We start from the raw sequence: 72,089 nt of genomic DNA, 5'->3' as shown, positions 1-72,089 counted from the left end.
CTAGAGTCCAATATTATCCTGATCAGTCAGGATAGTGATTTCAAGCAATCATATGGCAGGGGAACATAACACCTCTCCTGGTCTAAAACTGAAGGGTAGGACCTATGTAAGGGTAAGTGACATGCTTTGAAATGCATTCTTCATCTCAAAGAGTGCAGCTGGTAGTTTTCATGTCATTGGGCACACTCTAAGATATAGTCTGTACTTTCTAGGAGCTATATAAAGTGTTGAATCCTGTATCCAGAATAGTCTTAGCACTTTGAATAGCTCCTTGAAGGTTCAGACAAAAAAAGGGAGCATTTTCACTTTCCCCAGTAGCATGGGAGCCATCAACCATCACTGAGGTCAAAGCTGGAAGTTGGACAGGCTGCTCCTTAAAGTGATGGAGGCAACTTACAACCCTCCAGATTTTGTTGTAGGACAGGTTATCTGTTGTTGTTATTTGCTGATATAGGATGGGCAACACTTGGCTGGACAGCACTGCATGAGACAGAGATCTAGGTGTCTTAGTAGACCACAAGCTCACAAGTAATGTGATGTGGCAGCTAAGAAAGCTAATGCAATTCTAGACTGCATCAATAGGAGTATAATGTCTAGACTAAGGGAAGTAATAGTACCACTGTATCCTGCTTTGTGTGGATGTCACCTGGAAAATTGTTTCCAGTGCTTGACACCACAGTTCTAGAAGGATGGGGACAAGCTGGAGAGTGTAAGGTCTGGAAGCCACAATAGGGAGCAATGTTTAACCTGGAGAAGAGAAGGTTAAGAAATGACATAACAGTATTGTTTAAATATTTGAAAAGAGGCCATATGGAAGAAGAAGCAAGCTTGTTTTATGTTTCTCCAGAAACTAGGCCATGGAGTAATGGACTCAAGCTACACAAAAAGAAATGCCACCTCAATGTTAGGAGGAACATTCTGACAGTATGAGCTGTTTGGAATACACTGCCACAGAACATGGTAGAGTCTCTTTCTTTGGAGGTTTTTAAACAGAGGCTGGATGGCCATCTGTTGGGGGTGCTATGATTGTGTATTCCTGCATGGCCCTTTGAGGCTCTTCCAATTCTATGATTCCATGACTTTGAACTATGGTAATCTTATGAATGAGAAAGCTCCAAGAACCCCAGTCATCAACTGCAACTCCTGTTAGCCCCAGTCAGCAAAGCCAATGGTGAAAGCAGGGAGCAATCCAGCAGTTGGAAACAAGTAGCAGCTTGTGGGGTCATGAATTTCGACAAAAGGGTAAGACTCTCCAGGACCTTGGATAGCTCTTGCAAAAGTCTCCACTGAAACTCTCATGAGGATGAGACCCCTATCCTCGATGAGGTTTCAGGGAACTGGAATGTGGTGCTCTTTGTATCATTGCATGAATGCTTTTAAATTGTGTTTTCTGCTCTCTTCCAGGTTGAGAGGTGTGTGTGTGATGACGACGGGAAGTTCTGGGAATGTTTCTGAAATTCTCTCCAACTCATTTTCAACTTGCATTTGGATTTCTGAATTATTTTGCATTTATTTATTTATTTATTTATTTATTTATTTATTTATTTATTTAACTATCTATCTGGTGTGGAAGAGATGTGAAGGAGTGCACAGGCTAGTGCCAGTAAAACACTGTACCTGATGCAATCAGACGATCTACTCAAAATCAATGTCTGTTTGCTTTTTGGTTTCCTCTCCAACTCTTCCTCCTCTTTCTTCTCCTCTTCTTAAGTGAGAATGTTTGATCAATATGTATGTCTGCATCTGTAACACAGGGCAGAATGGGGGAGATGCAAAAGAATGGAGGAAAAGGAGAGCTGGAGCAAACAATTCCAGCTGCAATTCTGGGATTCATGCAATAAATTTTCTTAAAGCTATCAGAGAAGGGTTGGGTCAGGTCACATTTACAAAAAAAGTGAATGTCTGTCCCTGTGGAGCATGATTTAAACCATACCTCTGATTAAACAGCAGGCATGTGGATACCTGCCATAACTTTCTGAGTGTGCTTGTGAATGTTTAGATCCTGATGCAAACCAGAGATGCAGCCCATGTGCCCCATGCAGTTTCCAGGGCCTCTCCCAGTTCCCCCAGTGCCCTCCCACTGAAAAAAGAAATCAGCAACCAGGGTCAAGGTCCATCCTTGGAAGTTGCTGGGAGAGACAGTTTTCCTTTAAAATAATGCAAGGTGTATCTTGTTCAGGGAGGGGCATAAATAACCTTCAGGCACCAGATCCTATCTGATCTTGGAAGCTAAGCAGGGTTACGCTTTGTTAGTGGTGCGGGGCCTCTAGGGATGGGAGACAATAACAAATACTAGGTGCTGTGGGCTATCTTTCAGAGGGAGGAACAGGTAAAGCCACCTCTGCATCACCCTGACCTATGGAATTAATCAGGTCAGCACCATAAGTCGACAAGCAACTTGAAGGCACCTGCATGCACACGCACACATGCACACACACAAACACATCTTGCTTTGACTCTACCTCCCACCAAAAAGGTATTTACAGAACCAGAAGTGGATATCCAAACATCTGTTCTTAGTTTTTCCTCCCCTCCATCTTTGGGACTGGCAGAACCTTTGATGAGTCCCAAAGGCATAAAGTTAGCCCCTGGAGCTTGCCAACTCCTGATGTAAACAGTTAGCTCTATAAGATCATCTAAATGATGTGGGCCTTCTTTGGCAGAGTGTATGGATGGACAGATTTGGAGTGGGCTGTTCAAATTGCTGGACAAGTTACAAGAAGATTTCTGTTTTATGAGTACTAATATATTTCACTTTAAAACTGCATCACTGATTAGTGTAGTTCTAGACATCCTAGATGCAAATTAAATTTATTTCTTTTCTCTCTCTTTTCACAATCTTCCTCAGCCTCTGGGAGCATTTCACTCTGCTGCAAAACGTTTCTCTAGCCTGATGACTATAGCCATCATCTGGAGGACAGCTGACTTTCTTCTGTATAGTTATGCAATTCTGTCTTTCCCCATTGTCCAAAATCTATTTCTTTCACTGATGGTGTAGAAACTGACACATTCGGGAATAAATAGAGCTGGGAGCAACTGCTGACACAGTGGTTCTCAATCTTAGGTCACTAGATGTTGTCTACAACTCCCAGAATCCCTGACCATTACCAATGTTGGCTGGGACATCTGAGAAGTGATGTTCAAGAATAACAGGGGACTCAAGTTTGGGAACCACTGTTCTGTTAAGACGCTACAAATGTGCCTACTTTACACAGGATCTCTGAGGTCAACCACTCAGATCACAGGGGCTTGGGTTATGGGGACAGGGACCATGAGTGGTCTGTTGACCAGATCTGGCTGTTAGAAGGGCAGAAGGGCAGCTCCCCATGATTTATCCTTAGAAAGAGATTATCTGTTCCCTTTTGCACCAGGTCTTAGGCTCAGACCGTAGTTGTTGTCATAATTTTGCCTCCATTGCATCTTCCAACCCCTCTTTGTTCCTCTTAATGCAACATCCATTGACATTGGAGCAGGGAAGTATATTGCCTTAAGTGCTTTAAAGGGTATTGGCGTTGCTTTTTCTCATCTTGGCATCGATTGAGACCAATGACACAGGAATTACTCAAACAGCACTATTGTAAAGTAAAGGGAAAACTGGATCAGATTGATAGGGATTTGTCTGAGCTCAAATCATGCAAGAATAATGAGAGAGTCAATCCTAGTCAAGTGAATACCACTACTGGAATCAAAGCAATGCGAGAATGTTTATTAGCAGCCATAAACTTAATCAAGTAACACTCAAAGAAATCTAAAGAAACTCTTTCTCCTCCTGCCCTTCCCAGCACTGCCTCCAAAGCCAAATAAAGGAGGAAATGGGCCTTCTCTCAAGACTCTTCAAGTCAAGTGTATTGGGTTCTAAAAATATGCTTAGTTCTTGGGAATCTGCCAGAGCTTTAGAGGATGAAGCCAGAAGATCCATCTCAGGCAATCCTTCCTGCCACAACAGAGAACACCTGATGTTTTAAGAGAAAGGAAATTCCCATAATGCACTTGGCTAACTGCCCAGGCAGGATGTTTAGGAGGTTTTCGGAGATTGCTTTTTACCACCCATAGTGGTAGTGAAGGAAAAACAAAAAACAAATCTCTAGTGGAGGAGAAAATCTCTAATTGTGAAATGATGGTGGTTATGGGGAGATAGAGATGAGTGTGGGTTGGTTTCAGAGCAGAACAAATCAAGAGCATGTTCAGTTGCCCTCTTTTGTCCAGCTGCGGGCATCTCTGGTTGGGTGTTACATGAATATAGGACATCATGCTTTAAGCAGAAGTATTTCTGATTAAGAGAAAGACAGTATGATGTAATGGTTTGAGCATCTGACTATGTGAGAGCCTTATGGGAAGAACAAGATTTCATCTCTTCTCTTCTCTCCAACTTCTGCACTTTGAACTCAGTGTGCAACAGCTGAAGCAAGCTGAGAGCAAAGGAGAGGAAGGAGGAGAGAGGAATTGGGATTTTAAAAGCAGTGCAAAAAGTAGGGTGACAGAGGGTTACTCCGGACTGTGCCTGTGAAATCAGACCATTTGGAGGCAGATGTGTCACTAGGGTTGGTGTCACCTAGTGTGATAACTCATGGTGTCACCCCTCCACCCATTGACCTCAACCCATATCACACCATACAAATCCTTAGGAATGTTTTTTGTACTAATGCTACTCATAAATTATGATTGTCAAATATCCCTGAATGGAATTGCAGTAGTTGTGACATTAACATCTAGCGAAATGAAAATTATAAGACTAAATTTATTTGCATGTTCATAGTTTCATATTGTTAAAGAGTGAAAATTTGGTAAAATATAATCTTAATTTCTATTTTAAATTTTTCCCAAAAAATAAAATTTAAAATTCATTAAAAAACCTGACAGCTCGCCTTTCTTTCCCACTGAGCCACTCACACCATCTCTTCTTTGTTTTGAAGGGATGCAGGTGAATATCACAATCCGCTTCTGCCAAAAGGCAGATTTTGGGGAGCAGTGGTGTCCCCTGGTATGGCCTGCACCCCCCCAGACCCCCTAATGATGCTCCTGGTTGGAGGGTAGGACAGAAATGTTACCCAGGAACATATATAGCATATATACATCAGCTTGCTTCACTGCACAGCCTTCTTCCACAGGCTCAGCTTTCTGGATAGATTCCCATCTGTGTCCAGTAGGTGGGCCAGCTTCAGTAAAGTGACACCTGAAATGTCTTTTTTGGAAGGATTAGGATCCATTCCTAACCTCTGTGGAGATTAGCTTGTGCCCTGCAGCTTGAAAATTAATAATATGACTGTTCTTGTTTCATCTCATGTAAGAGAATCCAAAGCAAAACAAGCCCTATCAGGATGTTCTTTCCTCTCTCTCCTTCCCACCATCAGCCTGCATATATTGCAAAGCTTTGTACATACGCTGTGGAAAAACTCCATTTGAAAGCAGAGAAAAGAAGCAGAGCCGAGTCTGCGAGGTGTGTGCAACTAATCACTAGGCTAATCTTTGCTGGCACTGAAAGATGTGTGGTCAAAGAATTTTTCAGGCCCACAACTCAAGGGGTAATTGAAGCTTCGAGGAAACAGAGTCAAAAGGGGACTCAGATTCCCATGCAAACTTCTTCATTTCCAAAGCCTGGGATCCCCAAGCCAAAATCCAGAGCAGCCATCCAGACATAACAGCGGAGACTACAGGGTCCGCAGAGGGACTGGCTAACCTCAGTCAGCAAGTCAACCAAGCAGATTTCCAGGGAGAAGGCAAGGCAAGGCAAGGCAAGCCATTAGAAAACAATGAGAAACACTTTAAGGGCTGATTAAGTTTTGTGCTATTGCTCTTAAGGGAATGTATTAATGACTAGAAAAATGGCAGCTATTCGTGGGTGGTAAACCATGCAGAAGATCCCAGGTTCAGTCCTAGGTATCTTGCATTAAATATTCAGGTAGCAGGTAGCAAAGACCTCTGCTGGAGATCCCAGGTAGGTGCTACCAATCCGAATACAAATCACCAGGCCAGATGGAAGAGTTTCATTTCTTCCTTTTTTCCTGAGAGTACTTTTTTTCCATCAGGGGTATCATTGTTAGAACTGTATAATGCTATGAATTGGTGCCTGAGTTTTCTCGCTTTCCTTTTTTCATCCCCATCTCTGTTTCCTTTTTTTGCAGTGTCTTTTAAGACCATAAGGCTGGTAGCAAGGACAGTCTAGTTTCTATAATTTGGAAACCACTTTGGAAATCTTCCTACATCAACTGAGAGGTGGGAATCATGTGGTCTGTAGACCATATATGACTGTTGTGTGGGTCCCATGAAGCTTTTTATGCCCCAAGGGATCCCCTAGAACCTAAGGACTTTTTGAAGAAAAATTACCCAAAATGTGGCCTCACACAACCCCTGCCCCAATCTTTGGGGCACACGAGTTGGTCCTTAACATTTCTTTGAGTATTAAACCCTCAAACAACCCAAAACAGTGGAAACAAATGATCTAAAGTGACCAGAAGTGACTTCTTATTTTCCAGAACATAATTCCTGATCGCCATCAGCATGATTCTATGACCTGCTGTACGGTTGTACCAAAATTGTCCTGCCATCCGACAGGCCATGGCTATCTCTATTTAACTAACTAAGGCACATTACAGACCGCCCAAAACGGGTGGTCTCGCGCCGCTACCGGTTGCTGTGTCCGGGAACCGCAGCAGCCAAACCGCGCGGTTCCCGGGCACAGCAACAAAGAAGCGCCAAAATGGCGCTTCTTCCTGGGTCCCTGAAGAGGCGCCACAAGGCGCGAGGCGTGCACTCACGGCGCCACTTCCGGTGCACGATGTCCGGACGCTATGCATCCGATACGTCAACATGGCGGCCCCCGTCTATATAGGGTGCTGCCATTTTGTATGCACGGAGCGCGTACCATATGCCCATTTGTAATGGGCCTTACTAAGGGCCAGTACAGACAGGCCAAAATAAAGCTGCTTCGGGTCACTTTGGAGGTATGCTGCTTAAATGATACATGCGTCCCAAGAGGCCAGAAGCCATGCCAAAGCCACGTGCCAGTCCTAAGGACTGGAGCGTAGCTTTGCCACAGCTTCTAGCCTCTTAAGATGCATGTGTCATTTAAACAGCATACCTCCAAAGTGACCCAAAGCAGCTTTATTTTGGCCTGTCTGTATGGGCCCTAATTAACTAAGCAAGCAAGCATTATGTTACTTCATCCCTTGGCTACACTATAAGTAAGTGCCAGTCTAATCAAAAGTAGAGGCATCATTAGGGGATAGAGGGGGCACGGAGCACACTGGATGAGTGCCCAGGTGTGTACACTTGGTGGGGCGGTACACCTGGTGAGACTGGCACAGCTACTGGGTAAGCAAGAAAAGGCATTGCCTCCCTTTCTCTCTTGGCCAGCAGCCATGCCAGACTCTGAATGGGCCCTCTGGGATCCACAGCACTGCTCCTCTCAGCAGTGGCTATTGCTGGGCAATGGTGCCTTCCTTCAGAGGATCTTATCGCACAGGAGCTCCATGGAAAGGCCTGAGAATGGAACGGAAGGGGCCTGGAACGAGTGGAGAATGCATTTTACTGCACACAGAAGTCCTTCACTCATTCCGTTCCAGAGGGGATGATTTTTTGAGAACTGCTCAGAACAGTTCTCAGAAATCGCCTCCTCTGGAATGGAATGGGAATGGAACGAGTGAGGGACTTCCTTGTGTGCAGTAAAATGCATCCCCCACTCATTTCGTTCCCTTTTGGACCATTCTCAGCCTGTCCCAGGAGCCCTGTGTGGTGAGGTCCAGAGTCTGCTGGGTGAGCTGGGAGAACAGCCATGCCAGACCCTGAACGGGTCACCAGGAAGCCATAGTGGTCAGGTGAGGGAGACAATGGGAGGACAGTCTGCTACCTTCCCCCTGTAACCCTTTCCAAGAACAGAAAACACACCAGGTGCTACCAACCTCAGTGATGCCACTGATCATAAGAGTAGCTTTCACAGACCAAAACATTCCACCAGAGAATGGCAACAAAATAAGACTTAACATGACTGTTCTGTCAAGGTGTGTTCCCCATTTCTAATCAGATTAATGGTGATGATTCATAGACAATGCAAAAGAGGCAATGTGTGAGATCTACCGCTGACATCAGTGCTATACATCTGATCCCCGGAGGCTGGATTAGACAAAAAAGAGAAAAACAAGCATAGATCAGCAAGAACTGTCAACAGCTGGTGGCAAGTGCAGCTTCCATACTTGCATGGCTGAGCTGGATATGAATTATTGCTGCTAAAAGAGTTGTAGGGAATAAGAGGCACGAAATGATGGATTTGGGTTTGTGGGTGTGGAAGAGTTATAATTCAAAACATCTAAATGTTTTAAGGGAACCTTAAATACTTCAAAGATCTGCAGTTTCATCAGTGCAGATAGTCCCTTCACCAATGCAGATCATAATTTTTCTATGCATATTTAGTATGGCTAATTCATCCTTTGGTGGGCAGCTTCCTGGTGTCATGCCTCTCTATTCTTATCTAGGATGGTGGGGATATAAATCTTCTCTCATTCTTGTATGCAAAAATTGTTTTGAATAAAATTTTGGGTTTTTTACAACAATTTATGTACAAAAGACTATCATTCCACTTTAACCACTAGTTTGATGACGCACTAAGAGCTGTCTAGGAGAAACACCCCTTCCTAAATTGCAAATCCCATGCTTCCACAGAATGGAATCATGACAGTTAAAAGTGGGATCATCAAGCTATAAATGTTTAGTGTGAAAGGACCTCTGGAAACCCCCAGTTTATGTAAGTTGCATTGTTCAATGCGTTTAGTTTAACTGAGGCTAATAACTGGATTAAGGTTTAGAAATGTACAGACTATTCCAATGGGTTATTACCGGACTACAGAGGAGGCTGCTCTGAGAGCTTTTTCTATTAAAATGAATACCGTGTATTTTCTGCGGAGCCTTCCTTACAGGATGAAACCACATCTATATGTTCTGTCTGTACTATCTATATGTTGGCATCTTGCGCCCTCTGCCAGTGTACATTGCAATGACTATTTTAGATGTGAGAATAGACTACAGTGAATTTATCATTTGACTAAAGATAATGCCTTTGACTGCCTTCGTGGATTGGTTTTATGAGCCTTTTTTATTTTCATTGATTGCTTGATAAGTCATAAATATTGTTGTATCGTCAAGTTCTTAGTATGGGTTCCTTCTGAAATATAAAAAAGAATATGAGACTTTGTGCTTTATTAAGTAAAGGAACAACTCTTCGATAGTTGGAACTACCCATTGGCAGGATGGCTTTTTCATTCATCATCATTGCAACGTTTCAGAACCTCCCATTAATCAGTATGTTGTTTTCTTAATTTTCAGCTTCACCAATTAAATTTAGTAGTTTGACCTGCCCTACCAGCTGAATCCCATGTACGCTGCAACCTCCTAACTGAGAATGTATGGCGTATTAGGAGAATCATAGGCACAGTACAAACCGCCCAAAAATGGTGGTCTGCAGGCGTCCGTTTTAACTCTGGAGGGATGCTGCAGCCACCAGACTGCGCAACTACACAACATCCCTCCGGAGTTAAAGAAACCGTTTTACCAGGTTCTTTTAGTGGTGCCCGGGTTATGTCGCGAGTACGCCATTGGCACACTCGTGTCGTAGCAGACACACATCGCTATGTGGATGCTGCACATCCGTTACACCAAGATGGCGTAAATATTTCCCGCTGATCTTGAGAAAATGTTCTCAAGTTTTTTAGGCAAATCAAGCAACTGTATGTAAACTTAGCATGGCTAAGTGAGGCTAACTGCTACTTTTATTGCATGGTCTTTTAAAAATCAGAATCGTTGACTGGGTCACTGGAATCTTCTTCAGCAAGGCCACTAGTCAGTTCTACTGTGGTTGTTGTTGTGTGCCTTCAAGTAGATCCCATCGTATGGTGACCCTAAGGCAAACCTATCATAGGGTTTACTCTTTTTGCATTTTCATTCAAAAAGAGAAAATGTGCATTTTGCAGGGAGGCAATTTTGTTCAAATTATGGGAGCCTCGATGAAAAGCAAAGTGTTTCTTGTCTTGTTTTGTGAACCCTCATGATGGCTTGTGATTTCTTAGCAGGCTGTTATGTCAGGCAGGGAATGCCTCCCACTTACAAACATTGGCAGCTGCCTTATACTGAGTTAGGCCAATGGTCCCAGTATTTTCAACTGTGGCTGGCAGGGACTATGCCATGCTGAATGGGTAACCACAAGGAAATGTCAGGGTTTTCCAGGGATGGCATGGAAAGAATGGTGTTAAGCATCATCATCATCATCATCATCATCATCACCACCACCACCATCATCATTTCCTTTTATATCCCCACCTTTCTCCCAAAACAATTTAGCCTTAATCTCTTCTGGAGATGGTGAATTTGTGGGGCTGCTACAATGGCCGAGGCAACATTGCCACCCAGCGTCTATCATAGTCAGCCTTGAATTTTTGCATGAGGAAGCAGACAGTACCATCTAGTGGTTTACACTGAGAACAGCTGATAATAGAAAAGCTATGCAACTACAATGACCATTTTCCTAATTCTAGTTAATTTTACTTTATGATCATGCATATATATATATATACACACACACACACACACACACACACACACACACACACACACACACACAGAGACAGAGAGACACACACAGAGAGAGACAGAGAGCCTATGAGGCATCTCTGTGCCTGCCTTTTATTTTATTTGAAAATGTATATACAGTCTTTGTTCTGCTATCAGAACTGAGAGAGGTTAACAAAATTATTGTTGTGTACTGATGGTGGTGGTTTTATTTTATTTTATTCTATTTTTGTTTCCATACATTGACATATCTGACAAAGATATGCCATGCAATCATTGTTTCTCTTGGAAAATTATGGCTCTTTAAGGGCAGCACTCTTCTCCCTTGGAATTAATGAAAAGTACGTTCCTTCTGAGTACTTTGTCTTGAAAATATTATTTTTTAATTTTACCATTTTCTGAAAAAAAATGCAGAATTTCATTACTAATTTAAGATGTGAGGGGAAACAACCACTTTTCTTTCAAATTAAAATGATCCACAAGTGCTGGTGTTAAATATTATCTAGATATTAAAACGTTTTATTATTCAGTAAGTATAGTTGTTGTTTTATCTTCAAGTCATTTCCAACTTGTGGCAACCCTAAGGTGAATCCCCCATAGGTTTTTTTTTTTTTTGGGGGGGGGGGGTTGCAAGCTTTGTTCAGGAAGGAGTTGGCATTGCCTTCCTCTGAGGCTGAGAGAGTGTGACTTCCCCAAGGTTTCCATGGCTGAGGTTTCCATGGCTGAGCATAGATCCAGAGTCATTTTCCAGTGCTTATACCATTATACCATGCTGTCTCTCCTCAATAAATATACACTGAATATTTGTAATCCATAATAGACACTCAATTTTAATCATACTACTGTTTGATACGTGGCACCTCTCAATATGTAATGTAATGCTTGCATAAATGTACTGACAAGTTTTTTGGTTTGTTTTTGTATTTGTCTATATTCAGGGTTGGACAGGTACAATTGCTGCCCTAAGATTTCCTTTTCTTCTCCAGTCTCCTCCTGAATCTCCCAATGTTTCTGTTTTATTTGAGGAAGTGATTAAAAATGCAAGAGTTCAGACAGTAAGATTTAAGATTTTCGTGCTTATTCATTTATTTGTTCAGTTTCTATGTTACCTCTTTTCTAGAACAGGCCATCAAAGTTCAGAAAAGAGGCTCCAGGCTGCAACCATTATGATGGCCGTGACTATATCTGATAGCAGCATATAGTTTGCTGTGGCGTCACCTCGAAATCAAACCTATAATAGGGTTTTCTTGGCATGATTTGTTCCAAGAAGGGTGGGTTCCCATTGCCTTCCTCTGAAACCAAGAGAATGTGACTTGCCCTTGGCTGCATGGGCATTCAGACTTTGGTCCCAATCCAACATGTAAAGCAGTACAGCATACTTGTTCTCAGTATGTTGTGTACAATGGATGTTTGGTATCCACTGGGTTTTGGTTCCAGGACTCTCATGGAAACCAAAATCAATAGATACTTAAGCCCCATTAAATACAATGGCATAGCGAAATAGAGCCCCTTATATAGAATGGCAAGAAGAAGGTTTGCTTTTGGATATTTTCTAGCTGTGGATAAAAAAAATATGTGGATCAAGAGGGTCAGCTCCGCTCTATATAGTATCGAAAAACATATAATTTTCAGACATTCAGTTTACACCTCCTGAGAGTTCATATTTATGAACTAAAAGAAGGAGTAATGGGAAACAGACCAGATCCATGGGCTCCCTCTTCTCACTACCAGTGGCACCTGCTGATCCCAGTATCAGTAGAGTAGTCAATCTGCTCCCCACTGTAGTCTAGGGTTGCCAGATCTTGAGGTTTGGCCTTAGGTTAGCAGTCATGTATCCTCTTCTCCAGTCCCCATGGCAGGGAGGAGGGAATATAAAGTACTACCTTGAAAGGTGTGAAGATGTGAGTATATATATTTTGCTCATTATTTAAAAAGCATACTCTGTGCAAGTGGGTTTGATCCTTCTCCCTATATTGGGAGAAAGGTGGGATATAAGAAAACAACAACAACAACAACAACAAAAACAACAACTTTCCTCTGCCTTTCCTAGCATTATTGTCTTTTCCAATGAATTGTGCTTTCTCATGATGTGGACAAATATGACAAGCTCAATTTGATCATCTTGGCTTCCAGGGAGATTTCAGCCTTGATCGGTTCAAGGGCCCATTTGTTTGTCCTTTGGACTGCCCACAGTATCATCCGCATTCTTCTCCAGCATCACATCTCAAATGAATTGATGCTCCTCTTATCTTCTTTATTCTCTCTCCAACTTTCACATCTATACATAGTGATGGGGAATAGGATGGCTTGGATGATTCTAACATTAATGCTCATGTGTGTATCTTTACTTTTTAGGATCCTGTCTAGATCTTTCATAGCTGCACTTTCTATTCCTAGTCTTCTGATTTCTTGACTGTAGTCTCCATTCTGATCCATGTTTGATCCTAGGTGTTGTGTGGTGGGTCTCTGTGCTTTCAAGTTGTTTCTGTTTTATAGAGACACTAAGGCAAGCCTATCATGGGTTTTTGTTTGGCAAGTTTCTTAAGAGGAGGTTTGCCATTGCCATTTTCTTAGGATGAGAGCATATGACTTGCCCAAGGTCACCTAGTGAGTTTTATGGTCAAGTGGGACTCAAACCCTTGTCTCCAGAACTGTAGTCCAGTGTTCAAACCATTATACCATGCTGGATCTCTTGATGGGAATTCTTTTACTATTTCAATTTCCTCATTGTCTAGGTAAAATGTATGTATTTTTTCCATGGCCATTTGGAGGACAAAGAGGGAAGTAGGAGGAGGAGAAAGAAACTGGAACATTTTTGGAAACATCTGAAATAGTCGCATGATAGCATTAATTGGGACTGTCTCTAACATATTGGAGAAACTGGAGATTATCTCATGAACTAACCTGAGAGATTCACTCCATACTGATATTCCCTAAATTGTTTCAAACAATTCAAACAATTATTAGAAAGCAGAACTTTGCTTCTCATAGTAACTTTGAAATTTTAAAACTAGTACCTGACTTTGCTTGCTTTCCTCTCCCTTCCACATCCTGCCTTTTGTATCATGTTTGTTAGCTTGTAAACCCAAATGTCCATCTTGTTTTTGAACATCTTATCAAAATCTGTGAGCCTTTTTGGCTCAGGAGTAGAGTCAAAAATGCTTTAAACAAACAAATATCTGATGCCTGTCAAACTCAAAACCATTTAAAAAAATCTTAGTCCAAATTCTCCTGTCCTCTTCTGTGCCCATCTTGTTCCAGTGAAATTGCTAAAATGTTCACAGCTGATTGCAAAACAGTCTCATAAAATTGTTCCCAGAATAAAAATTGCTCAAAGTTGTGAGCTAGTTTAGAAATAGTTTTACAACCTGTTCGCATCTACTGTTGCTGTCTCTCAGGTTTCATTTCCATTGGCCTCACACTTTACAATTATTATTTTTCTTTTTAATATGTACCTGCCAACTGCGAATAACACTCAAAGCATCCAATGACGTGGGCTCTTGTCCATGAAAGCATATGCCACAATAAATCTGTTAGTCTTAAAGATGCTACAGGATGCTTTATTGCAATAGGCTAACACAACTGCCGCTGGAATCTGATGAAGGTGAGCCAAGCCATTTCAGCACAAATTGGCCAGTCAGGATTTTCAATCAAACAGAAGCCAAATGTTGTCTTTAGACCAGAGGTAAGAACTGTATGGCCCACAGACAGCACATCTCTATGGGGTTGGTTCACTATTACCCTCAGGCCTTGTGGACTCCCCCTCCACCAAAACCCCATACTTTTTGATAAATTACTGTAGTGGGCATGCTTTAAATGGCTTATGTTCTTCTATTCCCACACATGTATCATGTGCACACACACATACCCTGAAACAACCAAAATTGATTCCCCAAACTAAGCAGAAAGTGGCATCTGGCTCCAGAAAATGGCACTGGCACTGCTCACATGTGACTAATGAGAGGTGAAATGACTGGTCAACTAAGATTCACAGATGTCATGGCCTGGCCCTGAATCTCAAGGGTTAGATCCTTTTGTATGGATCCCAGAGGAAGGGGAAGGATCTTAGAGTTAGTATGTTGCGTTGCAAAACATTGGTGTGTATTCGTGTGTCTGTGTCTGTGTGAATGTTCTTCTGGATCCTGCTACTGCAGATGGCATGAAAGTGGATGATATAGACTTTCCACAGTTCCTCCCTATTCAGTACAGGACCTGGAAACTTAATGCCCAACAAGAGAAGTATTTTCCCATCTGTTAGACTGACTAGCTAGCTGGTTAGCTATTAAATAATCATAACTGAGCAAGTGTAGCTGATGCTTAATGGATCATGGTTGGTGACATTCGTAGGGCCACCCCTGTGACCTGATATAGGGCCTTTTCTAGGTCTCAAGTTTTAGCCCTAAGACCTCAGGGCCTGGGATGTTCCTACCATCAACCCTCTATGCATGACAACACCCATTTTCCTCCTTCGTTTGTCTATCTTTTTGATTAGGTAAAGGTTTCACAAGGTTGTCAGGTCGTGTCCAGGTGTAGGGAATGGTGCTCATCTCCGGTACTAAGCTGAAGAACCAGCATTGTCAAAGACTATTCTGTGAATTCTGTGGCCAGCTTGACAGCACAGAATGCTATTTACCTTCTGACCAAAGTGGCACCTATTTATCTGTTTTCATTTGCATGCTTTCAAACTGCTATGTTAGCAGAAGCTGGAACTAGTGATAGGACCTCACCCAATCATACAGTGCTTCAGTCTCGATCCACCAACCTGCCAATCTTGCAATCAATCAAGTCAGCATCTTAATCATTGAACTGCTGCTGAAATAACTTTCAGAGAGCAGACTAAACTAGCCTCAGCTTCTTCTTCTAGTTATACATGACCTTTCTTACAAGAGAAGCTTATAAGAAGTGGGGTGATCAATCAGTTATGTGCTATGGCATTCTATAGACCAGTAGTTCACAACCTTCCTAATGACGCGACCCTTTAATACAGTTCCTCATGTTGTGGTGACCCCCCCCCCCCCATGCATAAAGAGGAGCGGTGTCTCGGATCCTAAGACCATCAGAAATATGTGTTTTATAATGGTCTTACCCCCAAAGGGGTCGCGACCCACTGTTGAGAACTGCTGCTATAGACTATGAGCCCTTTCATTCTACATGGTTAGAATGTTATAATTCCACTAAAGGCTTTGGTTCCTTCTATGGAATATTGGGATTTGCAATTTAGAGAGGTGTATGTAGAATTTTGTACAGGAGTACTCAATGAAGAAAGCAACAACCCTGAGTCTGCAGGATTTGAGCACGGCCGTTGTTGACAAAGTGTCTTGGAAGTCTCTCATTCATAGGGTTCAATGGCAATAAACAACATGTAGAATTCTCAACCAGAGACTTCTAGTACGTTGTTGTTGTTGTTGTTGTTGTTGTTGTTGTATGCCTTCAAGTAGTTTTTCTGACTTATGGAGACCTTCGTGTTCCCAATCACCATGTATGGATGTGTAAGCTGGGTAGTGAAGAAAGCAGATAAAAAAAAAAAATCAATTCATTTGAGATGTGGTGCTGAAGAACAGTGTTGAGGATACTGTGGACAGCAAAAAAGACAAACAAATGTGCCCTTGAACAGATCAAGCCTGAAATCTCTGTGGAAGTTGAGAAGACAAAACTGAGGCTGTCATACTTTGGCCACATCATGAGAAGGATTCATTAGAAAAGACAAAAATGCTAGGAAAGGTAGATGGAAGTAGAAAAAGAGGAAGACTGCACACTAAACTGAATGAGGGATGTCACAGGTCTGAATTTTACAGGGTCTAAACAGAATAGTGGAGGACAGAGGGGCTTGGAAGTGTCTCATTCAATTGGGGTTGACTCAAGCAACAAACAACAAGGTGACCACATCTGAAGTTGGGAATATGTGACTCAACAAGGACACCAGGTGGGTTTCCTTGGCTGAGCAGGGAACCGAACCCTGATCTCCAGCGTCATAGTATCTCTCTGAGTTACAAATCCCAGGATACCATGGGATTAATTCATGGCAATTAAAGTGGAATCGTGCTATATACATGTAGTGTACAAAGTGCCCAGGAACAATTTCACTACCACCTCATCCTGCTGCTTTGGTACATTAGGATTCACTGTGAATATAATACACTATGAGCATATTTTTAGAGTTTGCATATACTTAATGAATCCGTACATGCAGGCAGCTCCTCTTGCCAGCCACCTGTTTTCCTTCCCCTCTCCCAGGGGAGAAGCCACCTCAGTTATCTAGGGATACAAATGCTTGCTAATTTGCATTATTTGGGAAATCTCCAACCATGATCATGTGCAGGACTTTTCCATGCAACGCTAAGCCGGCTCCTACTCCTGGCCTGTGCTCTAATAAGGCCTAATAAGGTTGTGCAGCTCAAAGCCTTGCGGAGGATGTGGATGTCAGTGACTTGCTCTAATCAATTAACACTATTAAATATCAAGTATTTCCCATGAAGCTGACATTTCTAATCCCCTTTACTGCCTTCTCTTTTCACACACCATTGACTGAGGACTTCCCCCACGGAGAGGGACCATTTTTCCTAGTTCCTCCAGGCTTATTGCTCCCTCCTGTTTCAAGATTAGAGTTAAAGACATAATAAAGGACCCTTTAACTACAAGGGGAACCTAGGGCAAAGAAGGGGGGTAGACAACAATTTTATATTTTAAAAAAAGAAGCAGGCCCCCTTGTTTGAGCTCAAACTTCATGGACGTCTTCCTGCGGAGAATAAAGAGGCCCTTTCACCCCAGCAACCAGAAGGTGTGAGCTGGATATGTGCTTTCGAGATGGGCCATAGCTGGAAGCTGCCAACCCAGGGTCTACTTGCAGTGACATTTTTACCCCAGATTAGACTGTGAGCCTCAAAACACATTAGAGACCTGACCTAGATGGTTGCTGGGGAGACAGGCCCTTCATACAGTCACAAGTTTGAAAGAGCCCTGTTGTAGCTATGAAAACAGCCCTTGGTGTGGCTTCAATAGGTGCTTTTCTTCAGATTAAGGTTAATAAGAGAGCCTCCCCCTACGATCTCTATATCTACACTTTTCTCACAGTGGACACCAGACCTAACAGAGATGGGAGCCTCATGCGTCTAATATCCCTACTGGAGAGTTTGCCCCTAGCCCGCGTTTGTTCTCGACTTATTTTTTCATTATAAATATTGCTCCTCATAATGTGAACATGGGGAGAAGAGTAGAGAGCAAGAGGCTGGGGCTGGGGTGTGACCGAAGCCCACACAATGAGAAAGAAAAGCCACACTGTATGTAGAGTCAATAATCTCAGGAGCCCGGTTTCCTTCGCCAATGAACTGAAAACATTCATATGAATGGGGCACAGCAGTGTGGCTTCACAGTCAACCCGGATAATCTGAAAAACAACTAAAAGAGTGCTACGTTCAATTAAACTCAAGCTCCGTGGCAGGATGCAGTCAATCACACATATAATAAGGGAAAGGGACTGCGAATTCAGAGATAAGTATAACATTATGTAGTGAAAAGGTTTGCTCTTCGTCGTTCTAACTAGAGATGACAAGGGCTGACCGTGGTACCTTTTACAGACAGAAAATGTGCTTTGCTACTCAGATTTTCTTTCCCGATAAGATTGCCGCCTCATCATCATCATCATCATCATCATCATCATCATCATCATCATCACCACCATCATCACCACTGCCACCACCATCAATTTATTTATTTTAAAATACTAAGGAAATATACTGGCAAACTCATTCTGTTGTAGTTGTGTGCCCCCAAGTCATTTTTGACTTATGGCAACCCAAGGGTAAACCTATAATAGAGTTTTCTTGGCAAGTTTCCTTAAAGGTGGTTTGCCATTGCCAGTGTGATTTGTCCAAGGTGAACCAGTGAGTTTTCATGCTCACGTAGATTCATTGAATCAATAGGGTTTACATAAATGTTGACTTACTATTCAACAGTTGATTTAATATGTCTATGAGGAAATAGAAAGAGTTGTCAAACCTAGGATCAAACATTGATTGAAGCAGGGATTGCAGTCAAGAAATCATAAGAAGACTAAGAATGGGACGGGGAGCTTTGAAACAACTAGTAAAGATTCTAAACTGTAAAGATATACAACTGAGCATGAAAGTTTGAATTATACAAGCCATTGTATTCCCTGTTACCATGTATGGATGCGAGAACTGGACAGTTAAGAAAGTGGATAGGAAGAAATCAATGTGGAGCTGGAGAAGATTGCTGAGGATAACATGGGCAGGACAGCCAAGAAGTCAAACAAATGGGTGCTGGAACAGATCAAACCAGAAATCTCTCTGGAAGCCTAGATGACTAGACTTAGGCTGTTGTACTTTGGCCACATCACGAGAAGACACATCTCATTGGAGAAAACAATGGTGCTAGGAAAGGTGGAGGGAAGCAGAAAAAGAGGATGCCTGCATGCTAGATGGATGGACTCTATAAAAGAGGTCATGGTTATAAACTTGCAGAAACTGAGCAAAGCAGTGGAGGAAAGGGAGTCTTGGAGATGTCTTATCTACAGAGTCACCATGGGTTGAGGTTGACTTGAGAAAAACAAACAACAACAAAGCTGTGATTTGCAATTGGATGCAAGTCAATGTTCCTTACCTTGCAGAAGGCAGGCATCTCATCGAAAGGTTGTCCAGTTCTAGTTTCTAAGGAGTGAGGAGAAAACTCAAAGGCAAAGAGGAGAGCACAAGCTATTTTTGCTGCCAGGTCACCAAGGAGGCTTGTAAATACTGGACCAATTGGAACTGGAAAGTACTTTGCTCATAGCTATTCTTGTAATGGGGAAAAATATTTGGGAAGTAGTGGGGCAGAAACCAACCAACCAATCAAACCCCAGTCCCCAAAAAGACTTGTATTCATGTTTGTTGCTCTCCAAAGGCTAGGAATTCATTAGACATTGAAAATCTAGAGATAAAGAAGCTTTATGCAGTGGCATCACTAGAGGATGTGGGGAGTGTGACTCACACTGGATGACACCCCAGAAGAGGGGTGACAGACAGCTGGTCAGGGCCTTCTCCCACGGGAGGAGTGAGAAGGGATGAGGGTGCCTCACCAGGTTTCACCACAGTGGTGGCTTCCTCCTGAGGAGGCTGCCGCCACAGCGATGAAGAAGGGTGAGCATGCCCTTTTGGCTGTTGCCACCCCCATTTACCCTCTGGCACTCCCCATATACCTGGTGACATCTGGTTTGGGGACACCACTGGCCTTATGTGCAAAACCAAATACCTCTCTAGGATACTTGTAAAGATGGAGATTGGCTTTCTCTAAAGACAAAGCCTGCAACAATATTTCTAATATCAGCAGTTGTTAAAGAAACTTTTGCATCGACACATTGGAAGTGATCCCTAGAAATGATCACTATCAAGCTTCCCAGATCTTTGGGTCTGGGCCTGACTTTCAGGACTTGGTCCTCTTTTCCAAGCCACAGAATGGGGGAAAGAATCTCAGGTTGAGAGACTGCCTTGGAAAAGAAGTGGCCACTCCAGATGTGCTGTTGTCTTCCACTGCTGCAGTTGGCCTTGACGTTGCGATTGACCCTCCAGCAGTCTCTTCCCTTCTCCCATTTATTAGATCTTTTGGTTTGCTTCCTTTTATTTGAATAGCATGCTCCCAGAAAGTGTGGTTGGTTCTTAATGAAAAAGCTTCATGACATCTCAGGCTTCACCCCCTTACAATATCACCAAGGTCTCAAATTTGGGCTATGATATATAAGGGGCTGGGATAATCCAGACCTTGTATGTTTCATGTGCTTTTGCTTCTGACTTATGGCAACCCTGAGGTGAACCTATCACAGGGTTTTCTTGGAAGATTTGTTCAGAGATGGTTTGCCATTGCCTTCCCCTGAGGCTGAGAGAATGTGACTTCCCCAAGGTCACCCAGTGGGTTTGATGGACAAGCTGGGAATCAAATCCTGGTGTCTAGAGTCATAGTCCAACACGCAAGATCTAGCAAGCCTAATCATATCATTAAATTCAGGCCATAGATTTTGGAAGTTTCCATGTAGGGCCTATGTGCGTACATTGGTCCCTATTTATTCCAGTCATTTCTTCCTTGTTTCTTCCTTGTTAATTTTTGCATGGTTCTTAACAGCCCTTGTTTTAACAGCTTCATTACATGAGTCTGCACAATTGTTATTTCCTCCACACACATACTTAAGGAAAAGGTCATCCTATATGGACATTTAGCCTTCACAAAATAATGGGAGTAGAGACGCTGGGATCTGGCTGTGAATGTCTCTGAGAAAATGTCAGGGTTGGAGTAGCTGTAATAGACTTAATCTGCAGTATAAGGGGATTAAAATGGCTTTCTCACCACTCCAAAAAAGAGAGAGAGAAAGTGGAAGGGGAATGTGAACTACAGATGGAGAAAATAAGGCCCGGAGTTGAAAGGAGTGAGAGGGAGCTTTAAACAAACCCAAAATAAAGAGTCCTCACATTTCAAGAGCTGTATCCCATCTAGTATGGAATGTGAAGTGGCTTCTATTGAAAAGAAGCCTGAAAGCAAACTGCATTAACTAAACTAACTACAAGAAACCTGAAAGCAAACCGCATTCCTCGAAAAACACACACACACACACTCATGTTCTTCTGCCATCTTCAGTCAAGATAGCCAACTTTGCTAGGCTTTGTTGATTTTAAAAGCTGAAGAATACCCAAAGAGGTTCTGTAAGCACTTGAGAGAAACTATGTATGTTTTTGCTAGTGGGCCTTTCCTCCCCTTTTAACAAAACAAAGTAAAAAAAAGTTTGTGGCCTTTGATCTGCACCACTTCTGCTGTATTCAAGAACAGCCGTTTTGTGTCCTCTTATCCATTTAATCTGACAGAGGCTTGGGAACAGGAAGGAAAATAGATTTGATCAAGTGATACTTGACCAGTTTTTGCTTGACTGTGTGAACTATGATGTAGAAATTTACCCCTCTATCAACATATCCGTAGCTGAGAAAGTGGATTCAGGTGGGTTACTGAGTGACCCTGTGGCCAATATACTTTGAGTGATATTCACAAGTGTAAGTTTGCATTGTGCATACAATGTTTTTTGTGGACGATGCACAACCATGGTATCCACATGATGGCAAGGTAAGAAGTCACATATGCACATGAGATAGCATGCGAATGCATATTGCTATTGTGGAATTGCAATTGTGCAGTGGGGTTGTCAGCCATGCACATTAGCCATTGATCCACATACACTGCACTACCATTGTATAGGGGTGGCATAATCTGTGCATAACCTAATTCTGCTGGTGCATATTTATTCTATGCTGAAGCGATGTAGGATCTCAGTCTGTGACTATCCTTTTTGGTGACTGGATTTGCTGTAGATAAGGTCAGTTTGGATATGCCTCTGTGGTTATGTAGAGACTACTCTGCTTTCAGGTCAATCAGATATCATATTGAGGATGCAGCAAGCTTATTTTCTGCTGCTCCAAGGAATACAACACAGAACAATGGATGCAAACTACATGAAAAGAGATTCTACCTAAACATTTTGAGGACAGTGAGAGCTGTTTGACAGTGGAACACGCTCCCTCAGAGTGTGGTGGAGTTTCCTTCTTTGGACGTCTTTAAACAGTGGTTGGATGGCCATCTGTCAGGTGTGCTTTGACTATGAGTTCCTGCATGGCAGTGACTTGGACTGGATGACCCTTTTGGCCTCTTCCAACTCTATGGTTATGATTCTATGACATTTGAGGTCTTTATGCACATTATATGATAAGTCCATATTCCACCAGAAAAACCTTCACAGCAGGACAGTGTTTTTTGGTTCAATGCTAGTGCAGTGCAGAGTGAAGAAATGAGTGATCCAGATACAAATCTCTGCTAAGTCATGAAACTCCTGGGCAGCCATTGGTTAGTCATTCTGTTTCAGGCCAACCTCCTTTAAAGCTTGTGGGGAGACTAGTATGCATGTGTTATGTATGCTACCCTAAACTCCTTGAAGGAATAACAGAATAATTTTTTAAAACAAATGGGAGTGCCATGCATAGCCGTTACACAAAAATTACATCCACAGCATGGCAATCATACAGGCCTTGGTAGCAGTATTTCCAATGGACCCAATCCTATTTTCCCACTGCATACAGTAGTGTGTATACTGTCTTGCTTGAAACTGCCTAGTCTCTGAATTGCAGTCTAGCAACAGTAGGCACAAGATAAGCAAGAACCTAGTATCTTGGCTTGTTAAGAAAAATTAAGGTAAAATAAACTATATTTTTTATTTACAAGCTTGTGTATTGAAACAGGGTTAACCCTCCAGAAATTGAGATGTTGGGAACTCTCATTAGACCTACACATAATCTGTAATATATATCCTCGCAAACACAGCAATGGCATGCCAAGCCAACTCTTTGGTGCAGAGTTCCCGGCTTGATCTGGTCTTAATTACGCTGAATTCTGTGAGAGGATAAGTGCTTAAGCTTAGAGTTGTTGACACTGGAAATGGCCCAGTCTAGCCTGGGGTGGATATTAGGGAAGGGAACTTGGCTTTTGTAGCCATCACAGCATCATGTGTTGCACAAATGTTCGCTTTAGTTGTAGGTAATGGATTTCCAACAGCATCTGGGATCTTTCTCTGGCATGCCTAATCTGAAATAATATATGACTCAAGTACTTTGCAGTATAGTGTTTCCCCACAATTTAAAATAAAATTAATATTGTTTTAATTCTTGGCTCACGTATAGAAAGAGAGATGACCCATTCACTCAAGGACTATGGTACTTAGCTTGTCCTGTCACTGGTTGGCCACAGCTACTTGTACTGGATTGGAATATTGCAATGTGCTTCATGTAAAGCTGACATCAAGGATGCATTGGAAGCTCCAGCTGGTCCAGCACACTTGAGCCTGGCTCCTATCAATCAACAGGCATCGAAGAGCAGAGCAAATTACTTCTGTCTTGGCTACCTGTTAGGTCCTAGGCCCGTTTCTAAGTCATGTTTATGATCTTTAAAGCCCTTAACAGCCTGTGTTCAGAGTACTTCAGGGAGTATCTCCTCTCCTACATACTTCCCTCTCCTCTCCAACTGAAGCCAAATTAGACATCAAAACAACCATGCATTTAGGAGTTGTATGGATAGATGTTAAAAGATAAAATGTCAAGAAAGGATGCCCTCATCAATAATGGGACACAAACAGGGTGGAGATGGATTAATTTGAGGTCTCCACTTAATCCAGGCTTCCATACTTATTATTCAGATGAGGAAGAAGGTTCCTAAGTATAGAAAGAAGCATTCATATTCATGTAAATAGCAGGCATGGCGAGGGGGTCATCAAGATCTGGACCACCAAGGACAGCAAAGCTATACTGCCCAAGTTGCTGATGTAGACTACTTAATATACTCATGTATGTCTAGAAATTTAGGTCAAAAAATTGACCCCAAAAACCAGGCCCATGTTTTGATTCCAGCCTTATAGCTGCCCTTCATGATAAAGCAGGAGAAACCATCCTGATTCATTGAATGAGGAATGGTGTCACTGTTTCCCCCCTACCACCCTCCCACTGTTTATATTATTTTATAATGAGAGGTACTGACTGATCTAGAGATTGAATAGGAATTCAGGCTACTCCTTGTGTTCTAGTTATTCTTCCAGAAAGAGTGTGGAAAATGTAGCATACAAGGTTCCACTGTTGCTGTTATGTGCCTTCAAGTTGTTTCAGACTTCTGGTGACTCTAAGACAACCTGAACTTATCATGGGTTTTACTTGGCAAGATTTCTTCAAAGGATGTTTGCCACTGCCTTCCTCTGAGGCTGAGAGTATGTGACTTGTCCAATGTCACCCAGTGGGTTTCATGGCCAAGCGGGGAATCAAACCCTGGTCTCGGTCCAACACTCAGACCACTATGTCACACTGGCTCTCATTATGTGCTCTGTTATGTGGCCTCAGACTGGCTCATAGCCTCTGCCCAATATGGTTTTGCTTCCAAGTCTGCAAAAAATGAAAGAAAAAATGACATGACATTATTTCCAGTCATGTTGGGAATGCTGGTGTAACTCCCATGGGGATGATACATGGATCCCACCCCCTCTGCAGTTGCCCATGGCTTACAGTGACCACAGACATATGCTGATCCCAACAATTCCAAGCTTTCACTTGGTAAGTTCTGTGCATCAAGACAGAAATTTGAACAGCTTCATAACAACCCAAATAAAGAAGGTGGATTTATTCTTAAACATTTCATCATCTTCTCTTCACTGTAACTGTTTTGCAATGAGGAAAGAACAGGTAGAGATCATGAAACTGAATGCCCATACACAGGTAGCCTTGGAGTGCCCAAACCTACCATCTTAACTAGGTTAAAAAGACACACAACAAGTAAAATCACATCTATCCAGGAATATCTAGTGATGCCATCTTTTCAAGATTCTTCACCTCTACAGGAAGAGGGTACTTTCTAACTAAGAACTGGTACAGTTATCACAAATTATTAGACCACTCATTTTAGATTGAGTAGTTTTTTCAAAGATGTCTGTCTCCTTCAGTAGCCACATCTCTGTTCAATAAAAATATAATCTCAAATGGTTGATGCCTACAGGTTCTCTTCTTTGCACACAGACACTTTCCCCCATAAGCTAATGTGATGAAGGTCCAGCCCTCTCAGGCATTCCACAACCAGAAGTAGCTCCAGGTGTTGTTTTAGGTTCATCTGTTTGGGAGTCAGGGATCAAAAACTCCAGAAGAATGTCTGAGAGGCAGTAAACCATGTGCCTGAAAGAAAGAGAAAAAAAGGGATTGTAAAAGCCTGGTGGAAATTCCAAGGGTGAATGGCCACCCATGTGAAATGGTGACCACTTGTAAAGTCCAGTGCCTGATCTCAATACAGATTATAGTGGAGAAGAGAAAATAGCTGGATGCCTAGAATGGTACTAGTGAGCATTTATATTTTTGTCATGTCCATATTGCTTCATATACTTTATGAGGAAAAGCCATAGATTGGTGATAAAGAATATGTTTTGTGTGCTAAAGATCCCAGGTTCGATCCTCGGCATCTCAAGACAGTGCTGGGTAACACTTCGGTTGAAACACTTATTCTAAACATTCTTGAGCTGGATTAGCATTAGACCACTGCCTTGCTCAGTAAGCACTACATATGTCTTGGCTCTTAACAACAACAACACAACTACCACTACTACTCCCACTCTTACAATTATTACTAAAGATAAAAGTAAAGATTTCCCCTTTGATGTGATTGTCTAGTCACGTCTGACTGTAGGGAGCGGTGCTCATCTCCGTTATTAAGCCAGTGTTGTCAAAGACGACTCTGTGGTCATGTGGCCAGCACGACTAAATGCTGAGGTGCATGGAATGCTGTTACCTTCCCATCAAAGTGGTACCTATTTATCTTCCTGTGTTTTTACACGCTTTTGAACTGCTAGGTTGGCAGAAGGTGGGACTAGTGCAGGGAGCTCATTCCATCTCATGGTGCTTGGGTCTTAAACTGCCGATCTGCCAACCTTGCAAGGATCAGCATTGGCATCTTCACCACTAAGCCACTGTGTACCAACAACAATGAGGATGATGACTGTTACTATTGCTGCTGCTACTATATTTATATTATCTCCCCCCAAAATTGGGAATATGATCCTGCTTGAATTGTGAGACCTTCAGGAAAAGACTTTTGCTCAAAGGCATGTTCATAGAATCATAGAGTTGGAAAAGACCACAAGGGCCATCCAGTCCAACCCCCTGCCATGCAGGAGCTCTCAGTCAAAGCATCTCCAATAGATGGCCATCCAGCCTCTGTTTAAAGACTTCCAAGGAGGGAGACTCCACTACACTACAAGGAAGAACTGTGTTCTGAACAGCCCTTTCTGTCAGGAAGTTCCTCCTAATGTTGAGCTGGAATCTCTTTTCCTGCAGTTTGCATCCATTGTTCCGTGTCCTGTTCTCTGGAGAAGCAGAAAACAAGCTTGTTCCATATAACTACATAACTGCTGGTAAAGGACTTCCAGAACATTCTCTGAAAAAAAAGGGAAGGCTAGTTCTCTGTGTCCAATTCACTTGGGTAAGAGCTTAAACTTTTAAAGTGTGAGCCATATCTGTGGGTCACTGGGAGGAGGAGCTAGAAGCCTCATTCTATATAACTGCTGGTAGCCTTCATCTACTTATGATACACTAGCCCATGTGGGAGACTGTACACACTAGAGACTAGAGACAACCACAACCACCTAACATATACCAAGGATTATTGGGAATGGAAATGGTATGGAATGGAGTTTTCTGGAAGAAGTATAAAGACAGTGAATAGTGTCTCCCCGCAGTGAAACATGTTGTTGCAGGTCCCACCTGTTCCAAGCCAAGTGCAAAGTGTTAGTTATTACTCTTAAAGCCCTATATGGTTTGGGTCCAGGTTACCTACAGGATTGCTGTCTCCTGTATAATCTGCCCCATACACTCAGGACCTCTGAGAGACATCTAATTCAGCCAACCAAAACTAGGCTGACTTTACCCAGAGGACATTTTCTTTGGCCAACCTTGGGCAGTTGGAAGAGATTCATCAATTTGAGATGCAGTCTGAGTTTAAATAAGCAGTAAAGACCAGTCTCTTCTGGCTAGCCTATTCAGATTATTTTTAATTTATGGTTTTTACAGTATTTATTGATGGATTTTAATATATATTGCTTTTATACGCTCTTTTTACGGATGTTACAAGTTGTGTTATTTGTTGTTGTTCCCTGCCTTGAATCACAGGAAGAAGACAGTAAGAAATAACAACAACAAAACAACAACACTTCCTTCTATTCTGGTGGAGTGCTAGTGCTTATATAACAAGCCACATGAAAGACGTAAGTATCAACAGATTTGAGGGAATACACAGTCTGCAGAAACATCCTCCCATTTTTAAAGAAAGCAACCATAAGGGATAGATCCCCCCAAGCCTTATGAGTACAGAGTGCGAATGGCGTGGTGATGAAATGGAGTGGTTACAACTCTGAACAGGAAGCACTCTATCCTGCAGGCCCAGCAAATCTGATTGCTAAAACACAACATTCCATATGATCCCCAAGGTCTAGTAATTTGATCCAATTGAGTATTTTTCTTAAGTAACCCACCGCGTATATATCTTTATTTGCCTGTAAGAATGCCATGTTGCCAAGGTTACCTGTTTATGATAGGATGTTGCATGGACTCCAGGACTAGGCTCCAACTTTGTCGACATTTACTGGTCCCAAGGATTTCTAGAATTAATTCTGTGGACATCAAGAGATTGGCATGAATTCCCAAGAACAATCTGACTCTTAGTATATAACCCAAGGTGTACATGGCAGGAGTTTTCAGTATTTAGTTACCAAGAATATGCTCAGAACTGGATACTGCCAGATGTCAATAACCACTTGCACTTTCTGAATATAGGTCTCAAGAACATATCTTTAAAATAAAATGCATTGTCCAGCTCTCCCAGCTATCAGTTCTTGAAATAGATTCCTGATGAGACAAACAATCTTAATCATGAAATGCATTAAAATGCTTAAGAAACCAGGTTTGCCTAGTATAACAATTCTTACAGGCTATGAAGCTCTATGAAGCTTTTTTTATTTATTATTATCTAACACTCTAGGCTGGAATAGGAGGCAATATCAAAATTCTAAGCATGTCATCTTCTTAAAAGCAAATCAACTAGGCTTTTAGCTCTCACAACTGCACTGGATATAATTTATGGTTCAACACAATGGCTTATCAAATTAAATAGATGACAGGAAAGGGAAAAAAAAGGAACAGAGGGAAGGGGAGCATTCAGGTTCTAATTATTTCACAGTTATCTAATGAAGGTTTGTGGTCAAGAGACAACTGGCTTCATTTTACTCAATAGAGGGAAACTTGCTGTATTATTTCTCTCATAATACTCCAGATGCAACTTTCACTTCTAGAAGGAGAAGAACCAAATGACAGCTCCGCTTGCGTCAAGGCATGGGGCTTTGGTGTCTCACTCTTGCTGCAGCCACACAGAATGGCTGTTGATGTAGACAATTCTGGGAGGATAGGATCCTCATCTTTCCTTCTCATGCAGCCTGGCAGACGCTGGGTATGCCCCCTCTTATTTCACTCAGCTCCTCTCCCCATTCCAGAGACCTACTCCATTTCAGCTCCAATACCCACCCTAGTATTTAAGGGAGAAGGAATATTACCCTAGGATAGAGTGAGGAATTCTGCACCAGGGTTTGCAAGACTTGTACATCTATTTAGAACCTCCAAATTCACCCACCAAAACCAAGTTCACAAGAGTGGGCCAGGGAGGCAGTCATATGCTGAGATCTAGTAACAGGAATCATTTGAGTTCAGACCTTAGTGACTGACACCAGAACCAAGTTTCCAAGCCCTTTCACATTAAAATAATCTCTCAGGGTTCTTCCAAGAATTCTTGTTCAACAATATGATTTAGGAGAAAACAACTATTTAAACAACTGGGAGTCGGAAGCATTTTTCAGATCCACTACACATCACCATCTTCCAACATGTCCTAAATGATATCCTTTCCCTTGATGCACACCACACTAAGCTACTTTATAGCACCATTCATTGCACTCAGGGGCAGCTGGTTGCTCCCATGTCAGTGGGGCAGTGAATCTGTTTTGCGCTCCAGTCTGAACTTTAAAGGGAATCATCCAAGGTATTGGACTAGATCTCTAAATCAGTTTCATCACCTTGGACACTGTCATTAAAGTTTGGACTACAATCTGGAGTGGACTCAGTGGCACACTGACATAACAGCTGCCAGCTACCACTGTTTATATTTTTGTATCATATGCACACAGAAGAAAATGCCCACCAGGCAGGATTCCCATGAGAATCTGCAAGGCTTGTCTTTCTGCTGCTGCCTTCTCTTCTTCTGTCCTCAGTGGTTTGGGCAACACAGGTAAGACTCCACCAGGCCATATCGACTCCTGAAGCAACCTGAGGTACTGAACCCAGCGCTGAGTGCAGGTCAGATTGTCCACTTGGACCTCCAACCACCTGCAAATGAAAGAAAAGGAAAGGAGGAAAAGAGATTTTGGATGAATACTTGCTGGGCATTGATTTCAATCCACAAGGCTAATACCTCAAGCCACCTCTTCTATTTAAAACTGCAATGGTTTACAATAGGCTTATCACACAGACAGTAAACAGGCTAAAAATAAATATAGCAATGGGACCAAACACATGAGAGTATTATTTTATTTTTGGGGTGCTCGAGAAAGTATTTTCATGCTGGGACTTGGAGCAAAAATAACTTGATTGTAAATATAAAAAGAAAACTCGCCCATTACTGAGACATGACTTGTACTTCAAAAGTGAAACTCACTGTGCCAGGCCAGTTTTGAACCAGACAGTATAAAAAAAGAGATGGGAGGGAGGAAGCAAAAGCAATGGGTGTTCGCTTCCCATTTGGAAATGCATACTTTGCACATGCTGTAATGGGGTCTGTGTTTGAAACAGACATTGATGGAGGGATGAAGCTGTTTCTAAAAGAGTGTGGGTTTAATACCAGAGATTTTTACAATGAAGGCAGGCAAGGTCAGAGTCAGGGTTTGGCATCTTTGGATACCTGCCAAGGTCCTATTTGTCCACAACTTTTGGTTACTTGTCTGTTCATTTCCATTTCCAAGCATGAAAGAAACAACAAGAGCCAATGAGCAGCAGAAGCAGGGTGACCAGAGGTCCTCCCTTTCCAGGACATGCCCTACATTCCAGACTTTTGTCCAGGAGGAATTTTAAAACGTCCTCCATTTTGAGAATGACCAAGGAGCATGAATGTACATTTCTATTAGTGCTTTAGGCTTCCTTTTGCAATGTCCTCCATTTTTCTTGAATGTCCTACATCCTGCAATGCCTTGTCCTCCTTTGTGGTGAGAACATTTGGTCACCTTGAGCAGAAGCATCCATCTGCTTTGAGTTTTTGGAGAGGCAGTGAAGGTTTAGGTTCAGTGGGGAGAGGACACAGGGCAAGAAGGTAGGCTTACTAAAATTAATATGGAAGTGAAGACAAAACTAAATTAACATGCCCATCAAGAAGAGGAAAGCAAGAGCGAACGAAAGAGTTGGGGATAGCAGGGGAATATGGGATTCCCAAATCTCTTTTTCCTATTTTCAGCATCAATTGGTGCTTACAGCTCTTTGGTGGTGGGAGGAAGGAGCAAAACCAGACACATGAAAAGATGCAAATAGCAGATGGAACCTGATTAGTTGTTTCAATAGTAAATAATCTAGAAATTGACCCGCCAGTCAGTTTCTCAGAGAGGGGCAAAAAGTGGTAAAACTGCCCTCCCCTTGAGGGTGTTGGGGGCATTTGGGGGCAAAAACATTCTTTGACTTTTTTTCAGAAGTGGAGGCAGCAGGGGGGCAGCCTGCATGTTCCCCACGGAGGACCAATGTGCCCCTATAAACTCTTGACAGTTGCTCACTCTTGCATTAAACCATATAAACCAATGTGCCCCCTTTGTTTCTTTCCAAAGTATCACGTTATTGTTCTGCTTGTGTGCTTTCAAGTGGTTTCTGACGTATGGCGACCATAAAACGAACCTCTCATTGGGTTTTCTTGGCAAGTTTCTTCAGAGGAGGTATGCCACTGCCATCCTCTGAGGCTGAGAGAGTGTGACTTGCCCAAGGTCACCCAGTTCACCTTATAGGTAACACCATTATTTATCACATTTAAGTTCCATCTTTCTTCTGTTATGGAATGGGGTGCATATAGGGCTCTCCAGCAGTTTCCCACAGAAGCACTGACAAGACCCATGCTTGCTTAAGGTTGATGCATCATTTGGCTTTGAGTCCATATGTCTACACTATAAAAAGTTCCTGACACATTAGACAAGTAAGGCTGGCAACAAAATGTATCATGGAGTAGTCCTGCCAGTGACTCAGCCATATTATTCTCCATTCAGCTTTCTGCGGCCACCGATCATGTTCAGTGCTCAAGACACTGCTTGTGAGGTTTTCCCTCCACCAGAGTTGGGATTTCTTTTCCAAACTATGTTTGGAACTTCTGCAAATGGTGACATTTCTCCTTCTGTGAATGCATTATACCCTTTGGGTTACATATGAAATGGCACCAAGGCATGCACTTTGTAATTGGAGCAAATGATGGTCCCTCTTTCTACAACAATTGTGATTCCACCTGCTCAGCATCTTCCAAAAGGTTGGTTTAAGCGCACTGCCTGCTCTCAGCACTTGACTGTGCTGTCACTCCCTGATATTTCAAGTTCCTGCTTTTCTTTTTGTACTGGAAAACCTGGACCCAGCATCAGCCCACAAAGCAAACAAAACTTTGGCGAGCGGGTTGCTAAATAGTGTGTGAGCAGAAGAAGAAGAAAAAAATTGAAATCACTAATAAATCAGCAAATATGAAGCACTCAGAGCCCTATTCCAGCTTTCGCCAAGAATAGAGTAAAAGCAGCTCAGCATTTTACTGGAAATGTTCCTCTCCCCTACCCAGTAAAACTTTACAATGGTATAAACCGTGAACAATGTGTTCTGTACCCCTGGCTGAAGGACAGTTTGATGAAGTGTTTGTTTAGTAGAGCTGCAATCCTTCCTGACCCTGGAGGGATAGGAGAGAAGTGCACTAAGCTCAGAACCACTTTGCCAGTTTACATCTGGAAGAAGGAATGGATGTCTCTGGACCAGGACCAGCCCTCCTCTCCCCTTACGAGGGCATACGTCTGGAGATGAAAAGAGTCCCCATGATTAAATGAGGTATATTTGAATATGCCAGATAATGAAAGCTTCCTGGAAGTTGCAAGGATGGTTACCACAAGAAAACAAGATGACGGAATAGAGCAGGGATAGAGAACCGATACACCTCTATGTATGTTTCTGGACTCTCACCCAGTCACCATGACCAGTGATCAGGGAGAAGAGGGAATGTTGTACATCATCATCAGAAGACACACAATTTCTTGGGTTAGGTGGATCTTTCCTCTGATCCAGCAGGGCTCTCAGGATGCAATCCTACTAAAATCCCATGATACTTGAGGAAGCACTTCTCCCTATATGTGCCAGCCAAAGTATTGATGTCTGTTGCATGTGTGTGTTTTTGCTCATCTCACCAGTAAAGGCAATATACTGTATGACAACTGGCTTATATGCACACACGGGATACCATGGGTGTCATGCCCAGCCTGGAAGATGGCTTGGAGGACTCAGAGGATGAGCTAGAGCCTCTGGGATCTGAACCTATAACGGAGGAGCCAGAGCCCCAGGGGCTTGAACCTGTAATGGAGGAGCCAGAGGCTGGCCCTAGTTCTGCTGGAGCAGAGTCTGTGGCCCCTCCAGAGGTTCAGCAGTCAAGTTTGCCTGGTGCCGAGGCTGTGGACATGGAGGAGGATCTGGGCAGTGTGCCTACCTTCAATGAGCGTCGAGCAGAAAGAGAGGGCCTTCGAAGATCTCGGAGGCTTTATCAGAAGCGTCTTCGCAATCAGGCACAGCTGAAGGCCAGCTCCTTGCCTTTATAAACACCTGGAGCATGTGTGGTTCTTTGCCAGTGGATATCTGACTCTTTTAGAGGAAAGACTCTGTCTCTGGCTCCTTGGCTTCTTGTCTTGAATACCCGGAAACCTTGACCTTGGACTGCTTCATCGACCTGCCTATCTGTTGCCCTGAACCTCTGACTGTCTGACAATTCTCTTGGTAATCCCTTTTGGTAAAGCTACTGCATCTCCCTAGGACTGACTTTGCTGTGCTGGAGAGAGGGTTGTTTGTTTGGGAACTAGCTGCCTTATCAGCCTTTGGCTGCTTTCCCGGACAATGGGTCAACCCCATGGTACCCAACTGAAGTTCTTACCCATCCTCACCTCCATGCCACTTCATGAACCTTTGCCTGTCACTGCCAAGTTCCCTGTGAAGGCTCCGGTTGGAGCTTGTAAGGGCAAAAACAGGGCACCTGACTTCACCTATTGCTGACTTCATCTATTTGGCCAGGTGCCTCCTTCCAACATCACAGGCCTTCAGAGGGAACACGGTGATGGTGGCAATGGCAGATAAGGGGCCGTGCAACCATACAGTCTGCCATGGCACAGTTTCTAAGAAACTCTGTTGCGAACAATTGAAAAAGATAGCGCTAAGGGACTTTGGGTCAGGGTTGGGCTGGAACCACCAGGTCAGTGTCCACTCTGACCAATCCCAGCTGGAGGCTATTTGCCTGCATTGTCCATAGCGGATGACACCAGGCCAGGGAAACACAGACCTTTGGGCTAATGCATACAGCCCCAATATAGGAGTGAGCATTCTCACTCCAGTAATGGAATAGACTGCCCCTGAGAGGCAGGACTGGTTGGCACCAATACTGGCTTCATTGACGTTCCAAGTAATGTCATGGCTATTGATTAAACTTTTTGGGCCTCTCTGATTTAATTCAAAATGGTAACACACCTGCTTTAAAAATGATTCTAATCTTTTAAATCTGTTTTTTACTTGTTAGTTGTATTTAATATGTTTCAGCATGGCAGGGAGTTGGACTGGATGGCCCTTGCAGTCTCTTCCAACTCTATGATTCTATGATTCTATTTATACTGCTATTGTTTCAAAGTGTTTTAATTAGTTTACTGTGATTTGACTTGTAGACTTCCCTGAGGTCTTTTGATACGGATTGTAACATAAATATTTAAATAAATAAACTCAGTGAGGAAATCCTTACTTATTGAGAGTGTGGACCATCTACTCCAGTTGCTTGATAATTAAGATTTTTGGTGCACCTTCTCCAGATGCTCGTGGGCTAGCATGCATGTTAAGTGGCAAGAGAGATAAAATGGGCTAATATGATATAATTTTCCAGAGCTATCACCGCGGATTCTGGTTACTTATGACATACAATTCAATGTACCAGTTTACCTGCCTTGTTTTTATAAATGAGCAGCTAAGGCTTGCTTTAAGTCAAGGCCAGGGAACCTCTTACAGCCTTGGGACCAGTCAGCTTCAGAGAAGTTTCTGGGGCCACTGTTCCAGCAGTAAGCATTGCCATTGCTGGGTAGACTCAGGAAATATATGGTTTATATTGCGCCACTGAGTGACCAAAAGGCACAAATGTTTCTTTGCAAAGGCATCAACTGAGCATGCTTAGTTCTGAGGGTAGTTATAAGATGCTGCCAGAGAGAGAATGTTACAAAGGAAAACCCAGCAATGAATCCAGTTATTTTTTCACCCAATTGGAGTAGCAGATATTTATTACTTTATATCTCTCTGTGGTGTCAGGACAATCAGATATTGTGGCATTCCCATTCCTCTAAGAGCAAATCATAGCTCTTCATGATCTAAGCAGCCAAAGGCTTTGCTGTATCAATAAAGCACATTCAGATTATCTTCTGAAACTCCCTGATGCACTCCATTATTCAATGCAAGTTTGCAATGTGATCCCTAGTGCCTCTTCCTTTTTTAAATCCAGCTTGCACATCTGGGATGTCCTGTTCCATGTATGGTAGCAGTCCTTAACTGTATTAGCTTGACATAATTCCAGGTACCTTTTACAACCTTGTGCTAAGGCCTATCCAGTATATCTTTATGTGAACAGTCCCCCCTTTGTCCACAATGCAACGGGTCACCTTAAAGGCCAATTAACTACCCCATGACCTAGAAGCTCTGCTACCTATAACCTAGAATAGGAACTGGGATGACCTGGAACAGTCACCTGAATGCCATTAAAGGTAATATGCCTGAGCATAAGGAACTTTTAAACACGATCCTGGCCCAATGCTCACACCAGCCATGTCTTTTCCCTGAGAACTAATGTCAAATCAAGAATTAAGCAAAAGCTGCAAGAATACTTTAAAGATCCTGGATCAAATGGGGCAACTGGTATCATCTCTGCTTTGTGAGAGGGGAGAAACCCATCCACCAACCATTATATCTGTACAGACCTAAGGTTATTCTATGATCAGAAGAATGATTGCTGGTTTCTGTTTTTATCTTTAAGCAGGATTCTGGCCATAAAATGCTTCTCCAACAAAGCTCATAATAGTTTAAACAGTAAATCAGAATTATTAGAGAGAAAAAGAGAGAAATTAATAGCGAACATATTTAAATAAGTTCACTGTCTGTTCAGATCAGCACAAGCTCAGTTTAATGTTAATGTCCCCTTGTCCACATTTAGCTAGCAAGGTAAGGGTTTGGAAAGCAAAATGCAGCAGTGCCTTCTCTGTTATGACCCCACCATTCAATGAAGTCTGTTACAAGTTCACATGCTGCTGGAGAACCATGCAAAAACTACTAAACTGACTTTATAAGTGACCTTCATAGAAAGGCCATAAATATTTATAGCATGACCTCTCTTGTCCTCTTATTTGACCAGTTCTGAAACTGATGTTGCATTTTAATTAAGTGTTGCTATTTGATGTCCATTTATGGATTTAACTTCTTTTTGTGTGTGTGTGTGTGTGTGTTTTAAAAAAGACTCTTAGAGTTCCTCTGATGAGACAAGATATGCTTCCAAGAAACAAAAGGTCAGTTCATTAAATTCAGTTCAAACTTCTTGTGGAATGCTTTATGAAACCAAGGAAAACTGGACTTAACTGGGAAGGTCTTCATGCAACCCAGAGCCTGGAAAGGATTGATTAAAAGTGAATTCATTACTGACCATTCATTTTTTTAAAATGATGTTTAAAATGGTCAGCAATTTTAACATGATTTAATCATTTCAAGCACTGAATCTAGTATCTCGCCTCTACGTGTTTAATACTCAGTATGCCCCCCTATGCATTTTATAAGCAACATATAAATGCATTAAGTAATAAAGGTAAGTAAATAAATGTAAACAAGAAGGATGAAGTAAATCAGTAATTTACTGGGAGCTGGGCTTGTTTAGCCTGGAGAAGAGACGGTTAAGAGGTGATATGATAGCCCTGTTTAAGTATTTGAAGGGGTGTCATATTGCGGATGGAGCAAGCTTGTTTTCTGCTGCTCCAGAGTATAGAACCCAGAGCAATGGATGCAAACTACAGGAAAAGAAATTCCACCTAAACGTTAGGAAGAAATTCCTGACAGTAAGAGCTGTTCGACAGTGGAACACACTCACTTGGAGAGTGGTGGAGTCTCCTTCTTTGGAGGTTTATAAAGAGAGACTGGATAGCCATCTGTTAGGGGTGCTTTGATTGTGAGTTCCTGCATGGCATGGGGGTTGAACTGGATGGCCCTTGTGGTCTCTTCCAACTCTATGATTCAAGTAGTAGGGATACAAGTACTATGTATGCATTTTAAGAATGCTGCATATCAAGACTAGGAATGCTTTTTCAAATTCTTGATTCTTTCCTCAATTTCTTTAATCATAAAGAGATAAAAGACTACAATAAAAGAATATTTGTTCTATGCTAGATAAGCATCTAATGTATTTTTAACGGTGTTTGTTTTAGGCTTATCTCCTTGTTTTATCCGCTGGGATAAAGAACATTAACATTAATTCAATAAACTTGCTTTATCCTGAAATCCATAGAGTAATATCCACACCCCTTTTCGTGCACTGTTGCTACAGAAAGCCTCCCTTTTACCACTTCCTCCTTCTTCTGGTCTGGCTGATGGAGGAGACACTGGGCATGTCTTTGAAACTTCAAGCCCCCGATCCTCTATAGAAATGATAGCAAATATTGAAAAGCAAGGCGATCATTTGCCACCTGGACATTTAGATATGGACTATCTAAAGTAAGGTGCTCCCTCTAGTAACATTTCATAAATGGACATACCCTCCCCTAGCAGACACATCTCTGGCCACTGCATGCCGCAGACCTGCCAGTGTGAGTAACACAACCTGACTGGAACACAACTCAGCTGGAAGGAGGGCAGCCAGGCAGCTGTTCTCATACTTAGTGGCGAGAATCCTTCCTTACCCCAAAACGTTACAGCTCCTCTAATAAAGGAAGAAAGAATCTGGCTGTGAGGGCTGACAGGTTACATCTGGCATTGCTCAGGAGCCAGGCTCACTGAAAACTAACAAAAGCACTGACGTTCTTGGCTCACGGTTGTTGGAAGACCCAGCTGAAGCCCTCCAGGTGTTTGGAAGGTGCCAACACCCATAGCAACTGCATTGCGGGCTATCTGATGTTCTGATTTTAAACACGTTTTCCCTCCTTCTACCCTTTTGATCCCAAGAAGAAGAGATATCCAGAGGAGGAAAACAAGGGCCTGTTGCATTGCAATCCTCTGCAGGTTTACCTGGAAGCTGTGACTGAGGTCCCACATTGGAGCACAGTGCTGCATTATTTATTTTTATTATTTATGTATTTATGGGATTTAAATCCCGCCTTTCTCCCAAAATTGGGATGTTAGGTGGCTTGAATCCCACACCTTCTTCACAACAGCTGTGAGGTCCTAGAAGAGGATGCTTCTAATAATAATAATAATAATAATAATAATAATAATAATAATAATTTGTTTTATTTATATACCTCTATTCCAAAGATCATAGCGGTGAACAGCAAGTAAGCAAATTAGCAAGTAAGCTAATTTGCCCCCAACAGTCTGGGTACTCATTTTAGCGACCTCGGAAGGATGCAAGCCTGAGTCGAGCTTGGGCCCTTTTGCTGGTCTTGAACTCGTAACCTTGTGGTTTTGAGTGAATGGCTGCAGTACAGGCATTTAACCACTGCGCCACCAGGACTCCTACCAGGGCTTCTACTGTTTGCCATTGGGGAGGAGAAGAAAAGGGAAGACAATTCAGACCATGAAGGAGCCTTGGTGGTGCAGTGGTTTAATGCCAGTGCTGCAGCCACAGTGTTGTGAGTTCAACCCCAGTGCTCCAAGGTTGACTCAGTCTTTAATCCTTTCATAAAAACGTGTTGGGAACAAATGGCTTACAGAATGTAAACAGCTTAGAGAATGCTGAATTCACTATCAAGCAGTATAGAAATGTAAATGCTACTGCTAAATGCTATTGCTATAAAGTTGCTATGAACTTGCAGCTGGACTCAGCTTTGGGAGGAATGAGTGTGTGCTTATGGATGTTGTGCATCATCCTTTTCCTTCCCCCCAAGAGCTCAGAGTAGCCATATTTTTGTGGTCTAAATTGCCTCCCTCCTCCCTCCCCTTGCCATTGGTGAGAAGCAGCAGCAGAAGTGCATTACAGACTTTGACAGGTGCCTGGGGTTAGGTTTTGGGATGGAGCATGAAGGCAAGGGAATATTCCCCTGCACTCTGTCCAAAAAGGGTCATATGTGTGCATAAGATGCACTTGGCCATGTGCATGCCACCCCAGGCTTATGTCTGAGCTGTGGTTTGAGCGATGCATGCATTGCCAATGAGCACCAAAACCTGTGCTTTGTAGGGACCATTCAAATTAAGGTTTAACATTTTGGACTTATTGGCAAAACGGTAAAATAACCCAGTAAACCAAGAGCAAAGAGGGAGGGGAGCAGTCTTGAAATGATGGGGAAAGAGCTTGGTGGAAAGGTGGCCTTAATGAGATCCACAAATCCCATCCAACTCTAGTCATGTTATGCTCCCTAAAAGCTTCTAACTACTGTGTTGTGGTGGTGGTAGTGGCTGTTACTTATTTATTCCTGTCTGGTCCCCCTCCCAAAAAAACTGGGATACTTAAAAATACAAAGACATCAAAAATATATAAAAATTTATTAAGATGAAATTAAAGGATGCACAGAATTAAAACCATTTACAACAAATCCATAAAAGATAGCAGGCAAGGCACCCATCACTGAAGTACAGCACAGAAATACAGTAATAATTCAAAGGAATTTTGTTCATGTCCACTGACCACAAAGAGTTATCCCCCCCCCCCAAAAAAAAGGGGGAAAGGCAGAGTCCAAATCTAGCCTCAGCAGCCTGTTGCTCCGCTGGTCCTGGAAAGGTGATGACTAAGTCACCTGCTCCAGGCATCTGTTCTCGGCAGTGATGGGGATGATGGGAGCAGGTGCCTTGGAAGGAGCCTGGTCGCAGCCCAGCTGCACTGGCAGGTTCCCTGGCAGGTGGCTTGGAGATGCTGTGGGCTCCTTTTCAGACTTGTGGCACTTCATTAAAAGCACACAAGGGTCTCAGGTTTTGCCAAAGCCTTCCAGTTTTGCCAGCTCCTCTGGCACAGAAAGACTACAAGCTGTGCTCGGAATTGCAGAGGGGCCTCGTCGTTCAGCTGGAGCCACACCAGTCTTTTCAATTTGCTTTTCTCTCCTAAGCAAGGAGAGGGGAAACAAAAAAGAAACCAATCTGGCAGATCTTGCATGTTTATATAGCAAGGCCTTTGAGCAAGGATGCCCTCCATGGCATGGCTGTTCAGGCATTAATTTAGGAGACTAATTCTCTCTCTCTCTCTGGGACCCATAGGCTGCAATCCTATGTCAACACATCATAGTGTAAATAAGTGCTGATGGAAATAACCTATGCTAAAATGACACAACACCCATACAGAATTGTACAATCTATGTTCTGGAATAGGACTTATTGCACAATGCACAATGTACCCCTGTGCAAAAGTTCTGCACGTTTCACTCCGCTCCCACTGTTGTCAGCTGAATATGGGCATTAAACATTGCTGAAATAATCCTTCCACATGCTTCAGGCGAAGTGTAGAAGGTGTATCTGAAGCATAAATTAATGTTACGTTTAGGCCTGGGTCTCATCTTGAAGAAAGTTCATTTTGTATTTACGTGGAAGTTTTGTTGTTGTTGTTGTGTGCCTTCAAGTCGTTTCCGACTTATGGTGACCCTAAGATGAACCTATCATGGGGTTTTCTTGGCAGGTTTCCTTAGAGGACAGTTGCCATTGCCATCCTCTAAGGATGACAGAATCTGACTTGGAAGTAAAGGCATTTAAAAATCCAAAAAAATAAATCTGAAATCCAAATCACCTCTGTTCCCAAGCATTCCAGATAAGGAAGACGCAACCTGTACTGTTTGAATAAGTTTCAAGGGCTTTCTGTAGTGTTTAACTTTTGAAAAAAATAAAACACAAAACAAACCCCCAAACTGATTTTTGAGAATCAAAAGTGCACTTCCAATCATTCTGGGGTTTTGTTTGATTTTGGGGGACTCCAGGGGTTCCTGGGGCAGAAAAGGCTCCTGGGGCACAAAAGTGGCCCCAAGATCTGCCAGAATGGCCCACCCAGGATAGAGGAACTGCACTCTTTCTAGCCATCTTCCTTTAGCATGAAGAGTTCCCTGCCTCCATTCTTATTCAACAAGTAACAGCAGGCCACTGACCTCCAGTGCAGATGAGAGCTAATTAAACTGGCCACACAGCTTGACATATATATATATATATATATATATATATATATATATATATGGGGGATTCCCTCTCACCTGTCCTCTCCCACCCAAAACAATCTAAGACTCAGCAAGGGGTTGCAAGTGTGAAATCGGACTGCGTGGAAAAGAAGGGCTAGCAATTTAATGGTTGTCCTGGTGACCAGAAGCCCAATTGTCCACAGTGACTTTACCTCTGTGGGGAGCCACCTCCATTGCCACAAGGCCAAAGAACGGATTACAGAGGTGCTGGGAATGAACAGATGCAGAGAAGGACCCTGAATAGACTGGTTGGGGGCAGGAGGGAGGATATGAAGAGGAGGGTGCAATCCAATAACTGAACCCCCTTTCTCAGTGACCCAGGGCTGTGGACACAGGAACCCTTGGGGGATGTAGTTGCGATAACTGAAGAGCATGCATCCATATCGACCCAATCTTGGGATATGGTTGTGAGCCGCTTGAGTGGAAGGGATAGGCAAGGAGAAATGATCAACGTAATGGAAGAACCACACATCACCACTCCAACTGCATCCACATTTACTCTCCAAGTGTGTTGGTGAGAGGTAATGGCAAAGAGGGCACACATTCTTGCAAGGATGTAACGAACTTCCAATCTCATTGTGTTATCCCACCCTGTCCTTGTTTTATATAGGGCTGTGAGACTTGAGCCTAAATCCAATTACTGAACTAGACCTAACAAGGGCACCAACGAATCATCAGTTGAATGGTAAATCAATACTTATGTAAGTTTCACCGATTCAGTGCGTTTGCTCTCACCTACAACTATGTTCATGGATTTGTTTTTTTTTTTTTGCATTTCCCCCTTCACCTTAAAAGTCACACAGTTTTAAGGCATTTCCTCCCCAATTTTTCCCCTTGTACAAGTCACACTCTCTCAGCCTCAGAGGAAAGCAAAGGCAAACCCCTTCTGAACAAATGTTAACAAGAAAACCCCATGATGTGTTTGCCTTTGGGTCACCATAGGTAGGAAAAGACTTGAAGGCACACAACAACAAATGAGCTAGCAGCTTCTATAGAAAAAATGAATGCTCTCTACTCCAGTACTATAGGTTAGTAGACTGTTCTTTTGTGCCTTCAAGTTGTTTCTGACTTATGCCAACCTTAAGGTGAACCTATCAAAACCGTCCTAAGGCTTTCTAGAGCTGAGAGTGTGGGAATTATCCAAGGTTTCCATGGCCAAGCAGGAAATCTAACCCTGATCTCCAGAGTCATAGTCCAACACTCATACAACTACACCATGCTAGCTCTCAGGAATATAGTTGGATATACTACAGGTGGTGCTGTCTGCTGAAATAAACGGGCCCTCATTTATATTAAGGTTATTGGATACCTTCATATGTATCAAACCCATTTACTTGAACAGAAAGCACCAGCTGCAATATATCTAACTGCACTGACATTCCTATATATGCAAGCCAAACTACAGGTAGACTCGCAACATGGTACCTTCACGAAGCTTGATTAGGACTCCCCTCATAGGGAGTTCGCCACACAAGTCCAGTTCCATCAGGACTAGCCTGGAAGAAGGAAGAGCCCTCCCTCCAATCCATCTGCCTTGGTCCAGGCCTTAGAGGGAGAGAAGAACCACTGGACCTCATCCCCTTTCCCTCCATCATTCCCTTCTCCTTTTGTTTCGTGTCTTTTAGATTGTAAGCCTGAGGGCAGGGAACTGTCTGATTAAAAATAATATTGTAAGCCACCCTGAGAGCCATTAGGGCTGAAGGGCGGGATATAAATACCTAAATAAATAAAAATAAATAAATAAAAAATACCCTACAAGCTAAATGCAACTGGAGACCCCTAGGCTGGAGATGGCTTAGAAGGTAGATCAACATAGTATAGCCTTCACTTCTGCCAGTGATCTCCCAATGCAATGTCTGGATAAATCCAGCCATTACATTTCCAGAGTGTGGCAGGGAAGTGTGGGAGTGAAATGACCATGGGGCAAATTAGGAGAGGATGCAAAAATACATAATTGTGGGGTGAACTGTAGTTTCTCCAGCTCTGTATATAACTTCCCTCTTGTATGTTCCAATTCCCCTACCAAAAGCCACAGCTCACAACTATCCCAGAATCCTGTTTGCTACCCCTCTAGCTGTTCCAACAACGTGCTATTTTGCATTTGGATGGAATATCTGTCCTAGCATCAGTGGCAGACTCGAACAAATGGTTCCTGCCTTACTGCCAATTTTCTGCAGAACGTGTGCCCGTAATCTAATAAAATGACCCTATAAAATTACAATGTAACCATCCACCCAGCCCCTAGCAAGGCACTCAATTATTAGAGGCAAGTAAGTTGGACTGATTTATTAGGCTAGGTATGTCAAACTAGTTTGCGCAGTATGGAGAAATCTGTATAACCATTTCCACCTGCAGGAAATGTTTTGGCTCTCTACATCTTGTTGTGTTAAATTCTGATTTAAAGCTAGTGAATATCCCTGGACTGAGGAACATCTTTTTCTGCTACCCATATCTTAGATATACTTTGCACCAAACACTTGTTAAATCTTGAGGTTGTAGTACAGAGTGAAGGAGATTCAACCAGCCTTGCCACCTCTAGTGTAAGAGCCCAAGTCTCTGTGCTGTTGCCAGTTAGAGAATATCAGATGACAGTGATATATGGCAGCTTTCTAAAGGTCTCCTTTATTAGATAGAAGGCTACATATCAGAGGTTTCATATACACTGCAGAAATGATGCAGTTTCACACTATTTTAACTGCTATGGCTTCATGCCATGGAATCTTGGAATTTATAGCTTTTGTGGCACTAGAGCTCTCTGACAGAGAAGGCTAAAAAGCCCTATAAATACCAGAACTCTATAGCATCCAGCCATCGTAGAGTAAAGTGAAAGCCGCACCCAAAGCAATTACAAAGAACAAATCATCAGGTACAGATGACATACCAATATAACTGCTACAATCCACAGAGACAAAGCTTAGTTTTAAATAACATCTGTCAACAAATATGGATAACAAAGCAGTGGCATACAGACAGGAAGAAATCAATATACATTCCCATCCATAAAAAAAGGAGACACAAAAGACTGCAGCAATTATCAAACCATTGCATTGATTTCCACTGCAAGCAAAATCATGCTCAAAATCATGAAGCAAAGACGCCTACTATATATGAATAGTGTAATCCCTGGGGTGCAAGCTGGAATCAGGAAAGGAAGAGGCACTAAGGATGGCATTGCAAACATATGTAGGGTAATGGAGACCACCAGGGAATTCTAGGGGGGGGGGATCTGCATGTTCTTTTTTGACTGTAGTAAAGCCTTAAATTGCATAGATCACAAAAAGCTATGCAACATGTGATTGTCTTGATGCATAACCTGTACTCAAGACAAGAAGCTACTGTCAGAACAGAATATGGAGAAACCGAATGGTTCTCAATTGGCAAAAGGTTCAGGCAAGGCTGTATACTATCAACCTATTTATTCAACCTGTATGCAGAAAATATTATACACAGAGCAGGATTAGACTCAGAGGCAGGAATAGTGAAGATAGGAGGAAGGAATATTAATAACCTAAAATATGCAGATGACTCAATACTACTAGCAGAAACAAATAAAGTCATGGAGCAATTACTGTGGAAGGGCAAGTACGAAAGTGCCAAGGCTGGATTAATGATGAACATTAAAAAAAACAAAAAAACAAAATAATGACCATGGAAGATCTGTAAGAATTCATCCTAGACAATGAGAAAATAGAAATAGTTAAAGAATTCACATACCTTGGTTCAAATACGGATCAGAATGCAGACCGCAGTCAAGAAATCAGAAGTAGACATAACTCTGACACTGAAGTGTGGATTATCCAAGTCATTGTATTCCCCATCATCAAGTACGGGTAAAAACAAGGTGATGGAAAGAAAATCAACTCATTTGAGATGTGGTGCTGGAGAAGAGTACCGAGAATACCATTGGTGGCCAAGAAGACAAACAAATGGGTTCTAGAACAGATCAAGCAGGAATTCTCTTTGGAAGCCAAGATGACTATCATATATACTCGCCTATACGTCGACCTCATCTATAAGTCAAGGGCAAGTTTTGGGGCAAAAATTATGGATTTTGATATGACCCATGGATAAATCGAGGGTAAAACGTACGGGCATATATGAAGGGATCTAAAGGATGAAGCAAAGCAAAACAGTGTCAAAGAACTTACAAAATTCCAGGAGACATAACTCTTTGTTCTCACTCTTAAGACTGGATGGATGAGAGAATTGAGGGGGTTGGTGCTTCCAGGACAGATTATATTCTTGCCTTTCACCATGGCATGTTTCCCCTCTTTAAAGAAAAGTTAGGATGCAGTACTTACATTGACCCATGGATAAATTGGCTCAGGGTTTTTGGGTCAATTTTTTGACCTAATTTATAGACTAGTATATACAATAAATTGAGGCTGTTGTACTTTGGTCACATCATGGGGAAAAAAATAATAGTGTTTTATGCGGGGAATTTGTTCTGGCCCCCCCCCCCCCCCCCATGCGTAAGGCAAATTCCGTGTGTCCTTGAGCCCCATTCAAACTAATGGGACTTGGGCACAGCGTGGGTTACACGTGCCATTTCGTGCTTGTCGAGCAGCTTTCAGCGTACGCTAAAACTGCGTACAGGGCACCTGTGTATGACACGGGCGCACTGTAATTAGAAAAGACAAAAAGGCTAAGAAAAGTGGAGAGCAGAAAGAAGACGACCATATACTAGATGTCCAGATTCAATTAGGGAGGGCACAGGCCTGGGCCCGCATGCACTGAGCAGAGGACGGGGGGGGGGGGGGGGGGGGGTCTTAGATATGTTTTATGAACCAGGTTGTCATAAGTCAAAGTCAACTTGAGAGCATTTAACAACAATTAAACCGGTGCCAAGTGCTTAACAGCAGTGCTGCTCCAAGTGGTGCTCCATGCACTGGTGCCAGTCTGGAAGCTAGTGGCTGAAGGTCTACACTAGAGAAAGTTTTAAGGAAAGAGAGAAACAGCTGTAGTCAGTGCAAACAAATGTGGTGCTGCTACCTGGCACATTGAGGGGGAAACCCAGCCAGACCGCCCACATCAGATAGCTTAAGAAGCATTGCTCCTGGGTAATGGATTTCAAACTTTGGATATTATGGGCCTCAGAAGTCTCAGCCAGCCTGGTCAGGGATTCTGGGAAGCCCAGGCCATCTGGAGGACCAAAAAGTGAGAAATGATTTAGTATAATTTTTTTGAAGTACCACCATAACACAGCATAGCAGCATGAGGAACTGGTAATCCTTCTTAAAATGGCAAAAAGGCACCAACTCTTGAATCTTATGCACAAATTGAAGTCTCACACCACTGGTATTCTCTGCAAAATTGCAGAATCCTGGGACATGCCACAGAGGAGAGACAGATTGGCAATTTGGGACAAGAACATGTGTTGCAATGGTCCTAACTCTTAGGAAAAGAAAGCAAGTTCTCAATGTGTCAATTGTCACTTCCAGGATTGATGTGTCCTTCCTTTCTACTATTTCCAAATGAAATAATGACAATGGGACATGCTCTGACCGGCAAGCTGTTGCTCTAAGAAAAATCAATTGAAATATTGCAAGAAGACTGGAAAGCATTGGTTCTTTCCTCAAACTAGTGCAAAACGTTGGTAGACCCTTTGCATAAGTTATGTTGAGCCCCAATGCTGATACCTGTTGTACAGTGTTGGAACTGCAGTTTGTTTCCAAAATACAGCTGTCAAGAAGCAAAATATTAAATAAAACATCAGCTAGCAGTGCCCTCTTGTGCCTACAAGTCAGAACTTGCACTCTTGAAAACTTCTTACTGTTTTTGTCTCATGACTGGCTGGGCTTTTTGAACATCAGTGGACAATTGTCTAAAATGATGAACACCAGAGCAGAAATCCTACCTTGAAGTTATACCTGTAGACCCAGAAGTCTCTCCCTCTTAATTTCTATGGAGAAAAACCTATCTTACTACACTTAAGCTCCACCATGTTAACACAATTTTCTTTGTTCTGGAGTAGCATCCAGGGAGGGTGCTAATATACCTGAGACAGATGCGTTTTCATCAAGGTTTGTAGTTGTGGACTGCTATTTTACACACATATATACACACACATACAAAAGGCAACTAACACCGAACTGGGCACACCTATGAAGAAAGAAGTAGATATTTCCGTTCTGCTTTATATGTGTGTAGGTAGACTCACATAACAAGCTAGTTAGGCAGGGAAAAATAACTCTTGTGTTAGGTGTGCTGGTTGTCATCGTCCGTTACAGAACTTTTGAAAATGCATTTTGAAAATGTTACTTTAACTTAAAATCTTTAGGAAGCCAACAGGCTTTAAAAAGTGTGTGTGTGTGTGTGTAGTTGTGTTATTTTGTTGTGTGCCTACAAGTCACTTTCAGTTTATGGTGATCCTAAGGTGAACTCTGTCACCATTCTCTCTCTCCTCTGTGGCATGTCCCACCCATTCAAAGTTATATATTATGCTAGTCAAATAAAGGTATTATCCAACCAATAAAGATAGTCAGCCCTCCTTAGCTATGGATTTTTTTTATCTACGGATTCCAGCATCCATGGTTTGAAAATACTGAAGTATTAATTCCAAATAGCAAATCTTGATTTTCTATTTTATATCAGAGACATCATTTTCTTATGCCACTGGATTTAATGGGACTTGAGCATCCATGGGTTTTGGTATCCACAGGGGATCTTGGAACCAAATCCCAGTGGATTACAAGGACCCGCTGTATTATCAAACTTAAAAAAAATTAATTACTCATGGGCCACAAACTTAAATTTCACCTTATCTATTGTTTGGGAGGACCAGACCATGCTGTGATAGTCTGCAAAAGTGCCAATTTCTCTCTGGGATGTTGATACAGAGAAGGCTTTACTCTAGGCAGTGGAGGGGGAAGAGTCTGTAACCTCCAGGTCCATTTTAGGACTGCCAGCATGCCACAATTACTACGATGAGAAGCATGCATGGGCAGGGAGAAGGCAGGCTGGTCAAACCAGTTGTAAGCCAGGAGTGGCTTTTGCTGCCTTCTCTGCAGGGCTGCATACCATCTCATGTCACAGGAGGAGCAGAGAGAAGGAATCTGAAAGTGAGAATGACTCAATGGCAGCGGGCCCAGATGATAGCCAGCTTACTATTGGCCACATTAAGGATGTTTCTCGTATATTTTCAACGCCTGCTTTGGAACTTGACACCGACCCTGCTCAGCGTGCCTGAATTTCCTTTTAAAACACAGACACTACTGCTGAGCACTCTCCCAAACCCCACCTCAGCCCTTCCCCTGGTCCCCATCCCAGAGGCTGCTTTGCTTGAACTCTCCTCGGATTTCAAAGTGCAGACATCCAGGATGTGAGGAGTAGTCCTCTCTTTATCTTTGGATTAGCACTTTGCACAGAGCAGGGTTCGCAAATGATATTCAGGAAGCAGACTAGGAAGGTGGACCCAGACCTCTCCAGATGGTTTTTGACTACAACTCTCATCATCCCCACCCAACATGACCAAAGGTTCTCTGTGTGGGTATCTGTGGGTATCTGAATACATGCTAACACCAGCAGCAAAACCTAGGTAGGCCTGGTACACAGCTGGGATGGGCACTTGCAATGGGAGTTGGATAGAAAATGGATAGGACAGGGGTGGAAAACCTCTTTAAGCCCGAGAATCACATCAGTGGAGGTGACCAAAAGTGAAAGGATGGTGCCAAAAATAATAGCACATTTTATTTAAAATTATGACTACTGGTTAACTAGGTTTTAGGAGAGGCTGTTAGGCCAAGATCCAATTGGGTAACGCTGGGATGAGAGCTAGTGTGGCATAATCATCTGAATGTTGGACTGGGACTCTGGGAGACAAGGGCTAGAATCCTCACTCAGCCAAGGAAATCATAGAATCATAGAATCGTAGAGTTGGAAGAGACCACTAGGGCCATCCAGTCCAACCCCCTGCCATGCAGGAAATCCAAATCAAAGCATCCCTGACAGATGGCCATCCAGCCTCTGTTTAAAGACCTCCAAGGAAGGAGACTCTATCACCTTCCGAGGAAGTGCATTCCACTGTCGAACAGCCCTTACTGTCAGGAAGTTCTTCCTAATGTTCCATTGAGCAAGCTTCAGGGGAAAGCAATGGCAAACTCCTGAACAAACTTTGCCCAAAAATTCCTCTGTGAAAGGAAACATATTCAGAGGTAGCCATGTTGGCCATGCAGTAAAATACAAAATCCACAAAACAGTGATAGCTTTATTGGGTCAACTAGAAAAAGAAGACGCACAAAATACGTATAGCAAGCTTTCGAAACTCCACTGGATGCAAGTGTTTGAGAAGGAAAAAAAGACAATGTTAGAGTCATAGGCCTACATTTTATCTTAAGATGCTACGTCTGCTGTTGAGTTAAGAGGGTATGGAGGGATGGCAATACAGGCAGAGCCCACTACATTCTTTGGCCATAAGGAGATTGAGAAACAAAGAGCAATAAAATCCAGGTAATCAAATTTCAATTCCATTAACAACAGAGAAGTAACCGCCCCTTGAGATCTAAGCTGCCCCTGTAAACAACCTGAAGGCATACACCAACAATGTAACACTGGGACAAAGGATTATATAAATATAATCAATCAAAATAAAATAATCCTCATACAACTATGAGGTATACAAGCAACTGGGCCTTTCCAAACCTCGCACAAAGAGGGTATCTGATACCTCCTTGCACAAGCAACATTTCCTTGTCCCCGTGAAGCGTGAAAAATCAGTATAAAATTTGTGATGGCATCAAATTATGGTATTGTGGTGAAGGGGACATAGCCATTAGGGGTAATGCAGAGAGGCAGATGTCAGGAGGGATGGGTTCAGCACTAGTGTCAAAGTTCCCCATCCTTGATGTAGGAGCTGGAATGGCTAACCTACAGCTACAGTAACTCCACTTTGACCACAAATACAATAAACTGCATTTTACAAGGCTTATTCTGTTATTCGTCTACCATAGTGTCACCTAATCACATACCACCTCTGAAGAAACTTGGCAAGAAAACATTAGGGTCACCATAAGTCAAAAATGACTTGGAGGCACACAACAACAAACAATCAGATTGTCAGCCATTCTCCAGGTGGAAGGTCAGAAGGAATCCTTTACCTGCTCTTCTCCTCTGGAATTGCCAGGGACCGGACTAAAGGGAAAATGTCTGCCTGTCCATGATTGAACTATGAGCTCTTTTCTCCAAAACTGCATAATTGCAAATGACACCATGAGCCCATTTGCCAAAAATGGGGTTAATAGCTTTTCCCAGAGTTGGTCTGGAATTTTATTCTTCCAAGAAACCTATTTAAAGTGACTAGTTCTCAAGAGCAGTCGCCTTGTAGGACTGTGATGGAATCTTGCCAAGGACAAGTTGAGCCCCTGCTTCTACCCCTATCTGTGGCCTTCAAAGTACCTCTGCTTATTGGGGTCATATTTCTCAAACTTACACATTCCATTGTCCCGTGTCCCCTACTTCTTCCAAATCATGCCTGGCCTATTTTCTCTGCTGGCCATTCCTTGAGTTCCGCAAGTCTGTCTTAGGAGCCTGCCTACTGAGGATCTGGTTTCTATCAAATAAGAATCCTACCTGAAACATACCTTACTTACTTCGACAAAAGCCAAGGTCTAGAGCATTTTCTTCTTTGGGTACCCGCACCATCCAACAGTTACTGGATTAGCATTGCCCATCCTTTTGACACAGTAGTCTCCACTGCCAAAGAGGACAGTTTGAGGGCAGGGCACGAAAAGGCAGGGTTCACATTCCAGCTGCTGGGTCCGTATTTTTATCCTTCCACTGACTCACAGTCTCAAAGCAAAAGGGATCAAGATGGCTGCTATGCTCACTGCTATCTCACCTGATGGTGCCAAATGCCATTAATAGCTGAGACATGCTTTTGTTCATCGTGCCTTGACAAACAGATCTATCTAAAACAGCAGCCAGGGACCAATTTCTCTCTGACCCCTGCATTGCAGACCACACGTCCCCCGCTGTTTTTTCTGCAGTCCCTCTCAAAATGGTGACATTAAATGCCACTGCATCACTACCTGTTGCCATTTTGACAGGGGCTGCAGAGCAAATGGAGGTATTGGGGGCAATATGGGGTTCTGGGGTGCTTGTTGGGATGGAGATATCTTTACAGGTTTTTATGCATGACAGGAGTATTCTGTATAGTTTGGGAGCAAACATTGCCTGAAAATGGTGCCAAATGCTTTTTAGGAGGGAAAAACTGGTGGGATTCAGGGGTTTTTGCAGGGACTGGTGGGGAGCTTCAGCGGCCACAAAAGTAGGAGCTGGGGCCACAGATCTAAAAGGTCCCAAATATTTTCTCCCTGTATTAGGTTGCAGAAATTGTGCAGCCTGTGAGACACATGCAGTTGCCTCTGTGTTTGGGGTGTTCTATGTGGTCCTTGTTTTCCTGGGATTCCTGTAAACCCTCACAGACACTCCCTGTTTTTTAACAAACCCATTTTTCAGCTGGTAAATCATTCTGAGGCATGCAATTTTTGTTGAAATACTGCTTGCCCCTCCTGCAGAACAGAAGGGTATAGCCAACCAAACTGCTCAGAAGTCACTTCTTTACTGCCAGAGCATCACTTCCAGGTCTGAAGAAATAAAGATGGGTGAGGTCCCCTGTCCTACTACATCAGCTTTCTCACTAACATCAAAAAAATAGAACACAGAGTGGAGAGTATTGATTTGCCCACACTCTCACACACAATTCCCCCAATTCCATTGTGGTCACGATGGTGCAATTCAGAAACAGAGTCCAGGACAAAATGACGCAGGTGAAAGGATGGGGTTCCCTGGCTTGCATTGTCCAGGTTTTAAAGGATGTGTGCATGCAAGGTTATTTCCCCCATCCTCACCCTATGGAGTCATCCTTTGTAATATGCAAGCCCTGCAGAGTCACTCTCAATTTCTCTCCCACACTTTATGTAGTGTCCAAAGGGAACCATTTTTTGACACTCCACTTGTCATAAAAAGAAGCATTTTGCTAGCAATAATAGTGGAACGCCCAGGTTGGACCAAAGGGAATTGTTTACAGACAGAGCAGTGAGACCACCCAAGCTGAAATCTTTTCTTGGCTCCACATGAGCTCATCTCTTGGCTGACCAACTTCCCCTCCCCTTAATTTTTAGCCACCCAAAAAAGGACTCCTCCATGTTACATAATTGGACAGCCCAGCCTCTTCGGAGAGGAGTGTACTCCTTCCTTCTTTAGCAATACCATTTTCGGTCATGTACTTTTTCACTTCTGGCCGTTGCCACAGAACTGATCATCCGGAAAGATTTAGAACAGACACCTCCAACTCTTGCGCCCTCCCCAACACATTTCCCATTCCAGCCATGCAAAGGAAGATCAAAGGCAGAGATGCTTAAAGTCAAGAGCAACAGAAGAAGTGGCTATGGCTGGGGGAAGACAGGTGCAAGAGTGCTCAGGTGGCTAAGTTGTGGCCAATTTTTTAAAATAATAATACTGTGATTTAAAAGGTAAAACTGGTGTGCAAATTACAAGGAGTTGCTGCAAGAAGATGTTTTGGCCCTCCAACTTGCCCCAAGTGCAATGGCAACCTCCTAATGCCATCCCCATGCCTTTGACCTGAGCCCCATCCTTGACAAAAACAAAGAGAATAGAGGAGAGATAAGGATAGTTCCAAATTCCTCCATTATTTCCCAACTAAAATTCTCCCCAGAAAGCATTCAAAGAACATAAAGCACAATACCCTTGAGAGGTATTTATTTAATACCAAAGAGTCTTCATTTAAAACACACTGGGCTTAAGAAAAGGTTTATTGATTGTGTACTTTAACAGCTCTTCTTTATGCTCTTTTGCAGGAATCTTGGCTAGATTAAACCATGTTTAATGTTTTTGCCACTGCAGTGCTTAACCACAATTAAGGTTGAAGGGGGAGAATTCACTTCAGAGATATCCAACAACCTGTTCTCCATCTTTTTACTTGAGCCCCCAGACAGAATGCTTCCTAAATGTGCACCAGAGCCTTTGGATTTTCTTCCCCTGCAGCCTGGTACAGTTTTAACACAAGTGATATTTCATTTATGCAGTTCTGAACAGCGATCAATACTACCCAGGACAAAATGAAACCAACATTCAACAATGCACACGAAAATAAAATAAATGTTGCTTGGTGTTTCTAAAATCTGGACAATATATCCAGTGATGCAAGTGGTTGCAGAGACCCATGTCTGTGGGAAACCACCATAAAACAGAAGTAACATATGGGAAGGGGATTATTTAATTCTTTCACACCATTCTCATTCTCACATTGAGGCAATGCAAATAAGCAAACAGAGAAGGTTAGAAGTGAAAACAGGCAGGAGGTGGGCAGCAAGTACCCCCATATACTGAAGGGTGTCCTGCTCACCCCATCAATTTGGATCTGTTCAGTAGAGATCATATCTGATTGTTAGTCCTGACTAGACAAGGCCCATTGAATCAGGAGGATTTAACTTTAACAATTGATCAATGAGTCTATTCTAGCTGGGACAAACCCCTAAGATTCAGGACACTGTCTGCTGATGAACATGCAGCTCTTTCTTGCCTTGCATGGGACATTTTTGTAATTCAGTCCTATTGGGATTCCAAGTAAGCCAGGCATTTCATGTATGACTCTTTCCCAAAGAAAAATACACAGCTCCGCATGACCATGGCCACAAACATATCAAGACCCTGGCATACTAGTAGGCAAGGACATTCCACCCAATGGCCTCGTGCCTCTCAGCATCTCTGTCTCTCTCGCTCTCTCAAGGGTATCGCTTTCCAGCTTGGACAGTCTGGATTTAAAAACCCATTTAGGAGATGCGTCTCGCTCTTCTTCCTGACCCGATTTTCTTTAAAAAGAAAACCAGCATTCCAGCACCTGTCAGCATCCCCTTGACCTCAACACTTTTTGGCAACCTTTTCCTCTGGGAGCTCAAATAAGATAGAATGCTAAGACGCTCTCCTTCATACTGAGACAGCTGCCCTTTGGGATTGTCTGCAGAAGGAGAGGTGGGGAGGATGGAGAGAGTGCGCAGGTCTCTGAGCATCCAAAATGGCAAAGACCGTTTTGTTTAGTCAGGCCTCTGAGTATTAACTGCCCGATAGTGTAGGCCCGATGGAGATGTGCTGCATTTTTATCATGTTTATGGTCTTTTAAATCTGTTTTAAATTAAGGTTTTTAACATGATCGCACACTTAATTGTTTTTTAATGTTTGTATTTTCCATTGTTTAAATTGTATTTTGTTTCAGCTCAGATTTGAGATGCCCTGAGTCCCATGTCGAATGTAAAAGTAAAGAAATAACATGAAATACATTTAGTCTAGGTTTGCTAAAGTTTAATTGGCAGATTCATCAGTTAAATGTTTCAAATCAATTCATCCAGTGAGAATAAGTTTTATGCATTTATTAGTTACCTTTAAAACCCACCTTTTCTTCAATGAGTACAGGCCAATGCACACTGCTCCCCACTGTCCACAACCCTGGGAGGTAGGTCAGGCTGAGAGTGTGTGACTAACTCAAGGTCATCCAGTGGGCTCTACTGGTTCAATGGAGATTAAAACTCAGATGTCCCAAATCCAAGTTCAGCACTCTAACCACTATAGTGCAGGGGCTCTCTTTAGTATATGTCAGCACCCCTTGAAAGCACAGGGTAAAAGAAAAATTAGGAAACTTCCAGATGGCAACAATGGCTGTGTCTACACAGGCCAGAATACTTTGGGATCAGCATGGGATATTCTGATCCCGAAGTTGCTCTATAGTCCTGCATTACCTGGGCATTCCAGAGCAATGTTGGGAAGATGTTCACACATGCATCCCACTGTGCCACCCCCTGCCAGCATGAGTTGCTCCCTCTGCGGTTGAAAATGAGTTGCCCAGTGTCAATCACATGGCTGGGCACTTGTTCTGATGTCAGAGGGAGTGACTTGCACCAATGGTGGCAAGATGTACAGCAGGAAGCATTGTAAGCAGCTATGTGGCATCACTCCGGATCTTCTGGGAAGATCTGGAGCAGAGGTAGGCAACCTGCGGCCCACGGGCCGGATGTGGCCCGACAAGGCCTTGGGACCGGCCCCAGCCTGGTCCTGCCGCCGATTGCCGCCGGGGCCTTTGGCGTCTCGCGCGAGGGGCATGGTGGGGCAATTGTCTATAGAAGCCTCAGAAACATGCATTTATCTTAACATTTTTTTAAAAATCAGCAAATTTTTTCGCGTGTCCTCCATTTTTTATTTAAAAAGTGCCCTCCATTTGAAAATTTTGTCCTACATTTGTCCTGGTTTATATATATATATATATATATATATATATATATATATATATATATAAAATTATTTAATTATTTATTTTTTGGCTTCGGCCCCCCAGTTGTCTGAGGGACAGCAACCCGGCCCCCGGCTCAAAAGGGTTGCCTACCCCTGATCTGGAGCAAAAATGACTTTTTAAAATCCGTGTTAAGGATGGTATACTACAGGTCATACATCATCCAGATAGTGTGCATCAGAACTGGGGACTGGGCCCTACATTGACTGGACTGATCACCATGAGAACGGGGGGAGGATGTGTTATTTGGCCCATCCAGCCATTAAAACAATTCTGCTGTGGGTCACCCTGTATGCCACAGCAAGGGACTGTGTGGTCCTCCAAATGTTAAAATGGAGTGACTCTTATGTTCCCTCACACCATTGCCCAGGCTGAGTCTCTTGCAGTTGGGCTCTTTTAGACCCAAGTTGAAACCTGGGTCTATTTCACACTGCACAAGTGAAGCATTATGATTCCACTTAACTGTCAAGACTCCATCCTTTGAAATCCTGGATGAGGCACTAGAACTCCAAGGCTGAGGATTCTCTAAAATGCAAATCCCAAGATTCCATAGGAAGGAACCCTGAGAATCAAAGCGAAACTGACTTGAGTGAATGGGTCCCTGGAGGCCAACTACATCTGAAGAGATGTCCCCCAGTAGTGCTTTGAACAATGCTCTCCCAATGTGCGCTTACTCAGAATTTAGTCTTTTTTAAAAGATATCACCCTAGACTTTTAACATCTGAGGAAGATATGCTGCCATTTTAAAATCTGATTGCTGCCTGCTTTTATTCTGCTATTTTGCTGACTGTATGTGAAGTCGCAAGAGCCTCTTCTCCATAGTTTCTGCCAGGTTCTGAAACTCCTTGCAACAGGAGACCTGTCCAGCACCATCTCTAATGACTCTAAACCAAGAGAAAAAGCCTTTGCTATTCAGATAGGCCTTTCCTCCCATAAAATGACCTATTACAGAACCTGTAAATATGATACAATTGGTTCGACTCGGGGATGGGAATCATTCAGCCCTTCAGATGTTACTGGATTATAACTCCAAATATTCCTCAACACTGGCTCAACTAGTTAGGGTTGCTGGGAGTGGTGGTCCATTAACATCTGTAGGGTTGTTTCATTGCCATCCTTGGTTTTACTGGTTGTTGGTTTCCAAATGGCTTCACTGCTGTCCTTTATCAGTCTTGTTTTCATCAATGGCATAATATATTTTGCACTAATCATGGTCATGGCTGCAAAAAGGGTGTTGAACAGTTGCAGTCTGCCTCAGTAAAACATGCTGTTTGAATGAACAGCAATGAAATCACAGATCTTCACACATTATTGTTTCTATCTGCCTTGGGCACCACTCAGTGGAAAAGCAGGGTTGCATAAATCAGTCAATTGCTGTGCTTTTTTAAAAATAGTAATAATAATTCAGCTGCTTCATCTTGTGCACTATGGAAATTGAAAATTGGAATGCAGTACAAAACATTTATAAAGGCAGCTAACTAGGATTTCTGGGTTCTAGACCTCTGAACCACAGCAGGCATATTTGCTCACATTGAGCTGCATCAGCTAAGATTTCCCCAGGATAGTAGTTCATTCACAGCAAGCTAAATTTGACTCTGATAAAGAAAAAGACTACTTAGGACTGAAGGGCTGCTCCAGAACCAAGTTATAGCCCTCTTCCCCTAGTTTAGGAATGGGTGATTCTCCGGACATCCCCAAGTGGGAAAGCTGGATGTTAAAAGTGAATGATTATAGGATACTTGATACACTCTCTTGTAAGGTTAAGAATATTAGTAAGAAAAGATCAAAGGAGGACTGGGAGAAAGTTTTAGAATTTTGGAAGAGACAATGGAATTTGGATATAGAACTACTCTTGTAATTAATTAAGCTAAGGAAGGAATTAGAATTATTATGTTTTTTCACCCTGTTAATTTCATTAACCCAGGTTAGAAGAGTCAAAGGGAAAACTGAGACGGAGGATCCATGATACGGGTCTTCTATTAACCTTTGTTCAATATTACGTTTCGAGGACAATCTTATGGCAATTGATATAATACTGTTATCTAGACTTGAGGAATCAACAACGAAGCAGAGTGAAATGAAGTTATAATTGTAATTGATAAATGTCAACCGAGATATTACCAGACTAACCAAGTGAATTGCAATTGATGTTGTAGCATACAGGATGACTGATGCAGGAAACCATTTGCCGAAGCAGGGTAATTAAGTTGTAGGTTATATAGGGGACCTGATTGTTTAAAGATGTTTAAGGATGCCTGTATGTAAGTTTTAATTGATTTTGGAATTTAATGGCTGCATTTTCAAGTAAAGGAGCTAGGCCGGTGGAGATGCAAGAAAGAAAGAAGTTCTTTAGCAACCGGAATGGAAGGAGGTCCGAATGAAGAAGGGTCCAGGAAGATCGACAGTTGTGGTGTAATTTCACACCCCAATGTCTTATTTTTGGTATATGTTGGACACTATGCACATATATTTGACAGATGGTACAAACATGATTTCTGTAAACAAAGTTATTTTAATTGGAAAATTTCAATAAAGATTAACAAAAAAAAAAAAAAAAAAAAGGAATGGGTGATTCTCACCACCTTTTTAATGCACCCTTTTTTCTGTTTTTAATTCTATTGTTCTTTTAATATTGTAAAGCTGCTCTGAGTCTTATTTCTGGGAAAAGCCTCAGCCACAACAGCCAATGGGAATGGATTATGGGAGCTGTAGTCCTCAAATATCCAGAGAATCAGAGTCGCTTCCTTCTGTAATAGTAATGCATCATGGCCTTACCTTTGGACGAGGGTCCCAAACAGCAAGTGCAGAACCCTCTGCATGTTCTCTGTGCACAGCCAGCTCCAATGATCAACCATGATCAGATGGAGAATATCCAGGGCAACATCTGCCAGGAGTGTCTCTGATTCTGCAAAATCAAGGTAGAACACAAGGAAAATGAGCTTATGGCACTGATTTGTCCATCTAGACGAGGGATGGGAACTGTGTGGCCCATGGGTCCCAAACAGCCCTTGTAGGGGTCCCATGTGTTCCTTGTCCCTTCCAAGCATTCCAAAATCATTCTTTTCAAATCAAATTGGCTGAACAGGTTTGGGGGTGTTAAATTGGGGGAGGGGGCTCACCCCAAAACAGCAAAAGTATCTACTCTGGAAATGATGTTTTACTTTTTGCTATGTAAATATAATTGAATCACAGAATGAAATAGAATTAAAGGGTTGCAAGGGACTAAAAAGGCATCTAAGTCAATCCCCTGCCATGCAAGAATCTATTAGCTAAAGAAATCCTGAGAGATAGACATGCAATCTCTGTTTAAAGACCTCCAAAGGATAGTCCACCCCTCTCTAAGGCAGTCTATTCCATTCCTGAAGAGCTGTCACATATAGCACACTGGCTAAAAGACAAATCGCCCCCAGTTCAAATCTCACACCAATACACCAGGCAAGTCATAGCAAACCATTGTATTGCAACTCAACACTCTGATCACCAACCCACCCAAAATACAAAAGATAACAAGGCTGACATCTTATAAAAGCTTGGACATAAGTAACACAAAATAATAATTTTCCATTATTTTATGTGATGTTGCTTTATTTCATAATTCTGGTAGCAATTTGGCAGGAATCCTTGACCGTCTTTAGTCATTTTAAATGATTTTTAAATGTAACAATTTTAACAGTTAATGATTTCTATTAATGTTTAATGCATAAAATGAATACAGTACTTTTATGTAAATTTTTAATGCGACTGAAATAATGAATTACCCTTAACAATTTGGTAGTGCTAACAATAACATTTCCAAATCCTGCTTGCTGTAAAGTGGAGGGAGGAGAGTAGTTGCGGCACTCCAGATGTTGGACTGCAATTCCACTACTCTTAGTAAGTATAGCCAATGATGAAGAATACTGACAGCCACACTTTGTTCACTTCTCTTTCTATCTTCTTGGTGTAAGGATTACAACTAAGTAATGCACACGAATCAAATTCTGAGCATTAAATGAAATTATTATGGTGCATTGTATTGAGGATATTCTTATTTAACAGTCATGGAGTTCTCCAAAGAATCCTTGGAATCATGGTAACCATTCCTCACAAAACTAGTTTCGTTTTCATGATTCCCAGTCTTGTGAAGTGGGAAGAGCACAATTTTAAGTCTATGCTGTAGCCATGGCTACATCTGCACTGCAGAAATAATGCATTTTGACACCACTTTAACTGCCATGGCTCATTGCTATGGAATCTTGGGATTTGTAGTTTGTTAGGGCACCAGAGCTCTCTGACAGAGAAAGCTAAATATCTCACCCAAAAATGCAAATCCCAGAATTCCACAGTATGGAATCATGGCAGTTAAAGTGGTGATAAATTGCATTATTTCTATAGTGCAGATGCAACCTATGCCTTCAGTATTCTGTACTGAAAGACCCTCCCATTTATTTCATAAGGCATAAAATCTTTGAAGGCATTAGATCCTGTCTGATCTTGGAAACTAAGCTGAGCCAGGCCTGGTGAGGATTTGGAAGGGAGACCACTAGTGAATACCAGGTTCTGTAGGCTATATTCAGAACAAGGCAATGGTCAACTACCTCTAAGTACTACTTGCAGAAGAAAACTTGAAATTCATAACTTGAAGGCACACACATGGCATTATTATTCTTTTTATTCATGTTACTCTGCTGCCACCTTATGGTAGCATCCAGACTTAGCAATAAAGAACATCAGTTTCAATAGGCGCTGCTATTTGCCACACTGAGAGTGCATCTACACTGTAGAAAAAATGCAGTTTGACACCACTTTAACTGTCACAGCTCCATCTGACAGAATCGTGGGAGTTGGAGTTTTGTAAGGCACCAACACTCCTGGGCAGAGAAGGCTGAAGATCTTGCAAAACTACAAATCCCATGATTCCATGGAACGGAGCTACAGCATTCAAAGTGGCATCAAACTGCATTATTTCTACAATGTAGGTCCAAGACACACTGCAGAAATAATCCAGTTTAAGACCGCTTTAACTGCCCTGGCTCTATGCTAGGGAATTCAGGGAACTGAAGTTTTGTGAGACATTTAGCCTTCTCTGTCAGAGAGCTCTGGTGCCACAATAAATTAAAATTCCCAGGTTTTCCAAGCACTGAGCCAGGGCAGTTAAAGCGGGTTGAAACTGGATTATTTCTGCAGTGTGTTTTGGACCTAGGAGAACGAATAATAAAAGAGGATTTATACTGAATTAGACCATGCACCCATCAAACTCAGTATTGAGTTTGGCAGCAGCTATCCAGGATTTTAGATATTAGTCTTTGCTAGTCTTGGTGATACACCCTGGGACTTTTTGCATGCTAAAAATGTATGTTACTATGGACCAGTTGTCCCTGCGCCAAAGAGAAAATAATCGCATTATATACAAATTGTGAACTCAATTCAACTACAAGTAACACTTCTAATGCTATAACAGTATGAGCAACACATTAAAGGGAGGTAACAGCAAGCTCAAGACAACCCTGAGTTTTGCAGTATAAGAACATCGATATAGTAAGGGAGAGAAAAAATATATAAAGCCAAGGACAGCAATTACATAGCCATTCAGATGTCATTGGATTTAAATTCCCAGCAAATCCAATTGTGAGGAATGGTTCAGGTTGCAGTCCAAAAATATGTATCAGGATGAATGATATCCATCTCTGGATTAACAGGTGATGGAGGGTTCTCCAAAACTGCTGAATGAGGTTTTGCACAAAATATGCTGACTGCTGGGTGAGAAATGGAGAGACATTGTAGGGAGGAAATAACTTGAAGTCATTACCCCACAAGGCCCATTCTTGCTGAATTTGCATCAGTTAATAATAATGGAAACATACAGATTTCAGGGTAGCTATTATGAAACATCTTGTCAATCGTGCAACCAGGTCTGCTTCTTCTCTCATGCTGTCTTCCTGACTCCCTCTTAACCCTGGCTACTATCGTATGCCTTATCCAGCATATCATGTGTGTTTTATTTTATTTTATTTCCCACTTATTTTCACTTTTTCAAGCCATTCTGGAGTTCTGTTAAAGGCATCTAAGCCTTCAAAAAAGAGAAAAGAATTTGAAAAATAAATGAAAGCAATCAGTCTATTTGGGAATAGCGAGAGAAAGCGAGAATGGAGGAAAGGAGAAGACATTGACTCCACGTGACTGACAATAACGGAACTGCACCAGCAGCAACATTTTGCACTTGGAAACTAGTGCAACTGCAAGCTCATTGACAAGTTTCCCCTCTCCATGGAAAAGGATGCCCTAACTATGCTTTGGGGCAAAGCTGGTACATGTCGGAGGAATCGTCATGTAATAACCATCGCCAAGGTTGCTTTTCCCCTGACAGTTTAAAAGCTGAGTGTAGTAATCTCCTGAAAGAAAGCACAGCTGCTTCGAGCACCCCACATTTGCTTTACGTATCATTTCTACCTGTGAGCAATGCACACTGTCTCCCAGAATGCAGCTGGGAAATGAAGAAAACATATTTAACCCCAGGTTAAGTCTCAAATGTGTGTGGCTATTTTGAGAGTTAAAGCAGTGAGGAAAAGGGTAGAATGTACATGAACAAAAGGTTAAGGTTCATGAAAACAAATATTAAATTGGGAGCTGTCCTGTTTAAATAAATCTGGAATGGTGAGTTCTGACTTCCTCCTCAAATCCTTTTCTTCATCCCCCGGAGACTGAAGACTAGTTAAAACAAGCCAATATACACTCTGAACATCTTTGAAGAGAACAGATCTCAAACACTCCTCTGGCCTTTTCCTCCTGGAACATTCCTTGGACTGTCATGCGGTTCAGACCTGGAATCATCCAAGCTGTTAAGCAAGATTTCTGTGGAAAATCAGGAGAGCTTCAACCTACAACATTCATGGTGTTCCATGTTTAACAAGACTATGGGCAGTAGCATCCAAAATCCACAGGCTCACAATCACATTCAAAAACAGTGAACGCTATCTGCACTGCACAGTTTTAGCAATTCAGTGCCACTTCAACTGCCAGGAATCCTTCCTAGGATTCCTGGGCCCCGTATGCTGGTGTGAGACTTTGGATTCTTGGCTAGAGAGCTTGACTCCTCACTGCTGAACTACAGTGTTCAAGTACTCCAGCAACGTATCTAACCAGATGTTAATTGTGAGCCACCCTGGATCCCTTTCTGGGAGAAAGGTGGCACTGAATTGAAATGAAATATCCAGGATGATTCCTTTGGAAGGCCCACAGCAGCTAAAGCGATATCAAACTACAGTCTGCCCTCCTCATATGCAGAAAAGAGCATATGCTCAAGCCCCATATGGGGAAAAGGCCCCATAGAAAATAATGGGACATGTGCTTGTGGCAGCATGTCCTCGTGGCAGCACAGGTACACACCCCATTACTTTTGCTGGGATTTGCCTTCCGCATAAACTCAAAGCTGCGGAAGGCAAGCCCACCTATGGGGAGGGCTAACTGTACTATACATATCCATTCAATGCATTAGATAATGGGAAAGGAAAACTTACCAGGCTCCCTGTTGTCCTTTCCTGGCATCTGTGCTACCTCTGTGGATTTCATGTCTAACTCTGATGCTTGCTCAAGGCCTTCGGCGTCTTCAACTCCCTCATTCTCTGCTCCCTCAGTGAATCCTGCCTCCAGCATCTTTTCCTGCTTCTGAATGAAAGACTCCATTCTTGCCAGGGATAGCAACTCGGAGACCTAAGAGAAAGAGGCACAGTGTACTTCAGCACAGTGAAGTAGAAATGTAAGTGGTCAGTGCCTGGGCTGCCTTCCACATGGACATGGAGTCCAGTTCCTGAGGGAACAAACAGTATTCGCAAATATTCATTCTCAATGACATGTATACACTTACCATTGTGCCTTCACGGAAAGAATAAGCAACTTTATCTTGTGTTACACCCACATTTAGAACCGGAGCAATTTTGCTGGATGGAAATCTCAGCCTAGGCCTGTGGAAGAGAAATTTCCAAATTATTATTTATAGTGATTGTTCTCCTCCTGAGGAGAGATGGAAATGGCAGGGAGGAGAGGAACGGCTCATGCATCATGCACATCCTTTGGTGACTACTGGTCAATGAACATGAATAGATTCCCAAGTATTTGGGACATCTGTTTTCAAGAGGAGCCCTATTCAGTCCTTACTGACATATGTGCATCCAACACATGAGGATGGGAAGAACGCCCACCCTCCATCACTTTCATTGTCATCCTACATGCAAAGGACAATTTTTGAGGCCTTCCATGTCAGTCAGATTTCTGAAATATCAGGGTTCCAACATAGTTAGCCTATGTATACAGAAAACATATTCTGCGTTGGCCATGGAGCAAAATACAATAACATCTAAAATCCACAAACAGCAATACCTTTAATCGGCCAACCTAAATGCATCATGTATTTTGAGAATTCTGGTTAGCCAATTAAAGGTATCGCTGCTTTGACATTTCAGAAAGATGACTTCATGACATTGTGGTTTCTATTTATAATGTATATTAATACAGGTTCCAAGGACCAGCATCCATCAAATACCAAATTATATTTCCAGAGAGGAAATCATATTTAGAAAGACAGGAAATTGAAAACAGGAACATTACTAGTTGCAGTAGAATAAGAAGTTTATTTTACAATCCTATCTCTCATCTCAAGTTCATATCCCTCATCTACTAGGATATCAAACGAAAAGAAAATCATTACATTGTTATCTATGTAAGTTTATTAAGAATTACTAAGAAATATTCTCCTAATATATGGCAAGAATGTTGGGCTTCCTCCTTCTTCAGCTACTCTGAATAAAGCTGCATCCAAGGAGACATAAGAGGAATTACAGTATCCCACAGTGTTGAACAACATACAGTGAGCCCTTGGTATCTCCTGGCATTTGGTTCCAGGAACCCCTGTGGATACCAAAATCCATGGACACTCAAGTCCCATTATATAATAATGGGATAACAAAATGGTTCCCCTTATATAAAATGACAAATTCAAGTTTTGCTATTTGGAATTTATATTTTAAAAAAATATTTTCAAGCCATAAGTGCTTGAATCCATGCATACGTTGAGCTGACTGTATTCCAATCATGTATTCCAAGCATTGAATTAAAACTCTGAAGACCAGGGTTCAAAATCCCACTCAGCCATGGAAATGTGTGACCTGGGACAAGTCACACTCTGTCAGCCTTAGAAGGCAATAGTAAATGTCCTCTGAACAAATCTTGCCAAGAATACCCTATAAAAGATTCACCTCAAGGTTGCCGTAAATCGGAGATGACTTGAAGGCACACAACAACCATCTTCCTACCATCCCTCATCCCCTCTGAATTCTCCATCCTCTCTATTTGATAACTGCCATCTAGGATGCACCACACTTTTATTTAGAGCAACTGAAGAACACAGAAGCCAAAACACCTTTCCATTGCATTCAAATACTCCTGTTTTGTTAATCATTCACATAAATATAAATCCAAAGTAATTTACTGCATCCCTCTTTTCTGGGATTGAGAATAGATGCTTTAAAAGTCTCTATATATGAACAAGTACAGTGCGCCTGCGTCATATGCGGGTGCATTATACACTGCTTCTTCTGGCGCTATGCACCGGAAGAAACAATGGCAGGGGTGCGCAAAAAACATACGTGCTTTTTGTTTTATGCGGGCGGGGGGGGCGCAGAACAGATCCCCGCGTAAAACAAGGGCACACTGTATATATACACACATACACAAATATATCCATACTATGATTTACACGCACACATATAGTTTTGAGGTGGCAGAAAGGAATATGGGAATGTTATCAGTGTCTATGGACAGGAGACAAATAAATGGGTCCTAGAGCAGACCAAGCTTGAACTCTATCTAGAAGCCAAGATGACTAAACTAAGACTGTTGTACTTTGACCATATCATGGGAAAACATGACTTATGGGTTAACACAATAATACTTGGTAATGTGGAAGCCAGCAGGCAAAGAGAGAGATTGTATTACAGATGGATAGATTAAAAAAAGGAAACCAGGGCTGCCCTGAGTTGGAGTTCTCACTTTCATAAGGTCACCATTTGTTGAAGTCTACTCCACCACTGAATCCCAATACCGATCTGGCCTCCAACATCTGTGATTTATTTTCAAACCCCATATCATCAATTGTGTGATTTGTGCTACATATATTCTGTCACTAACATAAAGACTGAGGCTCAGGAGCAGCCTTACTTATTTGCCTTCTTCCCATCCGTCTGTGACTTCCCATCCATCTCTGCCTCGCTGAGATCTTCTGTAGGGCTCTGAGGCTCAGACCTGGGAAACGCTGTTTTTAATGTATCTACAATGGCATTCATCACAATCTGGAAAATGATGAGAGAGGATCCTTCAGCAACAGGTAAAATGATGCACATTTATACATCTTTAGTATGAACTAAAATGAAATGAACTAAAAATGCCTCCAATATTAGATGGGGTGGAAAAGTTATATGTATTGAAAGTTCCTGTATAGTAGGAATCATGTGTATGAATGTAACTTCCAGCAGCCCCAGCCAGCATAGTCAATGGGAGCTGCAATTATACAACTTCTAGAGGGCTACATAATGACTACCGCGGTGCACAAACTAAACAAAGTGTACAAGAATTAAATTATTTTCCATGTTATGATGTACACAGTTATGTAGATGTACTGTAGGCTCCCCTGACAAAGAATTTAAATATTTACAGGCTACAATGCATCAGGCCTTTTAATTATTAAACTCTACACTATGGTGTAAAGCAACACTGGGAAGTAACACAGCAAGACTGTGTACAAAGTCAGTGTGATTATAAATTTGTTTTATAGGAGAGCATTCCATGATGGGCACATTACCTTGTCAATCCTGGAGACCACAAAGGGCTTTTTGACAAAAGCAATCCTGGCATCAGTGTTCAGGGCAAGGAATTCCTGCATTTCCTCGCTGTTGGTAATCTCAGGAATAGTACACAATTGCTGAAACAAGGAAATACGTTCTCGATAAACTTAGGAGTCTTTTTTTAAGCATGATTACCTACTGGTTCCACAAAAGATTGTGGTGACTGGGGGGAAATCCCCACCTTTTTTTTAGATGTAACTATAGGGTGGTACAGACCGCCCTTTTGCACCATATTATAGGCCCAGTACATACCTGGCTTTGTGACGTCTTCGTCACGTGCAAGGGTTGCCTGGGGGGCGGAGTACCCACACACCCCGCAACCCTCGCACATGACGAGGGTATAACAATGGCGGCGCTCTGTATATACAGGTGCCACATTGTTACGTAAGTGCTGTGTGGTGACCACACGGCACCGTGTGGCTCTTGTGTAACGAGTGCGCCAGTGGCACACTTGTTACGCCACTGCTGTGGAAAAAAACCCCGCTTTTTGCAGGTGCTTTTTCCACCAGCAGGAAGCCTCGTGATTTGGAGGCTGAGGCTTCCCTCCAGTGGAAAAATAGGTGCCGGCAGGCCACCCTTTTTGGGCGGTCTGTACCACGCCAAAGTTACATCTAAAAAAAGGTGGGGATTTTCCCCCAGTCACCACAATCTTGTTACCTAGATGTCCATGATAGTTTTTGAAGTGGGTTATGCCAATCAAGTCCCTTTTGTAGGCTTTATTATTAATTTTTATTTTTAAAAAATATCCTGTCAGAGGAGATGAAAGAACGGGTCACACCTTCAAAAATGACTCCAGCAGGCTTTTTCTGGCTTCTACTTTCTCTATGTCCATGTTACCAAAAGGCAGATCAGGAAATAGCTTCTTTGGCCCTTTTATATCTGGAAAGGTAGAACAGGAGAATGACCCTATATCAGCTATCATATTGATTTATCTATTATTTTTATTAAAATATTCACATGCTGCTTTTTCTGGGAGTTTTAGTGCAATGCATAACCAAAATACAAGATACAACCAACCATTATACCTCTATATACAAGGATGCGCAGCTTGTGGCCTTCCAAATATTGTTGGACTGCAACTTACAATATTACTCACTCACTGGTCATGCTGGCAAAGAATGATGGGAACTGCAGTCCAATAACACCAGGAGAGCAACATGTTCCTTACCATGGCTGTATAACACAGGGATAGCTACAGAAAACACTGAAAGCAATTTTCTCAATCAGTGTGTTTATGTGTGTGTTCAAGTTGTCTGTCGATATATGGCAATCCTATAAACTTCATGGGGGTTTCTTAGCTAAGAAAACTCAAAGGTGATTTGTCGTTGCCCTCCTCTGACTATAGCCCATTGCTCTTCTCATGTTAAAGTAATAATGGAAAGGATAGACAGAAAACAGTCAAGGGCTGGAGTGCAGTACCTCCTTAGTGATGGTGGTATGCCTTCAAGTCATTTTCAACTTATGGCAACCCTAAGGCGAATCTATTGTAAGGTTTTCTTGGCAAGTTTTCTTCAGAGGGGGTTTGACATTGTCATCCACTGAGGCTGAGAGAGTGAGACTTGCCCAAGGTCACCCAGTGGGTTTCACGGCCAAGCTGGGAATCAAACCCTGCTCTCCCAAGTCATAGTCCAACTCTCAACCCACTATGCCACACTGGTTCTCTGTGGTACCTCCTTACATGGGAGTAAACTTCACTGAAACCATGGGAAATGTCTGAGCTGAAAAAGATGAACCTTTTGCAGAAAAAAATGGCAGTACTAACTCTTTATGAATTTCCGTAGATCTGGCTTCTCCTCCAGTCTGGTTTGCAAATTCAAGAATTCTCGATACCGCCGGTTCACGGTATGATAAGCAACTTGCTGGAGAGTGCTAGTATTGTCACTGTCCAAGGTTGTCTCATACTGCAGGGGAAATAAAAAAGAATGTTCATTATTCAAGTAAACCACAGAATTACCCACTGCAGATATCTGGAATGTGTGGCTCTCGAGATGCTGGGTTGTGACTCCCATTATCCCTCAACACCAATTATGCTAGCTACTGCTGATAAGAATTGTAGTCCAACATTCCCATCCCAGAACTACTAAGCAGAAGGCTTACAAGCACATAAGATGGAAGAAGGGAATGCTCTAGAGCTTCGACCTTTATGGCTAAAGAAGCTGGATATGTCCAGTTTGCAGAAAAGAAGACGGGGATATGACAACTATATTTAAATATCTGAAATAATGTTATCATGTAGAACAGAGTGGTGGACCCTGTACTGATACCAAGCCACAAGTCATCAACTTCTGGTCCCTGTTGATTTTCCAGAAATGAAAGAAACACTTATAGTCAATGGACACAAATATGGTACCAGTCCTTAACACAATGGAGGGGAAATCAATAAAAACAGCTAATCTAAAAGATGAAGCAGCAGTCTAGTTTTCTGTTGCTCCAGAGACTAGGGCATAAATCAATGGATTATAATTGTTAAAAAAAACACCTGAGATTCCACCTAAACATTATTAGGAACAACTTGATAATATGAACTCTTCAACAATGGAATAGAGTAGCTGAAAAGGTAGTGGACTTTTTCTTTGGAGGTCTTTAAACAGTGGACAGGTGGCAATGTCACAGGAGCACTTAAATGACAAATCCTGCATGCCAGGAGATTGAACTGAGTGGTCCACAGGAGCCCTTCCAACTGTGTGATTCTATACTTCTCTCAAGATTTACTCTGTGTGTGTGTGTGTGTGTGTGTGTGTATACTAAACCCCAATAAACCCCCTTGTCCATGACTGAAAAAAAAGTGCTACTAATTCTACTACCTACTGGACCCATTTGCAACACAGAAGGAAAAAGAACCAGGTTTACCTTCACAGTATACAAGGTATACGGATGGAATCCTGTTCCACTGTGCTCTCGGGCTGTGATGGTGCCAGTTATCCTCAGATTTTGGATGATGACAGGGCCATCTGGGCTACTGAGTGGCTCGAAGCTGAACGTGCCCATGGGGGCAGTCGGGGAGGAGGAGAGCAAGCCCGGCAGCGGAGCCAGATCCTGAGGGTTGTGGGGCGAGCATTCAGAAGCCCCCAACTCTTTCTCCAGGAAGGAGGGACGCCTCAAGAAAGTCTTCTCTGGGTCCTCCAGAAGAGCTGACAAGGAAGCCAAAGATACTTCCTTCTCCACCACGGGCTCAATCTGGATGTCTGGACATGGACTAAGGGAGGTGGCTTGGAGGCCAGTTTCAGAACCAGAGCCAGCATGGTCCTCCATGAACCTGGTCCTGACGCCCAGGTTTTCTTCTTGATCCAAGCTGTCAGAAACCTCAACAGAGAGGGAGCTTGCAAGGAACTCCTCAGCTGACATGAGCCCCATGGGGCCCGAGTCCTTTCCTAGGTCAGTCATGGGAGACTCCATTTCCAAGTCTTCACAGGGGAAGAAAGACCCCAGAGTATCAGCCTGAAGGCAAGGTGTACAGATGCTACTGGTTCTTCTCCTGTCCATTTCAGCACTCAGCTCTCTACTGATGGATTCTCTCCCCTCGAACACATGGATTTCCAAACCATCCATCACATCACCAATCAATGGCTCAGACCTCCTCGGAGACAATGCCCGGGCCTCAAGGGCAGCATCCCACTGAGATGCCAATGGCAACAAGTCGGGCACCACAGCCTGGCCTGGCGAAAGAGCTGGTATGGCCGGCAATCTCTCCACCTTCTCTATCTCACTAACTCTTTTCCCTCCAATCTTGGAGAAAACAGCAATCAAGAGCAGGTTGAGCCAGTCAGGGTCAGCCATTTTGTTGATCATGGGCAAAAGCACATTGCAGGTCACCAGCTCCACCACCACAAAATGGCCGGTCCTGGTTTCCAGGTGGGGTTTGGGCACCAAGACACGCAGAAGCAGGTCCACAATGCGGCGGGCATAGTCCACCTCGCTGGTGGGGCTCTGGACAGCCACGTGAGGCTCCCACAATTCACGGTATGCATGCCACAGCCGCTCAGCCCAGTCGGTTGAGTCCCGGGAGACCCTTGCTTCCGCCACTTTCTCTCGGGCCCTCTTGTAGGTCTGGAGGTGGCATCCGCCGAGGAGAAGGACCCTCCGGGTCAAGGCCTGCTTGTCCACGAGGGTCATCCGCCTTTTCAGCTCTGCAGCCAGGCCCAGCATGGCTCTCTCCACCTCGTCCTCAAAGCCCCGCTCGGTGCTCACTGCCCGGTACCAGGAGGACACAAAATCCCGAACAATCTTCCGGATCATGTTCTCGATCTCCTCATCCAGCTGCTTCTCCGCCTTGGGGCTTTGGGGGATGCCCTCGAGGAGTAAGAACCTCTCCAGGTGGATTTTGTGGCTGGTATTGATGACCACTTGGGAACCCAGCCATCCACCCAACAGGGCCAACAACCCAGAGAGGATGCAGAGCAGCCAGACGTTGACCAACAAATGGACCACCAGGAGCCAACCCAAAACAGCCCCTAGGGCTATCAGCTTCCGGTTCCCCATCAGCTCACCCACACCGCCGCTGCTGTTCGGACTACTGCCCGGCTCTTCAACCTCCAGCATCTTGTCTTTCGTTTCCTCCCTCTTAATGAAACAAAACCAGTCTCATCCTTGTCAATGAAACAAGCCTCTCACTGCTTCCCAAAATTGGATTATTTTTTTCCATCCAGCCAATTCCTTCCTATTACTTTTTTAAGGACTTTGTGTATTATCCTATAGTCTCTTGTTTTAGAATTATATTGTTAATTTTATATTTTATTATAACATTTTATTATAATACTGTTAACTATATTATTGCCTGCTTTTCAGTTTTAGACGGTGCGCCGTAGGCAGGCTCTGATCTGTATTTTGGTTGTTTATCATGTAAAGCGGCATGTAAACTTACGGTGCTATATAGATAAACTTTAATAATAATAATAAATTGATTTTACATAATAAAAACATATCAATTTATGTCGCACATGTATATTCTCTTCTTTTACTTCCCTATTCCTTTTTAAATGCCATTTTGGTAAGTTTTTAATTGCGCTGTGTTTTTAGACTTCATAAGCTGCATTGAATCCCAGTTTTTTTGGGGGGGAAGCAGGGTACAAATAAATATAATATTTTATATTACATTTTATTATTTAATGTTAATATGAATTAACACGGGGGGAAAGCAGGGTACAAACACATAAATTTATATATTACATTTTATTATTTAATGTTAATCTGTATTAACATGCACAGTATGATGTTAAATTATTTTTTTGTAGAACATATGCCATCGGCAGGTTTGTTTCATTTTATTCTGTTTTTAATGTGCTGTGTAAACTTACAGCGCTATATAAATAAAGCTTAATAATAATAATTTAACTGATTGTAGGTACAGCGCTGTGTAAATTTACAACGCTCTATAAATAAAATTTAACAATAACAACAATAAAATAATAATAATTGCTTATCTATTTAATCAACCCAGAAAGTGCAATCCTTTTTTTGTTTTTTAAGTTTCCAAGCAAAGGGGCTCTAACTAGCCTTTAAAAGAGGCAGAAAAGGAAAAATTAAATTAAAATAAAATAAACTTGAGACAGGAAAGCAAAGCAAAGCAGCAAAGGATGCATGCCTTGCAAATGCATCCAGGATTTATTTATTATTATTATTATTATTTTTTAAGGTGGAGTCAAAAGCAAACTCATTCTACTTGCAAGTCCCTTTTTCTGCCCTGTCCTTTGCAAATATAACTAATAATATTAATTAATTAATTATTTTTTTAAAAAATGCACTGCAGGGATTGCCTCTGACTTTGCAGTGAGGGTTCTGCTTTGCAGGCTCTGAAGGATCCCCTCCAGTAGAGTCACTTCCAGGCATCAGGATGGAAGCAGGTACCTCTTTCTTCCTCCCCAGGAAAGGCAGCCTGGGCTGGGCTTGCAAAGAAGGGCTGCTTCCCAGGCTCCTTCCTTTCCAAAGAAGAGCCTGCAAGAAGAGCAGCCTTCCCTGGCAGAAGCAGCAGAAGCAGTAGCAGCAGCGCCTCCTGAGACTCAGACTGGAAGGCAGCTCTTGCTGCAAAAGGAGCAGATAGAAATACACTCAGCACAAAGGGATCAGCTGGAGCAACGACTGGATAGTGGGCAGATAGCAGTCCCCAGCATCTGGTGTTTTAAAATAATAATAATAATGATAATGATGATGATAATAA

The 72,089-nt window shown here is 42.5% G+C and overlaps 1 protein-coding gene across 2 annotated transcripts; it reads right to left on the bottom strand.

Moving 5' to 3' along the window:
- Window positions 1-24,708: 24,708 nt before the first annotated feature.
- SNX19 (sorting nexin 19) lies at window positions 24,709-71,838 on the bottom strand. 2 transcript variants are annotated; one of them, XM_089537860.1, is made up of 11 exons: window positions 68,786-71,838; window positions 67,698-67,836; window positions 66,714-66,814; window positions 65,893-66,012; window positions 65,253-65,383; window positions 62,905-63,001; window positions 62,558-62,750; window positions 57,837-57,966; window positions 29,341-29,525; window positions 27,676-27,763; window positions 24,709-25,280 (listed from the first exon to the last, which is right to left on the bottom strand). In XM_089537860.1, the coding sequence occupies exons 1-11, from the start codon at window positions 70,472-70,474 to the stop codon at window positions 25,145-25,147; spliced, it is 3,009 nt and encodes a 1,002-aa protein (XP_089393986.1). In that variant the 5' UTR covers window positions 70,475-71,838; the 3' UTR covers window positions 24,709-25,144. The 2 variants fall into 2 exon arrangements, with proteins under 2 accessions (XP_089393986.1, XP_089393987.1); XM_089537861.1 differs by lacking the exons at window positions 24,709-25,280; window positions 27,676-27,763; window positions 29,341-29,525 and adding an exon at window positions 39,126-39,647.
- Between the last annotated feature and the right edge of the window lie 251 nt (window positions 71,839-72,089).

This window comes from Sceloporus occidentalis, unplaced genomic scaffold, assembly GCF_023333645.1.
Source record: "Sceloporus occidentalis isolate IW3139 unplaced genomic scaffold, rSceOcc1.0.p SCAF_9, whole genome shotgun sequence".
In the NCBI taxonomy this organism is placed as follows: Eukaryota; Metazoa; Chordata; class Lepidosauria; order Squamata; family Phrynosomatidae; genus Sceloporus; species Sceloporus occidentalis.
The sequence above is the reverse complement of the archived record's forward strand: the minus strand, read 5'-3'. Positions and strand labels throughout refer to the sequence as shown.

Bases quoted from the DNA above. Each gene is read 5' to 3' on its own strand.
- SNX19 (XM_089537860.1), bottom strand. From the start codon at position 70,474: ATGCTGGAGGTTGAAGAGCCGGGCAGTAGTCCGAACAGCAGCGGCGGT. The intron at 66,013-66,713 runs GTGTGACCCGTT...TCCTTGTTTCAG, and splicing joins TGCTGGAGTCATTTTTGAAG to CAATTGTGTACTATTCCTGA. The intron at 65,384-65,892 runs GTAATGTGCCCA...ATCATTTTCCAG, and splicing joins TGGTCTCCAGGATTGACAAG to ATTGTGATGAATGCCATTGT.